Here is a 72,089-nt window from a genome sequence, read left to right as displayed (position 1 = left end):
AATAGACTGGTCATGTGACTGACAGCTGCCGGATTCCTATATGGTACATTTGTTGCTCTTGTAGTTTGTCTGCTTATTAATCAGATTTTTATTTTTGAAGGATACCAGACTTGTGTGTGTTTTAGGGCGAGTTTCGTGTGTCAAGTTGTGTGTGTTGAGTTGCGTGTGGCGACATGCATGTAGGGACTTTTGTGAGATGAGTTTTGTGTGGCGACATGCGTGTAGCAACTTTTTGTGTGTCGAGTTGCATGTGACAGGTTAGTGTAGCAAGTTGTGTGCAGCAAGTTTTGCGCATGGCGAGTTTTGCGCGTGGCGAGTTTTATGTGTGGTGCCTTTTGAGTATGTGCAAGTTTTGTGTGAGGCAACTTTTGCATGTGTTGCAACTTTTGTGCATGTGGCAATTTTTCTGCGTGTGGCAATTTTTCTGCGTGTGCAAGTTTTGCGTGTGGCGAGTTTTGCACGTGTGGCGAGTTTTGCATGTGGAGAGTTTTGCGCGTGGCGAGTTTTGAGCGGCGACTTTTGTGTTTCTACTTTTATGTGGCGAGGTTGGTGTATGTGTGGTGAAATGTGCACTGAGGGTGGTATATGTGTTCGAGCACGTGGTAGTGTGTGGCGCATTTTGTGTGTGTGTTCATATCCCCGTGGTGGTGTGATTATCCCATGTTGGGGCCCCACCTTAGCAACTGTACAGTATATACTCTTTGGTGCCATCGCTGTCATTCTTTAAGTCCCCCTTGTTCACATCTGGCAGCTGTTAATTTGCCTCCAACACTTTTCCTTTCATTTTTTCCCCATTATGTAGATAGGGGCAAAATTGTTTGGTGACTTGGAAAGCGCGGGGTTAAAATTTCACCTCACAATATAGCTTTGACGCTGTCAGGGTCCAGACGTGTGACTGTGCAAAATTTTGTGCCTGTAGCTGCGACGCCTCCAACACTTTTCCTTTCACTTTTTCCCCATTATGTAGATAGGGGCAAAATTGTTTGGTGAATTGGAAAGCGCGGGGTTAAAATTTCACCTCACAACATAGCCTATGACGCTCTCGGGGTCCAGACGTGTGACTGTGCAAAATTTTGTGGCTGTAGCTGCTACGGTTCAGATGCCAATCCCGGACATACATACATACATACATACATACACACACACACACATTCAGCTTTATATATTAGACTAGCTGTACTACCCGGCTTCGCCCGGGTTAATGACTGCTGTTAGCAAAATAGAATGTGTTAACAAAAATTTATTCTGCACACAAAAACCACAAAACAAATAGATAGAAATGTAATTATTAAAAGGCAAAAACTAAGCAAATAGAAGCATTTCACAACATATATTAGCTTTGTTATACTGAGAATGTCTTTGTTGCCTATATTAACCAATCAGAGCTCAGGTTAATTAACTGTAGCAAAATAGAAGCTGAGCTGTGATTGGTTGCTATTGGCAGCCTGATAAATCCCCAGCCAACAGGAAGCCCTCCCCCCTGGCAGTATATATTAGCTCACACATACACATAATAGACAGGTCATGTGACTGACAGCTGCCGTATTTCCTATATGGTACATTTGTTGCTCTTGTAGTTTGCTTATTAATCAGATTTTTATTTTTGAAGGACAATACCAGACTTGTGTGTGTTTTAGGGCGAGTTTTATGTGTCAAGTTGTGTGTGTTGAGTTGCGTGTGGCGACATGCATGTAGCGACTTTTGTGAGATGAGTTTTGTGTGGCGACATGCGTGTAGCAACATTTTGTGTGTTGAGTTGCATGTGACAGGTTAGTGTAGCAAGTTGTGTGCAGCAAGATTTGTGCATGGCGAGTTTTGCGCGTGGCGAGTTTTATGTGTGGTGCATTTTGAGTATGTGCAAGTTTTGTGTGAGGCAACTTTTGCATGTGGTGCAACTTTTGTACATGTGGCAATTTTTCTGTGTGTGCAAGTTTTGCATGAGGTGAGTTTTCCATGAGGTGAGTTTTGCACGTGTGGCGAGTTTTGCGTGAGCCTAGTTTTGCATATGGCGAGTTTTGCATGTAGCGAGTTTTGAGTGGTGACTTTTGTGTTTCGACTTTTATGTGGCGAGGTTGGTGTGTGTGTGTGGTGAAATGTGTGCTGAGGGTGGTATATGTGTTCAAGCACGTGGTAGTGTGTGGCGCATTTTGTGTTTGTGTTCATATCCCCGTGTGTGGTGAGTATCCCATGTCGGGGCCCCACCTTAGCAACTGTACGGTATATACTCTTTGTCGCCATCGCTCTCATTCTTTAAGTCCTCATTGTTCACATCTGGCAGCTGTCAATTTTCCTCCAACACTTTTCCCTTCACTTTTTCCCCATTATGTAGATAGGAGCAAAATTGTTTGGTGAATTGGAACGCGCGGGGTTAAAATTTCACCTCACAACATAGCCTATGACGCTCTCGGGGTCCAGACGTGTGACTGTGCAAAATTTTGTGGCTGTAGCTGCGACGGTACAGATGCCAATCCCGGACATACACACATACATACATACACACATTCAGCTTTATATATTAGATATACCTGTATGTAATCTCCTGTATATAGTATATACCTGTGTGTCATCTCACCTATATATAGTATATATCTGTGTGTCATCTCCTGTATATAGTATATACCTGTATGTCATCTCCTCCTATACATAGCATATACCTGTGTCATCTCCTCCTGTATATACTATATACCTGTAGGTAATCTGCTCCTGTATATAGTATATACCTGTGTGTCATCTCCTCCTGTATATAGTATATACCTGTATGTCATCTCCTCCTGTATGTAGTATGTACCTGTATGTCATCTCCTCCTCTATATAGTATATACCTGTGTGTCATCTCTCCTGTATATAGTATATATCTGTGTGTCATCTCCTCCTGTATATAGTATATACCTGTGTGTCATCTCCCCTGTAAATAGTATATACCTGTGTGTCATCTCCTGTATATAGTATATAGCTGTATGCCATCTCCTCCTGTATTAGCCCTCGTTCACACGTTATTTGGTCAGTATTTTTACCTCAGTATTTGTAAGCTAAAATGGCAGCCTGATAAATCCCCAGCCAACAGTAAGCCCACCCCCTGGCAGTATATATTAGCTCACACATACACATAATAGACTGGTCATGTGACTGACAGCTGCCGGATTCCTATATGGTACATTTGTTGCTCTTGTAGTTTGTCTGCTTATTAATCAGATTTTTATTTTTGAAGGATACCAGACTTGTGTGTGTTTTAGGGCGAGTTTCGTGTGTCAAGTTGTGTGTGTTGAGTTGCGTGTGGCGACATGCATGTAGGGACTTTTGTGAGATGAGTTTTGTGTGGCGACATGCGTGTAGCAACTTTTTGTGTGTCGAGTTGCATGTGACAGGTTAGTGTAGCAAGTTGTGTGCAGCAAGTTTTGCGCATGGCGAGTTTTGCGCGTGGCGAGTTTTATGTGTGGTGCCTTTTGAGTATGTGCAAGTTTTGTGTGAGGCAACTTTTGCATGTGTTGCAACTTTTGTGCATGTGGCAATTTTTCTGCGTGTGGCAATTTTTCTGCGTGTGCAAGTTTTGCGTGTGGCGAGTTTTGCACGTGTGGCGAGTTTTGCATGTGGAGAGTTTTGCGCGTGGCGAGTTTTGAGCGGCGACTTTTGTGTTTCTACTTTTATGTGGCGAGGTTGGTGTATGTGTGGTGAAATGTGCACTGAGGGTGGTATATGTGTTCGAGCACGTGGTAGTGTGTGGCGCATTTTGTGTGTGTGTTCATATCCCCGTGGTGGTGTGATTATCCCATGTTGGGGCCCCACCTTAGCAACTGTACAGTATATACTCTTTGGTGCCATCGCTGTCATTCTTTAAGTCCCCCTTGTTCACATCTGGCAGCTGTTAATTTGCCTCCAACACTTTTCCTTTCATTTTTTCCCCATTATGTAGATAGGGGCAAAATTGTTTGGTGACTTGGAAAGCGCGGGGTTAAAATTTCACCTCACAATATAGCTTTGACGCTCTCAGGGTCCAGACGTGTGACTGTGCAAAATTTTGTGCCTGTAGCTGCGACGCCTCCAACACTTTTCCTTTCACTTTTTCCCCATTATGTAGATAGGGGCAAAATTGTTTGGTGAATTGGAAAGCGCGGGGTTAAAATTTCACCTCACAACATAGCCTATGACGCTCTCGGGGTCCAGACGTGTGACTGTGCAAAATTTTGTGGCTGTAGCTGCTACGGTTCAGATGCCAATCCCGGACATACATACATACATACATACATACACACACACACACATTCAGCTTTATATATTAGACTAGCTGTACTACCCGGCTTCGCCCGGGTTAATGACTGCTGTTAGCAAAATAGAATGTGTTAACAAAAATTTATTCTGCACACAAAAACCACAAAACAAATAGATAGAAATGTAATTATTAAAAGGCAAAAACTAAGCAAATAGAAGCATTTCACAACATATATTAGCTTTGTTATACTGAGAATGTCTTTGTTGCCTATATTAACCAATCAGAGCTCAGGTTAATTAACTGTAGCAAAATAGAAGCTGAGCTGTGATTGGTTGCTATTGGCAGCCTGATAAATCCCCAGCCAACAGGAAGCCCTCCCCCCTGGCAGTATATATTAGCTCACACATACACATAATAGACAGGTCATGTGACTGACAGCTGCCGTATTTCCTATATGGTACATTTGTTGCTCTTGTAGTTTGCTTATTAATCAGATTTTTATTTTTGAAGGACAATACCAGACTTGTGTGTGTTTTAGGGCGAGTTTTATGTGTCAAGTTGTGTGTGTTGAGTTGCGTGTGGCGACATGCATGTAGCGACTTTTGTGAGATGAGTTTTGTGTGGCGACATGCGTGTAGCAACATTTTGTGTGTTGAGTTGCATGTGACAGGTTAGTGTAGCAAGTTGTGTGCAGCAAGATTTGTGCATGGCGAGTTTTGCGCGTGGCGAGTTTTATGTGTGGTGCATTTTGAGTATGTGCAAGTTTTGTGTGAGGCAACTTTTGCATGTGGTGCAACTTTTGTACATGTGGCAATTTTTCTGTGTGTGCAAGTTTTGCATGAGGTGAGTTTTCCATGAGGTGAGTTTTGCACGTGTGGCGAGTTTTGCGTGAGCCTAGTTTTGCATATGGCGAGTTTTGCATGTAGCGAGTTTTGAGTGGTGACTTTTGTGTTTCGACTTTTATGTGGCGAGGTTGGTGTGTGTGTGTGGTGAAATGTGTGCTGAGGGTGGTATATGTGTTCAAGCACGTGGTAGTGTGTGGCGCATTTTGTGTTTGTGTTCATATCCCCGTGTGTGGTGAGTATCCCATGTCGGGGCCCCACCTTAGCAACTGTACGGTATATACTCTTTGTCGCCATCGCTCTCATTCTTTAAGTCCTCATTGTTCACATCTGGCAGCTGTCAATTTTCCTCCAACACTTTTCCCTTCACTTTTTCCCCATTATGTAGATAGGAGCAAAATTGTTTGGTGAATTGGAACACGCGGGGTTAAAATTTCACCTCACAACATAGCCTATGACGCTCTCGGGGTCCAGACGTGTGACTGTGCAAAATTTTGTGGCTGTAGCTGCGACGGTACAGATGCCAATCCCGGACATACACACATACATACATACACACATTCAGCTTTATATATTAGATATACCTGTATGTAATCTCCTGTATATAGTATATACCTGTGTGTCATCTCACCTATATATAGTATATATCTGTGTGTCATCTCCTGTATATAGTATATACCTGTATGTCATCTCCTCCTATACATAGCATATACCTGTGTCATCTCCTCCTGTATATACTATATACCTGTAGGTAATCTGCTCCTGTATATAGTATATACCTGTGTGTCATCTCCTCCTGTATATAGTATATACCTGTATGTCATCTCCTCCTGTATGTAGTATGTACCTGTATGTCATCTCCTCCTCTATATAGTATATACCTGTGTGTCATCTCTCCTGTATATAGTATATATCTGTGTGTCATCTCCTCCTGTATATAGTACTAGCTGTACTACCCGGCTTCGCCCGGGTTAATGACTGCTGTTAGCAAAATAGAATGTGTTAACAAAAATTTATTCTGCACACAAAAACCACAAAACAAATAGATAGAAATGTAATTATTAAAAGGCAAAAACTAAGCAAATAGAAGCATTTCACAACATATATTAGCTTTGTTATACTGAGAATGTCTTTGTTGCCTATATTAACCAATCAGAGCTCAGGTTAATTAACTGTAGCAAAATAGAAGCTGAGCTGTGATTGGTTGCTATTGGCAGCCTGATAAATCCCCAGCCAACAGGAAGCCCTCCCCCCTGGCAGTATATATTAGCTCACACATACACATAATAGACAGGTCATGTGACTGACAGCTGCCGTATTTCCTATATGGTACATTTGTTGCTCTTGTAGTTTGCTTATTAATCAGATTTTTATTTTTGAAGGACAATACCAGACTTGTGTGTGTTTTAGGGCGAGTTTTATGTGTCAAGTTGTGTGTGTTGAGTTGCGTGTGGCGACATGCATGTAGCGACTTTTGTGAGATGAGTTTTGTGTGGCGACATGCGTGTAGCAACATTTTGTGTGTTGAGTTGCATGTGACAGGTTAGTGTAGCAAGTTGTGTGCAGCAAGATTTGTGCATGGCGAGTTTTGCGCGTGGCGAGTTTTATGTGTGGTGCATTTTGAGTATGTGCAAGTTTTGTGTGAGGCAACTTTTGCATGTGGTGCAACTTTTGTACATGTGGCAATTTTTCTGTGTGTGCAAGTTTTGCATGAGGTGAGTTTTCCATGAGGTGAGTTTTGCACGTGTGGCGAGTTTTGCGTGAGCCTAGTTTTGCATATGGCGAGTTTTGCATGTAGCGAGTTTTGAGTGGTGACTTTTGTGTTTCAACTTTTATGTGGCGAGGTTGGTGTGTGTGTGTGGTGAAATGTGTGCTGAGGGTGGTATATGTGTTCAAGCACGTGGTAGTGTGTGGCGCATTTTGTGTTTGTGTTCATATCCCCGTGTGTGGTGAGTATCCCATGTCGGGGCCCCACCTTAGCAACTGTACGGTATATACTCTTTGTCGCCATCGCTCTCATTCTTTAAGTCCTCATTGTTCACATCTGGCAGCTGTCAATTTTCCTCCAACACTTTTCCCTTCACTTTTTCCCCATTATGTAGATAGGAGCAAAATTGTTTGGTGAATTGGAACGCGCGGGGTTAAAATTTCACCTCACAACATAGCCTATGACGCTCTCGGGGTCCAGACGTGTGACTGTGCAAAATTTTGTGGCTGTAGCTGCGACGGTACAGATGCCAATCCCGGACATACACACATACATACATACACACATTCAGCTTTATATATTAGATATACCTGTATGTAATCTCCTGTATATAGTATATACCTGTGTGTCATCTCACCTATATATAGTATATATCTGTGTGTCATCTCCTGTATATAGTATATACCTGTATGTCATCTCCTCCTATACATAGCATATACCTGTGTCATCTCCTCCTGTATATACTATATACCTGTAGGTAATCTGCTCCTGTATATAGTATATACCTGTGTGTCATCTCCTCCTGTATATAGTATATACCTGTATGTCATCTCCTCCTGTATGTAGTATGTACCTGTATGTCATCTCCTCCTCTATATAGTATATACCTGTGTGTCATCTCTCCTGTATATAGTATATATCTGTGTGTCATCTCCTCCTGTATATAGTATATACCTGTGTGTCATCTCCCCTGTAAATAGTATATACCTGTGTGTCATCTCCTGTATATAGTATATAGCTGTATGCCATCTCCTCCTGTATTAGCCCTCGTTCACACGTTATTTGGTCAGTATTTTTACCTCAGTATTTGTAAGCTAAAATGGCAGCCTGATAAATCCCCAGCCAACAGTAAGCCCACCCCCTGGCAGTATATATTAGCTCACACATACACATAATAGACTGGTCATGTGACTGACAGCTGCCGGATTCCTATATGGTACATTTGTTGCTCTTGTAGTTTGTCTGCTTATTAATCAGATTTTTATTTTTGAAGGATACCAGACTTGTGTGTGTTTTAGGGCGAGTTTCGTGTGTCAAGTTGTGTGTGTTGAGTTGCGTGTGGCGACATGCATGTAGGGACTTTTGTGAGATGAGTTTTGTGTGGCGACATGCGTGTAGCAACTTTTTGTGTGTCGAGTTGCATGTGACAGGTTAGTGTAGCAAGTTGTGTGCAGCAAGTTTTGCGCATGGCGAGTTTTGCGCGTGGCGAGTTTTATGTGTGGTGCCTTTTGAGTATGTGCAAGTTTTGTGTGAGGCAACTTTTGCATGTGTTGCAACTTTTGTGCATGTGGCAATTTTTCTGCGTGTGGCAATTTTTCTGCGTGTGCAAGTTTTGCGTGTGGCGAGTTTTGCACGTGTGGCGAGTTTTGCATGTGGAGAGTTTTGCGCGTGGCGAGTTTTGAGCGGCGACTTTTGTGTTTCTACTTTTATGTGGCGAGGTTGGTGTATGTGTGGTGAAATGTGCACTGAGGGTGGTATATGTGTTCGAGCACGTGGTAGTGTGTGGCGCATTTTGTGTGTGTGTTCATATCCCCGTGGTGGTGTGATTATCCCATGTTGGGGCCCCACCTTAGCAACTGTACAGTATATACTCTTTGGTGCCATCGCTGTCATTCTTTAAGTCCCCCTTGTTCACATCTGGCAGCTGTTAATTTGCCTCCAACACTTTTCCTTTCATTTTTTCCCCATTATGTAGATAGGGGCAAAATTGTTTGGTGACTTGGAAAGCGCGGGGTTAAAATTTCACCTCACAATATAGCTTTGACGCTCTCAGGGTCCAGACGTGTGACTGTGCAAAATTTTGTGCCTGTAGCTGCGACGCCTCCAACACTTTTCCTTTCACTTTTTCCCCATTATGTAGATAGGGGCAAAATTGTTTGGTGAATTGGAAAGCGCGGGGTTAAAATTTCACCTCACAACATAGCCTATGACGCTCTCGGGGTCCAGACGTGTGACTGTGCAAAATTTTGTGGCTGTAGCTGCTACGGTTCAGATGCCAATCCCGGACATACATACATACATACATACATACACACACACACACATTCAGCTTTATATATTAGATATACCTGTGTGTCATCTCCCCTGTAAATAGTATATACCTGTGTGTCATCTCCTGTATATAGTATATAGCTGTATGCCATCTCCTCCTGTATTAGCCCTCGTTCACACGTTATTTGGTCAGTATTTTTACCTCAGTATTTGTAAGCTAAAATGGCAGCCTGATAAATCCCCAGCCAACAGTAAGCCCACCCCCTGGCAGTATATATTAGCTCAGACATACACATAATAGACTGGTCATGTGACTGACAGCTGCCGGATTCCTATATGGTACATTTGTTGCTCTTGTAGTTTGTCTGCTTATTAATCAGATTTTTATTTTTGAAGGATACCAGACTTGTGTGTGTTTTAGGGCGAGTTTCGTGTGTCAAGTTGTGTGTGTTGAGTTGCGTGTGGCGACATGCATGTAGGGACTTTTGTGAGATGAGTTTTGTGTGGCGACATGCGTGTAGCAACTTTTTGTGTGTCGAGTTGCATGTGACAGGTTAGTGTAGCAAGTTGTGTGCAGCAAGTTTTGCGCATGGCGAGTTTTGCGCGTGGCGAGTTTTATGTGTGGTGCCTTTTGAGTATGTGCAAGTTTTGTGTGAGGCAACTTTTGCATGTGTTGCAACTTTTGTGCATGTGGCAATTTTTCTGCGTGTGGCAATTTTTCTGCGTGTGCAAGTTTTGCGTGTGGCGAGTTTTGCACGTGTGGCGAGTTTTGCATGTGGAGAGTTTTGCGCGTGGCGAGTTTTGAGCGGCGACTTTTGTGTTTCTACTTTTATGTGGCGAGGTTGGTGTATGTGTGGTGAAATGTGCACTGAGGGTGGTATATGTGTTCGAGCACGTGGTAGTGTGTGGCGCATTTTGTGTGTGTGTTCATATCCCCGTGGTGGTGTGATTATCCCATGTTGGGGCCCCACCTTAGCAACTGTACAGTATATACTCTTTGGTGCCATCGCTGTCATTCTTTAAGTCCCCCTTGTTCACATCTGGCAGCTGTTAATTTGCCTCCAACACTTTTCCTTTCATTTTTTCCCCATTATGTAGATAGGGGCAAAATTGTTTGGTGACTTGGAAAGCGCGGGGTTAAAATTTCACCTCACAATATAGCTTTGACGCTCTCAGGGTCCAGACGTGTGACTGTGCAAAATTTTGTGCCTGTAGCTGCGACGCCTCCAACACTTTTCCTTTCACTTTTTCCCCATTATGTAGATAGGGGCAAAATTGTTTGGTGAATTGGAAAGCGCGGGGTTAAAATTTCACCTCACAACATAGCCTATGACGCTCTCGGGGTCCAGACGTGTGACTGTGCAAAATTTTGTGGCTGTAGCTGCTACGGTTCAGATGCCAATCCCGGACATACATACATATATACATACATACACACACACACACATTCAGCTTTATATATTAGATTATAACACTTGCACTTATGTCACTTTTTGCACTATATTTGCAGTTAGTGCTCATTCTTAAGTATATGCACGTTTCCATTCTTGCGGTGAACGCTTTCTTTTTGCCTCCTTGGCTGCTATTACCTCATATCTGGTGTGCGCATGCGTCGCTCCTGCAGCGCTGGGTCATTGTGTGGGCGGTATTCGGCGTGCTGCACAGGGGCGCCGTCTCCATGACGGCGCTCGGTGTTTGCGTTCCACATCCGATCACGTGATGGCCCTTCTTGGTGTCTGTGGAGGCGGCGCATGCGCCGTTAGTACCGGATGTGATGCAAGTGATTGCGGATTATGCACCCTCCTTACGGTGTTTTTACTAATTAGATTTTCACCCTGATTGATTGGTCAGTGCTGATTTAAATAGCTGGAACCCCCTCCCCAATGCACGCCTCCTGAAGAAGTCTCGACGAAACGTGCGTTGGGGCGGCAGGCACCAGCTGGCCACTTACACCCAGGTTCTCTTTGTAAGTATATCATGCCTGTACTCATTTATGCATTCTAGTTTCATGGTCTTTTCTGACCTCATATGCACTGTGCACTTTACCTGCCTTCATGGGGTTTAGTGAAGTGTTAATTTCTTAGCAGTTGCACAGACCTTTGGTCTAGCCTGCTCATATGCACTTCACAGGGCATTGATTTGATACTCACATGTATGGTATTTTCCATTTTCCTGGTGTGTTGGGCTTGCTGTGTCCCACCTATTGGCTTCCTGTGGTTCTCTTTTAATTATTTTTGTCATTGTTTGTTTTAATATTTCTAATAAAATCAATTTGGATTATACTCTTCTGTGGTTCTTTAGACCGATGTGGTGGTGTTATATATACTAGTTGGAGTTCTATGTCCTATTATACATGTCCTGGACATTTATATAGTGTGTAACTTACATTGAATCAACTAAAAGGTTAACTCCTAGACAGGTCAGATGGTCCTTGTGTTCCTCTAAGTTTAATTTTTCAATTACTGTATTTTTTTGGTTTATAAGATGCCCTTTTTTCCTCCAAAATTTTGGAGGAATGTGGGAGGTGCATCTTATAGTCTGGATGTACCTTATGTGGCTGTGGTTGGGGTGCGGGAGCGGCAGCGGAGCAAGTCACAGAAGGCAGGAGTCTGCGCTGCAGCTAACACGTATGCCACTGATAAAAAAAATTAATATTCACTGCTTACCAAGCCCACAATCTCTCCTACCTTTCTGCCGTGGAGAGGTGGGTGGGACTATGATCGTGCAGAGCAGTGAAATCTTCTTTAATAGCAGGTACACTGTTAGTCGCAGCCGCCAGCTTCCTGCAGTGGCTTGACGATCAAGTGTGCCCGCTGTTAAAGAGCATGAATCAAGCCCAGGGGTCAGTAATAGAGAAGCGTCTATAAGAATAGAATAAATGTAATAGAGTGCAGGGTTGCGTATGTCACCACGGAACAGACAGACCAACTGTTGAAGGGGGTTTATTAACAGGGGTAAAATTCTCCTCGCAGGGAGTAAACGGGGTTAATAGTCAAGTAAAACAGTAAACAGTTAAGCGGAATCAAAGGGTTAACGAGTGTTCTTGTAACTTATCAGCCCAGGGAGGTCCTGACTGGAGGGTCCTTTTCCCAATGTGGATACAGTCACCAGCAGGGCTTGGGATCCTGAAGTCTCTTCTGTGTCTCCTGGAAGGTCCGGGGTTAAGTCTCTCTGCAATCTGTTCTTCGCAAAGTGAAAGTGAAACCAGGAAATAGCACAGTCTCATCGCTTCTGCAAGAGCCTCTATGCACCAGGCTGACAGTCTCCCTGTATTAACGCTGTCACACACACTCTGGGTAGTTACTTATCACACTCAGGGATTCTTTGCTTGTCACTGCGGTCACCAGGGATTCTTTGCTTGTCACTGCGGTCACCAGGGCTGCACAGTCACTGTCTCTGATTCTGGAGGCTTCCAAATCTACACCCTCACATCCAGCCGTCACTCTGGTGGGTATCTCAGCCTCAGTGCCCTCACGGGGAGCACTCTGTCATGGGGAGCGCGGCGCTGCAGCCTGCTTTCTCTCTGGCACGCTGTCCCCTCTCTGGCGCGCTCTCTCTCCCGCCCTTTTCTGACCACTCCCCTCTCTTTTCCCAGCAGTCAACCTGTCCCCTCTGTCCAGGGCAGAAAGTCTTCCCCCCAACAACCCAGCTGTCTGGCTAAGTGGTTCCAGGCAAGGAGCAGGGAAAGCAACCTCCTTACATTCCCCCTCTCTTAAAGCTCGCCATTCCACGGGCGAGGACTCTTCGTGCTTCTCTTTGTTCTTCGGAGGGGAGTCAGATACCTGCGATTCTCGCATCTCCTTCTGCCTTTCTTCTTGTAGATACTCCAAGACTAAATGGTTTAGGAGCTGCTCATCAGTCATGTTGAGATATGCTTTCTCTGCGTCATCAACAACTGCTGTCTTCTTCTTTTTCTTCTTCTTCTTCTTAGCTTTGCCGCTAGCAGATGTCTGCGTAGATGATTCATCCTCCTCCTTGTCGTTATCGGAAACTTTAGGGACTTCTTTTTCAGGCTCCTCAGTTTGGGGGCTTAGTACACGCAATTCTTCTTCATAGCTCCCCCTCTCTTTGACAGGAGCATTCTTGTCAAACCTTGAGTCAGATGAATTAAGACCATGCAGGCCGGACTCTTTGTCATCTGCGCCGGGCTCTGCGGGCATCACTTCCCAGGTATTCTCAGCCACACGCCCTGTCTCACACAGCTGCTCCATTTCCCTTGTCCGATCAGGAACTGGTGAGCTGACAGCCAGCACATTCTTCACCTCAGGGGACGACATCAGTGGTTCCTCCTCCTCATCGGCTCGGACATTGAAAACGAGTGTCGCAGGAACACTTGGTACTTTCTCTCCTTCTTCAGGAACTCGTGCTGGACAGGGTAGTAAAGCACTTTGGTGGTCTTCTCGAGAGAACGTCACTTTCTTCCTGCCGGTCTGAGTCTCACCAGAGATGCTTGACACCTTCTCCACCTCTCCTTGGCGTCCGACATTGTGGTACTGTCTTGTCCTAGGTGGAACTCTTCTCTTCCTGCCATACCATTCCCTCCAGGGGCGACATTCCCTCCAGTTAGCAGGACCCTCAGAGGGGTGAGCGGATCTCTGCCACCGCTCTTCTCGGGTAGGGCAATTTCTGGACATGTGTCCCACCTTTCTGCACGTCCAGCACTCACGTCTGCGTCTGTCTGGAGGGCGCTTCAGTTTGGATCGTCGACCTCGGCAGGGGACATCTCTCATCTGCGGTTGCTCTTCATCCCAGGATACGGAGTTACACTCTGGGGCCGCCACCGAAGCCTTCTTTATGTGGCGCACCTCTCCTATATCTCTTTCTGGCGGCTTCCGCACGTTACCTCGGGATATGCCGCTGGTCCCCAAAACAGCAGTAAGGGCTTTCCCCAGACTCTCAATCTCCTCCCGGATTCTTCTTATCTTCAGCTGGGAATCCCGGGTCCACATTGCCTCCTCTTCATTTTGACTGGATGCTCCGCAGTTGTAGCATCTAGGCAGTCTTCTTCGCCGAACGGCACTAGTCTCACTTTGGAGGGCGGTTTCTGCAGCAGGGATCTTCTTATATTCAGCCACCTCCTCACGGACTCGCTTAAGCTCCTTCTTCAAGTCTTCTACCCATTGAGGGGCTGTTACCTCCCTGCTCCATACCTTTCCCACTGGCACTACCACCCCTTGCTCTTGCTCGCGTGTGCGTGCCTCACTCCCGACCTCAGAGAAAGTCATATCTAGCTTTACACGCATGCGCTCTCGCAGGGCCTGTTTCATCAATACATCTCGCAAGCCTGTCACCAGTTGGTCTCGCAGTACAACGTCAATTGACCCCACACCTATGCCGTCCTTCTGTATAATGGCAGTATGAAGCTCCTGCAGTGCGTTCATATATTGCGTCACGGTCTCCCCTTCTCTTTGTACCCGGTGGAACAGTCGCATGCGCAGCTCCCCTACGTCAGTGGGGTCCCCATGCGTCTCCTCAAGTATACGTAATACTTTGTCCAGGGTATCTCTCGCCTGGGGGGGTCTTAGCATAACAGAGTCCCGTGCATCCCCCTCTAGGGCCATCACAGCTATTTCCGCCTGCAGTGCCGGTGTCATAGGATGTATCCGCATCATCCCTCGGATGCGCTCCGTCCAACCCCACAACATGACATTACTCCCTGAAGATTTTGGTAGGTTAGCTAACATGGCTCCCAGGGAGATGCTAGACCTGGGGCCTCCCTCAACTGCTTGGTCTGCCCCTTCCGTGCTACCGTGTGACATCCTGCCGACTACGCCAAGTGTAATAGAGTGCAGGGTTGCGTATGTCACCACGGAACAGACAGACCAACTGTTGAAGGGGGTTTATTAACAGGGGTAAAATTCTCCTCGCAGGGAGTAAACGGGGTTAATAGTCAAGTAAAACAGTAAACAGTTAAGCGGAATCAAAGGGTTAACGAGTGTTCTTGTAACTTATCAGCCCAGGGAGGTCCTGACTGGAGGGTCCTTTTCCCAATGTGGATACAGTCACCAGCAGGGCTTGGGATCCTGAAGTCTCTTCTGTGTCTCCTGGAAGGTCCGGGGTTAAGTCTCTCTGCAATCTGTTCTTCGCAAAGTGAAAGTGAAACCAGGAAATAGCACAGTCTCGTCGCTTCTGCAAGAGCCTCTATGCACCAGGCTGACAGTCTCCCTGTATTAACGCTGTCACACACACTCTGGGTAGTTACTTATCACACTCAGGGATTCTTTGCTTGTCACTGCGGTCACCAGGGATTCTTTGCTTGTCACTGCGGTCACCAGGGCTGCACAGTCACTGTCTCTGATTCTGGAGGCTTCCAAATCTACACCCTCACATCCAGCCGTCACTCTGGTGGGTATCTCAGCCTCAGTGCCCTCACGGGGAGCACTCTGTCATGGGGAGCGCGGCGCTGCAGCCTGCTTTCTCTCTGGCACACTGTCCCCTCTCTGGCGCGCTCTCTCTCCCGCCCTTTTCTGACCACTCCCCTCTCTTTTCCCAGCAGTCAACCTGTCCCCTCTGTCCAGGGCAGAAAGTCTTCCCCCCAACAACCCAGCTGTCTGGCTAAGTGGTTCCAGGCAAGGAGCAGGGAAAGCAACCTCCTTACATAAAGACAGAATAAAGTCCTTTTCATTGAAAGACATAGAATCATTTATTTTAAATCCCTCTTTTTTCCATTTATTATTGTAAAATAAAAAATAATAAACCACCATATTCCTCACCTGTCCGACAACAATTCATTTGTCCCACAAAGAATTCCTTTGCTATATCCGGATGGTTTGTTGAGCGGTAATATGATGCGACCACTCAGCAAGTCAGCTGGAACACACTGAGACAGGAGCATGAGAACGCTGCTGCAGTGTGTAGCGCTGACATGAGAAATTTCTGAGGGCTGATATTTTTAGTCTGGGAGGGGGCCAATATCCATGGCCCCTTCCTAGCTTATTAATATCAGCCTACAACTGTCTGCCTAGCCTTTGCTGGTTATTAATTATAGGGGGGACCCCCATGTTATTTTTTTGGGGGTTCTCCATTTTAATAACCAGTAAAGGCTAAGTGGACAGCTGGGAGCTGATATTAATAGCCTGGGAAGCTCCATATTTATTACCCCTTTCCTAGGCTCTAAACATCAGCCCCCAACTGTCGGCTTTCCGTCAGCTGGTTATTAAAAATATGGGGGACCACACGCAATTTATTTTTATATATCTCTTCTATTTTATTCTAAGAGTTCGGGTTGTGATCTTACTGTAATCAGCTGATGAAATGTTGGGTTTCCTATGAGATGGGTATGCAAAAATCGCATGGTCCGTGTGCTGTGCAATTTATTTCTCACACCATTGACATGCATTGGCGAGTCTCGTCCAATATAAGCGGCCACTCGCAGCATGCTGCAATTTTTTTCTTAGTCCAATCTGAGCTGAGAAAAAAATCACACATGAGCACTGAATCATTGAATAACATTAGTTAGAGTCTAAACTGATTTTTTTAATGGATTGAACTCATCCGTTTTTATCGCAGATAAGCATGAGCCCTAATAACTTGTGTACCCATATCGTCGGCTTGTCAATTGTTGATAGAATGTAAAGCACGGTAGGGTGGTGGACAGAAATGAGGGAGAATATTTTTGGTTGTGCAGCACTGTGGAAAGCGTTGTGGGTGAAAGTGATAAGGTCAAATTGTATTTCAATTCACGTCTTTGAAGCGTCTCCTGTTGAAATCCAGTTTAGAGCTTTTGCGCAGGAACAGAACAGAAACTACAAGTTTTTAAGGAGTTTTGAGTTTTTGATGAAGTTTTGGAGAATTTCTCCTCCAGAATGCCTCATTGTGAACATACCCTTTTATTTGCTCCATGAAACACAAAACTCCTTCAAAGACTTCCAAAAGAAAGAGAGTTTTCTGAAGCAGATTCCACAAGAAAAATTGTCATATTTCATTTTCTAAAAACAATTCTCATTTTGCACATGCCCTTAGCCATCAGGGTTTTGTCAGCATATAGTGACAGTAGTTAGCTAGTTAGCTGTTAGTGGTCATAACCATAGATACCTAAGCTACTGATGGGGTAAGTGAATCTCTAAATATTCATTACTTGCAAACATCAATTCCAAAATGTGGTGACAAGTCCCCTTAAAGATCTGAATTACAGAATGAATCCTATTCATGGCAATGCATATGCAGGAATAGGTATTTCTAGGGTGAAGGTGAGGGTTTTAGGGTCACGGTGACCTGCAAGTGCTGAGATTACAATGTAAAGATGAAGCAGTCAAAGGACACTCTGCCCTGTCAACAACATAGAAATCATCTAGATATATAGAGAGTGTGTAGGAATGTGCTCTGTATAGCATCTGTATCCCATTCACTCAGTGACAGGATCTGATATGATCAAACTAGACTGAAACATACATAGAACCTCAACCGAGCTTATATCACTAATCCTAATACTTTATTATCTAATGCTCATTCCTTAGATGCAGAGATGAATCTGCATGTTATGTGCATTGGACAGTATATCGTAATGCTAATTAAAGTAGATTTCATATATATACAGCATATATATATATATATATATATATATATATATATATATATATATATACTGCTCAAAAAAATAAAGGGAACACTTAAACAACACAATGTAACTCCAAGTCAGTCACACTTCTGTGCAATCAACCTGTCCAGTTATGAAGCAACACTGATTGTGAATCAATTTCTCCTGCTGTTGAGCAAATGGAACAGGCAACAGTTAGGCTAAGGCTAACAGTTAGTTAAGTTTTTTTCGCATTTTTTCGCTATAAAAACGTGATAAAAACGCGAAAAAAACGCTAACATATGCCTCCCATTATTTTCAGTGTATTCCGCATTTTTTGTGCAAATGTAGCCTTTTTTTCCGCGAAAAAATCGCATCGCGGAAAAAAAAGCAACATGTTCATTAAAATGCGGAATTGCAGGGGATTCCGCACACCTAGGAGTGCATTGATCTGCTTACTTCCCACACGGGGCTGTGCAGACCTTGCGGGAAGTAAGCAGATCATGTGCGGTTGGTACCCAGGGTGGAGGAGAGGAGACTCTCCTCCACGGACTGGGCACCATATAATTGGTCCAAAAAAAAGAATTAAAATAAAAAATAGTCCTATACTCACTTTCGATGTCTTCCCGCCTCTCCGCTGCATGCTGCAGCTTCGGTTCCTGTAGCTGGTGTGCGGTGAAGGACCTGTGATGACGTCACGGTCTTGTGATTGGTCGAGACCGGTCATGTGACCGCTCACGTGACCGCGACGTCATGGAAGGTCCTGAACCACACCGGCATCTATAGGAACGGACGCCCGCAGGTGAGTATAACCATTTTTTTAATTTTTTTTAATTATTTTTAAACATTCTATCTTTTACTATAGATGCTGCATAGGCAGCATCTATAGTAAAAAGATGGTCACACTTGTCAAACGCTATGTTTGACAAGTGTGACCAACCTGTCAGTCAGTTTTCCAAGCGATGCTACAGATCGCTTGGAAAACTTTAGCATTCTGCAAGCTAATTACACTTGCAGAATGCTAAAAAAACGCGAAAAGAATGGAAAAAAAACGCAAAAAAAAAATGCGTATTTCTTGCAGAAAATTTCCGGTTTTCTTCAGGAAATTTCTGCAAGAAATCCGGACGTGTGCACATACCCTTAGAAATGATAGGCAATTAGTAAGACAGCCCCTATAAAGGAGTGGTTCTGCAGGGGGTGACCACAGACATTTTCTCTGTTCCCATCCTTTTTGGCTGTTGTTTTGGTCACTTTTGCATTTTGACATTGCTCTTAGCCCTTGAGGTACAGTAGCATGAGGCAGTGTCTACATCCCACAGAAGTTGCACAGGTAGTGCAGCTCATCCAGGATTGCACATCAATGCGAGCTGTGGCATGAAGGGTAGCTGTGTCTGTCAGCACAGTGTCCAGAGCATGGAGCAGATACCAGGACACAGGCCAGTACACCAGGAGACATGGAGGGGGCTGTAGGAGGGCAACAACCCAGCACCAGGACTGCTATCTCCTCCTTTGTGCAAGGAGGAACAGGAGGAGCAGTGCTAGAGTCCTGCAATATGACCTCCAGCAGGCTTCTAACATCCATGTGTCTGCTCAAACTGTCAGAAATAAACTCCATGAGGGTGGTATGATGGCACGACGTCCACCTTTAGGTGTTATGCTTACAGCCCAACACCATGCATGGCGATTGGCATTTGCCAGAGAACAACAAGACTGGCAGAGTTGATATTGGCGCCCTGTGCTCTTCACAGATGAGAACAGGTTCACAATGAGCACATGTGACAGATATGACAGAGTCTGGAGACGACATAGAGAACGTTCTGCTGCGTGCAACATCCTCCAGCATGATCGGTTTGGCAGTGGGTCAGTGATGGTGTGGGGATTCATTTTTTTAGAGGGCTGCACAGCCCTCCATGTGCTAGCCAGAGGTACCCTGACTGCAATTAGGTACCAGGATGAGATCTTCAGACCCACTGTGAGACCATATGCAAGTGGACTGGGCCCCAGGTTCCTTCTGATGCATGACAATGCTAGGCCGCATTGATGCTGTCTTGAGGCATTTCCACTGAAGTTGGATCAGCCTGTAATTTGATTTTCCACTTTGATTTTGAGTATCATTCCAAATCCAGACCTCAATGGGATATTAATTTTGATTTGCATTGATCATTTTTATATTTTATTGTTCTCAACGCATTCCACTATGTAATGAATAAAGACTTGCAACTGGAATATTTCATTCATTGATATAGAGGATGTGGTATTTTAGTGTTCCCTTTATTTTTTTGAGCAGTGTACATATATATATTTATGTGCTTCAACCCTTTAATTACCAGACAATTGCCCATTTAGGTTTTTCCTTTCCATCTTCCAAGAACTTTTTTAAATTTTAATTGTCAAAACCACATTAGGGCTTGTTTAAACATACAAGGCAATGGAAAAGAGGGCAAAACTGCAAAGTGCAGTAAAATGTCCAAAAACGGGCAATTCTGCCATTCTTTGTTGGGATTTGTTTTTACTGCGTTCATTGTAAGTTAAAGATGACCTGACAATATGATTCTACAGGTCAGTACAATTATGGCGATAACAAATTTAGACATAGAACATATTTACGGACATTCCATACAAAGCATGCTTTTTTTAATATTTTATTTTTAATGGAAGAAGGGGATGATTTGATTATTTTTTATTTTTCTTCATTTTATTAATATTTATGAAAAAAAATCTTTACCACTTGGACGTGAACCTGTGATCGTCTGATCACTTTGTTCTATATACTGCAATACAATTATATTGCAGTTTATGGAGAAAATCAAGGTCAAAGGCTAGGGTCACACAACCGTATTTTCTCTCATCTGAGAAAATTGGGTCAATTATGCTAATCACACTCAGAGTTTGATCAGAGTGTGATCATATTGTCATCCGATTTTCTTAGGTGGCATTAGGCCTTGATGGCCTGTCTTTAGGATACGTCACCAATGTCTGATCGGTGTGGGTGCCACACTCAGCAGCACTGCCGATCAGCTGTTCCCGTTGTCGATGGTGGCCAGAACTGCTCCGTTATGGAGTTGCACAGCTCTATCAACTGTATATCCACCACCTATTCAAATCAATATGAGGCAGACGTGAAGTACCCAGCTGTGGCCCCTAAAGCGTTGATGAAGATTTGCTATGCAGCTCTATAACTGAGCACTTCCGACCCCCGCAGAGACATTGATGACCAACTCTAAGGATAGACCATCAATGATAAAGTCCCCGACAACACCTTTAGCTCTGTTCTTGCCCATCTGACTTGATTGACATCCCTAAGGACAGGAAAGATTATTAGCTTGGTGTAAACGTCTCATATACTGTGTTCTACTGTCAGCGCCTATACATTTACTATACATAGATCATTAGATGGCCGACATTAGTCTAATGTGTTTGGCCACCATAAGTAGATTTGGCTGTTCTGCATCACAATAAAATGTATGATCCAACAGTTTATAACCAGGGTCATCCTGCAACTATTGGACAAACGATAAGCAAATTTACAAATTATGAATGTTTACTTTAGTTTTATTGTTCTACCAAATAAATCATTAATCCTTACGTCAAAGAGGAGTGAAGCATTAACTGTACTGTTTTCTTTCTGAGGCTTGTGTGCATGGAATGTGCAGAGGAGTAGATCTAGTATTTGATCACTGACCTTTATGCGAAAATCCATTTTTTCATTTCTTTCAGATAAATAGAATGGACTTACAAGAGTTATTGTTTAAAGAATTTTTTTAATAAAATGCTCAGACTAGTTAAAAAAAATTAAGCTATACTCCCTGATCTCTCGCCGATTCTCTTCTGCCAGTGATTATTTGCAGCGGTCACATGACTTTGTGACAGGACATTGGGGACCAGGTAGCCTTGGAAAGAAATTTATGGAGAATCAATGAGATGAGTATGAGTTTATTCAGTTAGAAATTGATGGTGATTCTGAATCAATGAGTTTATTCCGTTTGATGGAGAATCCATGAGTTTATTCCGTTTTGAACCAATCTGAGCATCTTGTTAAAAAAAAATGTATGCCCTAGCAATCTGTATTTCATTAGCATTGCATACATATTACAGATCCACAATACTTAGGAGCGGTTTTTTCAAAAGCAACAGGAAACATATGGCGTATCTGCCTCTTAGTTTTGAGATTCCAAAGCCAACCCCCTGCATGCAGTGCTACCGTGATTCCCTGAAAGTAAGACCTGTCCCAAAAATAAGCTCCAGCATGATTTTACAGGATATTTGGAGGATGCTTAAAAATAAGCCCTACTCCAAAAATAAGCCCTAGTTACAGTCAGGACCAGCATTAGGGGGAAGCAGACTGGGCAAATGCCCAGGGCCACCACTTTCATAGGGGCCCCCAGAGTTTCTATTCTGAGGTGAAGACTGCTTAAGGACCTTTGACAACATCATGGTCCCTGAAAGTAAGACCTGTCCCAAAAATAAGCTCCAGCATGATTTTACAGGATATTTGGAGGATGCTTAAAAATAAGCCCTACTCCAAAAATAAGCCCTAGTTACAGTCAGGACCGGCATTAGGGGGAAGCAGACTGGGCAAATGCCCAGGGCCACCACTTTCATAGGGGCCCCCAGAGTTTCTATTCTGAGGTGAAGACTGCTTAAGGACCTTTGACAACATCATGGTCCCTGAAAGTAAGACCTGTCCCAAAAATAAGCTCCAGCATGATTTTACAGGATATTTGGAGGATGCTTAAAAATAAGCCCTACTCCAAAGATAAGCCCTAGTTACAGTCAGGACCGGCGTTAAAGGGAAGCAGACTGGGCAAATGCCCAGGGCCACCACTTCCATAGGGGCCCCCAGAGTTTCCATTCTGAGGTGAAGACTGCTTAAGGACCATTGGTGACATCATGTGACCATAATTTCATCAAAGGTCCTTTAACTGCAGGAGTCTAGATGAATTACGCTTGTTTTTTTACCATATTATTACACCTATAAACCGCACCTAAATTAACGACACCCGACGCACGTTTCGCTCAGGAAAGCTTCGTTCAGGGGTCAAAGGACGAAGCTTTCCTGAGCGAAACGTGCGTCGGGTGTCGTGGGTCCCTGGCTGGTGGTCTATACTGGGTAAATATGTTCCCTTTACTTGCTTTTTTCTAATGTTGTTATTATATCCTCTGATGCTTCGGCTTACAATGATTCTGAACCCTTAAAAACGTTACCATTTTGATACTTATATTTATTCCTAGCTGGTACTTTGCACTTTATCTTTATATAAACTATTATTTTATCATATATATGCACTGGCTTTGGGTTCATTATCATTGACGGCTGTGGTATCAGGTGTATTATTAATGTTTTATATATAAGTCCTTTGAATATGTGATTACTTTGCTGTCATTATGATGATGCTGATATTGTGAAGGTTACTCCATATTGACTGTTACCACTTTTTCCAGCCATACCTTGTGGTTTTCTGTATTTTTTGGTTCCCCTTGGTTATATATGGTATTTACTTGATTGATTTCATTGGTGTTATAATAAAATTTATATATTTTATTACTTTTTTCGCTTAGTGCTTTTTCTTTGGTGTATTTGTTTTTTACCATACATTCAGTGTGTGTATATACATGTAGTATGTGTGTATGTATGTGCAGTGTGTGTCTATGTGTACAGTATGTGGAGTGTGTGTATACACACGTGTGTGTGTGTATTTACATGTGTAAGTGCAAAGTGTGATGATTATATTTGAACAAATGTTGATTTTTTTTGTTCAAGAATAAATGTGGATTGTTGTTCATGGAAAAAAATAAGACATCCCCTGAAAATAGGCCCCAACCCATCTTTCAAAGCAAAAATATAAGACACCATCTTATTTTCAGGGAAAAATTGTACTTGTCCCCTACTAAAGACAGACCCCACAACATACTGTATATCCGTATACCATGGCACAATCACTTTCCAAATGATACGTTTATTTCATGCTCAAAATGCAGCGGTAAGCCTGTGCAAGAAAAGGGCCAATGTTTTGTCACATGACCTTGTTCACTTCCAAAGTGAACAACAGATGTGAATGCACTGCTGGGACTCACCACAGCAGACCTGATTGTCCATGGGTGTTAGTAATATGGTATGGCAGATATGGCAAAGCATTGTGTCTTTAGTTATCAAATGAATAAATTATAAACTTCAAGGGCTACTACCAAGATATCAAGTTATCCTTTATCTATGGGAAAAGATGATAGCTGGGGGCCTGACCACTGGGACCCTACTCAATCCCAAGAAAAGAGTTTTGGTTTATCCCATCTATGGAACAATAGAAAGCTAATACATATGTAAGGGTCTCATGGGACAATGTGTTATGTTACGACCCCTGACACTAGTGAAAATTAGTCCTCTGGATGTGTGTGGTGTTAATTGTTGTAAATGTTTCCCACTGAGGCTGCATACTCTCAGATGACACAGAAACCTTAGATGTAACCTGTAGACAGGGAAGAAGACAGTTCACATTGCAAAAATAGCCTGAACTTTACTGGTGAAACATATACAGAAAGTAACAGCTACAAAGCTTGGTTTTAGCATTTTAGGCCGGGGTCACACTTGCGAGTTCAATGCGAGAAACTCGCACGAGTCTCTTGCATCAATATCCGGCACTGCCGCCGGCACTCAGGACCGGAGCGTGCGGCTGCATGTATTTCTACGCTGCCTAACGCTCCGTTCCAGAGTGTCGGCAGCAGTGCTGGGACTTGATGAAAGAGACTTGTGCAAGTTTCTCGCATTGAACTCGCAAGTGTGACCCCAGCCTTACAAACAGACACAAGAACAATGGTCACTTGTGGCGGCACAGCATAAGTGACTTGAATACTCCATTTAAACTAACTATCCTTCAGTGACCCAAGCGATCTTCGTACGATACCTCTGCCCCGGCCAGGCAAGCCATGTTTTTCTTCACTAAAACTCCAAGGTCCGACATACACATTGCCTCTTAGGTCCCACTTCAGCTGTGCTGTCTCAGGGTTCCAACAAACCCGCAGCTACCCCTTCTTCAGCTCCTGGCCATACCCACTGCAGCTAAGTTCTCCTTCCTTGTCTGTTTGACTTTCCTTTCCAGAATTCAGGGTGTTCTGACCATATTAAGATCCAGACTGCCACCTTATCCAGTACAGTTACGTGGCTTGCTATTTCATAAAATCTCTTTCTTGTACACACCCAGAAATGTGGCCTAGTGTATCACACTCCCTGTGACCGTCTTACCTCCTATAACTTTACTACTAACTGCTGATTCCTCTAAGCAGGAAGTAGCTTTCTTCTTACTCCCCAAAACTCCTCCTATCTGCCAGGCTAGCCAACTGAAACTCTTCTGTGCCCTGCATCTCCACTGTTATGTTCAGTTTCCCAACACTTATAAGTGCATTAATCACACGCTAAGAAATTACATCAAAGAGGATCACATGGAAAATACAGCAATAAAACACTTATAAGGGCTTGAGGAGGGTGTTTTTCTCTTTCCGCACTCTTACACATCAATTTCCAGCTGTTCTGAAGACAATGAAATAAGTGGTGCTCCACTTGCTCTATTATTGCTCCATTCAGATGGGTCTGCAGATCATTTTTGGGATTTGTGGGAGTCCTAGAATAAATTATTCTAAGGGATATCTGGTTCTTAAAAATTAATGGCCTATCAATATTACAGCGGTGGGGGGCCAATTCCTTACTTTTAGTATCTGATGTGCTTGGTATGACATCTAAGAGCATGCAGAGTTTCGGAGGTCCACTAGTCTTTGTGAACTCTCCAGAAGAGATGATGATGATGTGTCAATTAGTGATGAGCGAATATACTCGTTACTCGAGGTTTCTCGAGCATGCTCGGGGGGCCTCCGAGTATTTTTTAGTGCTCGGAGATTTAGTTTTCCTTCCCGCAGCTGAATGATTTACATCTGTTAGCCAGCATAAGTACATGTGGGGATACCCTGGCAACCAGGCAACCCCCACATGTACTTATGCTGGCTAGTAGCTGTAAATCATTCAGCTGCGGCGATGAAAACTAAATCTCCGAGCAGTAACAAATACTCGGAGGACACCCGAGCACAAATATAATATTGCTAAAAGCTGATAGTGGTATTATACAGATTTGCATTGCAAATATTTGACCGAAATAGAAATAAATTAAGACAAGACGTTGAAAACACTATAAATCTTTAATTTAAATATATTCCTTTAAAAATATAATATTATGTGAATAAAATAATAAAATGAACCTTATAAAAACTTTCACTCCAAAAACACATTAGTCATTTTAATTCAGTTAGAAACCTGGGCACATGTCTAATGACCGGCATATTATAGTTTATCTAACATTCCTGCTTAACCATTTACTATAGTGGGGCTACTATTATGAGTGTTTAGAGGTGGAAGAAGAACATGGTTAAAAACAGAAAGTGCCATAAGGACTATAGGCATGCCACTATCCAAATGCAAGAGAGGGACATTGACTTATGGGCAGCGGAGTAGTAAACTCATAAAATAGAAACAACAGTAGGAACATATAGATGGTACAGTGCATATACAATTATACAGGATGGCCCAAAATATAGGCAACAAGAATGGAAGGTGTTTTGAGCAATTACAAGATTAAAGAGTGGTAAACAAATAATAAACTATGTAATATAATGCAAATATACTTCTTTTGTTGCGTGTCAGTGTGTGTTAACCCTTATAATCTCTTCTTTGATTCAACTGTATAGCTACTTTTGGGCTGTATAACACCCAGTGATATGAGACTTTTGTCCATCTGCAGTGGGTGACTATTGTGAAGCTGCTAGTCCCTGCACATCTTTGAAGGCCTGTTTTGGCATGCTGAGACTTGTCATTTCACCACAGGTGGAAAGATGCACGTTGCAGACCCCTTGTCTATAGTACACTGTCCGCTTATGCATATTCTGTATTTAATCCATGCTCTAAGAATGAATGGTAGAATTGTACCTTAGCATAATAATAATATTTAGCATTAAGCACATTAATCAATATGGTACGCTTAAATCTTATTGATCATTTAAACCTATAAAAATGGCAATCACAAACAAAATGAACTATAGTATTAGTTACGTTATTAATTAAAAATACATGTTAAAGGGGAGTGTACATGATTATTGTTCAAAAACTCATATATCAAGGGCAACACTGGTGATAAATATCCTGGAGATATTAATATGGTTTAAAGATTCCTCAATGGCACATAAATGATTTAAATAAAGTATAGCTGAATACGTGCAAATTATGAAAAATAATATCATCCACAAGTAAACATACATAGAACCATTATAGATGCTAAGTGCTTACATTTATAGAGCCTCATGTCAAAGATGCAAGGACTACAAGGATATGTATGTCAGGACAGTAGTCTACCAGGGTGGACGGTCAATGTTTATAATATGCTGCACTGCGGGAATAAAATTCTCTTGATATACTGTAGTGGAGTTAAAGGCTTTTATTGTCACAACGCGTTTCAACATTCTTATAGGTGTTGAAATGCATTGTAACAATTAAAGCCTTCAATTCCACAATGTCACGATAATTTTATTCCAGCAGCACAGGCAGGCTACTAAAAATGGCAACCGTTCAACCTGGTCAATATCTCCTGGCAGATTATTTCCCCCAGTCATGGGGCAGCAGCAGCTGGTATTCTTTACTCGTTCAGTTAATGCGCGTCAAACATCGACACCAGGTGACCACCATCAATTGTTTCGGTGTCAATCCTCCTTTTGGGTTTTACCCCATGTTTTGGTGCTGTATTTCCTCTACAGCTTCATTTTCTACAACAATATCTAAGTAAGAAATCATTACACATGGATCATGTTTGACATCAAACCAGGCACACAAGACTCACAGGCAAGGTAGATAAAGTGTATAATATTTACCTGAGTTACATTGGAATCATACTCCCCAAGTATGCAACCAATGTGTGTTTCGCCATCGCTTCCTCATAGGATAAATCTGTTTGTTTTGCCCTTTGAGGAACCAACGGCGAAACGCACCTTAAGCTAATTTCTGGGGGAGCATAATTCACATGCAACCGTGCCTGCCTTAGTGTATTTAGCTATACTTTATGAACAATAATTATGCATACTCTTCCTTTTGATTTGTTAACATGAGAATTCTCTGTATTCTTAATTGCTTTTATGCATGTAAATAATAATAATAATAATAATAATAATACAATAAAGATTGATTATTCGTATTACGTTTTACTTTTAGTCATTTTTATTGGTTTATACATTCAGTTTTTTCTGACGTTAACAGTACATAGCTTGTAACAGGTACAATAGGCCATTTTTTGTAGGTAATTATTTTCTTCTTGATTATTGTACAGGGTGGGTCATTTATATGGACACACCTGGGTGGGCCATTTATAAAGCTGGATCCAATTTGTCCAACTACAAAATGGCCACCATGGTCACCACCCATCTTGAGAAGTTTTCCCCCTCCCATATACTAATGTGCCACAAACAGGAAGTTGATATCACCAGCCATTCCCATTTTATATGTATCCATATACATGGCCCACCCTGTACATCCTACTGCTGTCAAGGATTGGACCTACATTCTTAGCTATAACAATGGTGTCTAGTTTTTCGTACCTTTGCTGCTTATCAGTTAAACCCTCAGTAACCACAATGGCGGGTCATGTGCGGTATCTGAAAAGTAATGCTGGGTTGACTGCAACTCATGTTTATGAATAAAAAAAGCTGAATTACTGATGATAAGTCGGTAATGTAAATGTGATGCAGAATGTATGGTAATGCAGATGGTAAATGGAATTAATGATATGTAGTTTTACTAGCAGGGTTCTGTGATTTTACACATGTTCCTCACAACAATGAGACCCTCTATTTGCTTTGTTTCCAGTATAGCAGAATTCCCACTCTTTTGGTTCTGGGTTTGATCCTCTCAATTATTTAGATTTCATTTCAATGACCAACAAAAGATGACTAGAGCTCAGCTCTGCCTAAGGAGAAAGGCCACATTAAAATTCACCACACGTAGCACATCTCCACCACATATAAAACAGACATATGAGAATGAGGACAGAACAGTCAGAAATAACGTGCCGACATAACACAACATTCAGATGGGAGCAGCTTCTACACATTAATATCGTCATTATCACTCTGTACAACACACGAAAATCTAAGTGCAAATAGTGATCCTTCACACACAGGGCTCCCGGTATCTGGGTCCGAGAGTTCTTCCTTTTGAGAACAGTCTTAGTTTGCTTCAGTCTATTATTGCAGAAGAATTGGGTTTGGATGTTTTTTTTTTCTTCCAGACTCTTTGCAAGTACCACAAAACACAGATTCCGACAGCCCAAGCTTATCATGGAGTCATCTGAACGTCTCTCAGATGGCATGTGCTACCACAAGTGCCATTCAATGCCCACAGAAACGTACAAGCTGTGTCCCACAGCAGCACATGGAAATAGTCATCAAATCCAATATGTGTGAAGTCATACTTTGCTTCTCAAAGCCTCTACCAAACTGTATGATCCTTGTACCTTTGCCTTCTTGAGATGATAAATGATGGATCCAATAACCCCGACTGACACAAAAGCCACAGAGCCAAAAATAATTGTGGACGTGGGGTTGAATCTTGGGTCCTGTTGTCGTTCTGTTAGACAAAGAAAGGGGGGATGGTTAAAAGAGTGAACGGGCAGCAGGATGGGAGCGACTGATCCCATTGATAGGACATAACAGATGCTGCTTCTATAGACAGAGTGGGGGGTCAGGCTCAGCAGTAATGTATATTAATGGGAATATGAGCAGGTGCCCATGCACAAAGCCAAAATAGACATTGACCTTAACTCTCTGTCAGTAGCATGCATGTCGAATATCATACATATAGCAAAAAGACTAAAACATAAATCTACTTGTTAAATAGCAGGGACAGTTCCTTGTTATATGTGATGCTAATATACTGTACTTTACGGGAATCAAAGTCTGAACTGATAATTTACAACTTGCAAAATCACCAGTGTAGCACAAGTTCATTCCATTTCTTCTCTGTTAAATCTCATACAATCTTTAACATAAGCATCCACCATTGATCGTCAACGTGATCAAGCTCAGTACCATCTGCGAATTCTGTGAGAGGCACAAGTTTTACCAAATCTACTCCCCTCCACGGAAAAGCACCGAATGAACAACAACATCATGTTAAACCCTAGAGCTCTTCAATGTAGTGGTATTTGGCGATATATGAAAAGGGAAAAGAATTGAAAAAGTGATATCACTAGTGTTGACTTTCAATGATAGGATTTTGACCAATGTACCAATTTCCAGGAATATCAAGACATCTGCAACAACTCTGGGCCACAATAGTATCTATGCTCAATGGATATGCCAAAATTAATTATGGAACATTGTTCATTACAACACTATTTTACTAAATGATTCCTAGGGGTATGTGCCCACGATCTGGAGTTGCTGTGGGTTGGACGCTGCGTATTTATGCAGCCTGAAACCCGCAGCGACCAGATGTTACAGCATAGTGGATGAGATTTCAAAAAATCCCATGTTACTATGCGTCCGACACATGTGGATTATCAGCGGAGACTGACATGCAGCCTGTCTTTCCAGACTGCAGCATGTCAATTTCTCTTGCGGAGACTAGCATGAATTTCCCCAATAGAATGTATTGGTATAATCCGCATGGTTCAGTGATTACATGCAGACTAATCTCCATGTGCACAAATTTCCGGAACCATTTTCACCATTCTCTTTATTGCCCATTCCATTTAGACTGTTACGTGGTGAATACGTCACAAAGAGTTCACAAATGCAAACTGGGTTAATAGAAGCGCTGCAATACTGACTTTTCAGTAACTGTAATAAGTATTAGCTCAGCAGCTGTGTGCCTGAATATGTCAGTAATATGCAAATGTACTCAATGCTTCTGTACTTTACACCAGGTGCACGTCTGATGTCAACCGAAAAGACGTTACATTTCTCGCTTTCAGTTCCTAGAGGGTAATATATGGTTTCCTGTGTGTGGGTTTTCATGGCTAGGTCTGCATTCACACAACCCTGTGACACATCCTAGAGCAGTCCAATACGTCCGCGTGAATTACATTGGTCAGTGTGTGGTCTGATTTTTACCTGGAGAGCACACGTCCGTGTAATAGTCTCGTCCCTTAAACTGAAACATTGTTAAAGGGAACCTTTCAGCAGGTTTTCCCCATGTATAGTAGGGCCAGCACCTTTAAGTCCTGTGTTACACCATGCTAGAATTCTGTATATATGCTGCCAATGTGCTCTGCATAACACAAAAGTAGCTTTTATTCTACTCACCTACGGGGCAGATGGGCGTCGCTGGTCTTGATACAGCACCTCCTCTCTTCTTGTGATCACCTTCCTCCTTCTTGCTTCATGTAGATGATGAGTCTTACGTCATCCACACAGTCTCCCCGCTATCGCACTCCTGCACAGGTATGCTTCTGTATTTCCTGCGCATGCGCTCTTTGGCCTTTCCCTGCGCATGCACATTACGGTGCTTTGCCCTGTCCTTGGCAGAGCAGAGAGAACTGCGCCTGCTCAGGAGAGCGATGGGGGAACACTGAGTGGATGAGGTAGGACATGTCATCTACACGAAGCTTGGAAAGAGGATGGCGATAGCAAGAAGGAGGCGATGGATCAAGACCAAAGATGCCCATCAGACGGGACAGCCTTGTAGGTGAGTATAATAAAAGCTATGTTTAGTAGTATGCTGAGCGGTTTGGAGACATATATGCAGCATTCTATAATTCTGTATATGAGGGTTACAGGTTCTGACCCTACTTTATATGGGAAAATCCTAGGGACAGGTTTTTAAGGTTTAATGGATAAAAAAGTTTAGAAAGTCTACCTGCTTCATTGAGTCAAAAAAGCAGAACAAACTAGAAAGCACCAAGAATGACACCTGAGAAAAAAATCATTCCATTTCTCTTGGATGGTAACCATTATATAGATGTGTAAAAGTGGCCTTACCCAAATGAACATTAAAAAGAAAAGTCAGTCTACCCAAATTCTCTGACGGAAGCTTACAGATAACCTACTATAAATGCTGCTCACCTGCCACAACGATATTGATGACCTCTGTTTCATTTCCAGCACTATTAAAGATTTTGAGGGTGTATGTTCCGGTGTCATTGCGGGTGACATTGTGCAGTGTAAAGGTGCCATTTTGGGTCTGTAGCACTGTGTTATTCTGGTCACACACTTTCTGAAGAATGATGGTTGGAGATGGGATGCTGTGGGTCTCACAAGTGATAGTGACTGTATCACCTTCTATGATGTTCTGTGATGGAGTCACAACCACTGTGGTGTTTCGTGGTGGAACTGGAAGAAAATGTATGAGGTTATTAGTATGGAAGATGGTATAAATCAGATATCTTGTCTGCCTTATGAAATTACAACTAGGTTCTGTATAGAATACATTGTTGTGCTCCATATTGAAAATCTGTTAATGACTGATAATTTGTATACTCACTTTGTACAGTCAGTGTGTTCAGAGCTACTTCCAGTCCCAGCACGTTGGTAGACTCACAGATGTATGTTCCTGCATTCTCGATTTCTGCATGACTTATATTGTAAAATCCATCACTTGATTCCAGGCTAAGTAATTCATCTTCTGTTCTCATTTTCAGGACAAGTTTAGGGTCTGGAGAGCCTTCTGAAGAACACCAAATCTGTACTATGTCACCCTCTCTCACGACTTCCGATGGAGATATGGTAATATAGGTGTTTTGGGGTGGAACTGTGAAAGAAACATACAAACTTAGCTTTGCAGGATCAAACAGACATATATTATAAGGCACCTGGACCTCAATACTGTATCTGTAATAGGGCACCCACCTGCCCTGCATTATCTACATGATGGACCTCCTGATAAAAGACAGAAGGTCCTTTAAAGCCCCTAGTGCAGCTATCATCTCTGCACTCCTTGTAGATACATCTCTGATATGATGCAGAAGTAGAAACTTTCTAAAATACGTTAAAGTTTTTTTTTCTTCAAAAAGACAAGTTATCCCTAATCGATAGAATAGGGGACAACCTTCTGCTCACTATGGGTCCAACTGCTGGGGCACCCAGCAATCCTGAGATCAGGACTTGGGAACTCTGGGAGCAGAGCCTTGCAGTCTTATGTTGAATGCACATGGTCAACCTCTGCTCCATTCATTGTCTATGTGGCTGCCAGAGAAAGCTGTATTCCCATTAGCAATGATTGGAGCGGAGGTGAAGAATGTCCACTTTTTTTCCTTCCTGATGGGGCTGCAGAGCCTTGTTTTTGGGTGCCAGAGCCCCCATCTCAAGTTCATTGGAGGCCAAGTGATCAACAAGCTACCCCCCTATCCAATGTATAGAGGATAGCTTGAATTTTGGGGAATAACCATTTAAGCATATACAGCATCTAACATTTACTCTGGGTATCTAATATATAATTGCCTAGAATACTACTTCCTGCAATTTGTGCCAACTTCCGTGGCTTTATCCGGAGCTAATGTCCGGAGATAATGTCCGGAGCTAATGTCCGGAGCTAATGTCCGGAGCTAATGTCCGGAGATAAGTGACGTCACCAGTGTCCTACACCCAGGCAGAGCACAGGGGCCCCAGGCAGCATATGGGGCCCCAGGCAGAGCACAGTGGCCCCAGGCAGAGCACAGGGGCCCCAGGCAGCATATGGGGCCCCAGGCAGAGCACAGTGGTCCCAGGCAGAGCACAGGGGCCCCAGGCAGCCTATGGGGCCCCAGGCAGAGCACAGTGGCCCCAGGCAGAGCACAGGGGCCCCAGGCAGCATATGGGGCCCCAGGCAGAGCACAGGGGCCCCAGGCAGCATATGGGGCCCCAGGCAGAGCACAGTGGCCCCAGGCAGAGCACAGGGGCCCCAGGCAGAACATGGGGCCCCAGGCAGAGCACAGGGGCCCCAGGCAGAGCACAGGGGCCCCAGGCAGCATATGGGGCCCCAAGCAGAGCACAGGGGCCCCAGGCAGAGCACAGGGGCCCCAGGCAGCATATGGGGCCCCAGGCAGAGCACAGGGGCCCCAGGCAGCATATGGGGCCCCAGGCAGAGCACAGTGGCCCCAGGCAAAGCACAGAGGCCCCAGGCAGAACATGGGGCCCCAGGCAGAGCACAGGGGCCCCAGGCAGAGCACAGGGGCCCCAGGCAGCATATGGGGCCCCGGCAGAGCACAGGGGCCCCAGGCAGCATATGGGGCCCCAGGCAGAGCACAGTGGCCCCAGGCAGCATATGGGGCCCCAGGCAGAGCACAGTGGCCCCAGGCAGAGCACAGTGGCTCCAGGCAGCATATGGGGCCCCAGGCAGAGCACAGTGGTCCCAGGCAGAGCACAGGGGCCCCAGGCAGCTTATGGGGCCCCAGGCAGAGCACAGTGGCCCCAGGAAGAACATGGGGCCCCAGGCAGAGCACAGTGGCCCCAGGCAGAGCACAGGGGCCCCAGGCAGAACATGGGGCCCCAGGCAGAGCACAGGGGCCCCAGGCAGCATATGGGGCCCCAGGCAGAGCACAGGGGCCCCAGGCACTATATGGGGCCCCAGGCAGAGCACAGTGGCCCCAGGCAGAGCACAGGGGCCCCAGGCAGCATATGGGGCCCCAGGCAGAGCACAGTGGTCCCAGGCAGAGCACAGGGGCCCCAGGCAGCCTATGGGGCCCCAGGCAGAGCACAGTGGCCCCAGGCAGAACATGGGGCCCCAGGCAGCATATGGGGCCCCAGGCAGAGCACAGTGGTCCCAGGTAGAGCACAGGGGCCCCAGGCAGCCTATGGGGCCCCAGGCAGAGCCCAGGGGCCCCAGGCAGCATATGGGGCCCCAGGCAGAGCACAGGGGCCCCAGGCAGCATATGGGGCCCCAGGCAGAGCACAGTGGCCCCAGGCAGAGCACAGGGGCCCCAGGCAGCATATGGGGCCCCAGGCAGAGCACAGTGGTCCCAGGCAGAGCACAGGGGCCCCAGGCAGCCTATGGGGCCCCAGGCAGAGCACAGTGGCCCCAGGCAGAGCACAGGGGCCCCAGGCAGCATATGGGGCCCCAGGCAGAGCACAGGGGCCCCAGGCAGCATATGGGGCCCCAGGCAGAGCACAGTGGCCCCAGGCAGAGCACAGGGGCCCCAGGCAGAACATGGGGCCCCAGGCAGAGCACAGGGGCCCCAGGCAGAGCACAGGGGCCCCAGGCAGCATATGGGGCCCCAAGCAGAGCACAGGGGCCCCAGGCAGAACACAGGGGCCCCAGGCAGCATATGGGGCCCCAGGCAGAGCACAGGGGCCCCAGGCAGCATATGGGGCCCCAGGCAGAGCACAGTGGCCCCAGGCAAAGCACAGAGGCCCCAGGCAGAACATGGGGCCCCAGGCAGAGCACAGGGGCCCCAGGCAGAGCACAGGGGCCCCAGGCAGCATATGGGGCCCCGGCAGAGCACAGGGGCCCCAGGCAGCATATGGGGCCCCAGGCAGAGCACAGTGGCCCCAGGCAGCATATGGGGCCCCAGGTAGAGCACAGTGGCCCCAGGCAGAGCACAGGGGCCCCAGGCAGCATATGGGGCCCCAGGCAGAGCACAGTGGTCCCAGGCAGAGCACAGGGGCCCCAGGCAGCTTATGGGGCCCCAGGCAGAGCACAGTGGCCCCAGGCAGAACATGGGGCCCCAGGCAGAGCACAGTGGCCCCAGGCAGAGCACAGGGGCCCCAGGCAGAACATGGGGCCCCAGGCAGAGCACAGGGGCCCCAGGCAGCATATGGGGCCCCAGGCAGAGCACAGGGGCCCCAGGCACTATATGGGGCCCCAGGCAGAGCACAGTGGCCCCAGGCAGAGCACAGGGGCCCCAGGCAGCATATGGGGCCCCAGGCAGAGCACAGTGGTCCCAGGCAGAGCACAGGGGCCCCAGGCAGCCTATGGGGCCCCAGGCAGAGCACAGTGGCCCCAGGCAGAACATGGGGCCCCAGGCAGCATATGGGGCCCCAGGCAGAGCACAGTGGTCCCAGGTAGAGCACAGGGGCCCCAGGCAGCCTATGGGGCCCCAGGCAGAGCCCAGGGGCCCCAGGCAGCATATGGGGCCCCAGGCAGAGCACAGGGGCCCCAGGCAGCATATGGGGCCCCAGGCAGAGCACAGTGGCCCCAGGCAGAGCACAGGGGCCCCAGGCAGAACATGGGGCCCAGGCAGAGCACAGGGGCCCCAGGCAGAGCACAGGGGCCCCAGGCAGCATATGGGGCCCCAGGCAGAGCACAGGGGCCCCAGGCAGCATATGGGGCCCCAGGCAGAGCACAGCGATATTTTGGACCACTGTGCGGTGTTTCAGACCCCCTGTGTGATGTCTGGGGCCCTGTTCTAAAGTATATTAAAGATTAAAGTAACGTATATTAAAGTATATTATAGATCAAATTTGACACGTTTATGAGCACCATTGAGTGATATACTCAAGAATGACATAATTTTTCAACAATTTATGGTTTCAAACTGTAAACACTCAGAGTTTTTTTTACTTCAACCAGAAAACCTTAACGGTTCATAAAAAACTTGACTGTTCAGGATATGATAAAAGTCATAGTATTCTGAATCTTTAACTTATAAAGATACCTTTACATGGGGTGATTATTGGTTCCAGAGAGGCTTTCGGCCGATAATCGTACACATGGCTGGTGACAGGACAATACAATATAAACGTTCAAAGGTAAACACTGATAACATTAAAATCTAATATATAATTGCCTAGAATATTACTTCCGGCAATTTGTGCCAACTTCCGTGGCTTTGTCCAGAGATAATGTCCGGAGATAAGTGACGTCACCAGCGTCCTACACCCGCTCAGGGTGGACAAAGATATATGCCTTCGTGGTGCGCGGCACTTTTCTGATTGGTTGCCGCCTGCCGCGAGCGACCAATCAGAAATGTGCCGTACTGTCAAGAATTGTCAAGAGCTGGTGAGTGCAGCCATTTTTTGTTCTTTCTTACTATTATTTATTAATTGTATTATTCTTACATTTGAATAAATAAAGTATATATGGATTCTAGACTCCCGATTCTTTAGAATCGGGCTGCCATCTAGTAGTATTATAAACAGGTCTCACCTTGTACATTAAGCACGGCCTCTACAATCTCACTCCCAACCACGTTGGTGGATTCACAGATATATAGTCCTATGTGTCTCTCTTCAGCACTTGAAATGATGTATTCTCCATCTTCAGCCACCAGATCAACCACATCATGTTCCATCTTCATCTTCAGGGCCAATCTAGGAGCGGGAGATGCCTCGGAAGTGCATCTTATATGTACGTTATCTCCTTTGCTTACTACAGAGGATGGAGTTATAGAGATTTGCGTATTCTGGGGGGCAGCTGTTGGGTAGAATAAGAAATGTAATGGAGAATAGAAAAGAATAATTTGACAATATTGGACTAAAATTTGGGTGGTAGCTTGATTTAAATAAATTAAATAAATACATTTAAATCATTACATTCAGATATTTTAGTTTTATTGTCTTGATTTTGCCATGTTAAAAGGGTTGTCCAGCCTCAGGTTGCAAGTCTTCAGTCACTCTATGGTACTGCAGACTTGTGAATCCTCACATTGCGTGCACTACACACTGTGAGGATTCTCTGGTGCCGCTGCTGGGAGCAAGTATTTCATTTGCATACTTCCGGCCACATTCGGACTAGACATGTCCAGTCTCTCTCAATACACTTGCATTGAGAGCGGCCGTGCACATCTAATCAGCAAGTGACTGCATGTATGCAACTTTAATACTAGCGGTCACGCATCTGCCGCTCCCAGCGCCGGCATCAGAGAATCCTCACAGTGTGTAGTGCGCGCAATGTGAGGATTCACAAGTCTGCAGTCACATGGAGTGACTGCAGACTTGTAGTCTAAGCCTGGAATTCTACTTTACGTTAGTATCTAGTCATGTTGAATTCTTGTGTCACAGATTTCATATAATCATGAGGCTGGGCTTCCATGCTGCAGTAGGATGTGGAGGTCAATATCTACATCATTTTGAAGGTTGCTACATGTGTGCATTATTTTGACTTCATGGGGCTGAAGCATCATGATTATTTTCTTTAATGGCGACTATTTTACAGCTCTGATTTCAGTGTAAAAAACACAGGCAGACAAGTCGCATGGTGCTTATGAGTTGCATTGAAGTCTATAGCAAATGAATAGTGTGTGACGTGCAACTAATGACATAAAATCGAACACATTTGGAAACATATACCACACTGTTGCAATCGCAGGTCACAACGTGACACTAAACAAAATAATTACATCCAATGTTACAATGTGTTGCTGCGATTTCAGTAGAAAGCTTTCATACATGGGTCTCACCTTGTACAGTCAGCGTGGCCTCTGCAGTTTCCTCTCCAATGATATTTGATGCCTCACAGAGGTAGGTCCCTGCGTGCTCTCCTGCAGCGTGTGGTATCCTGTACAGCCCATGCTCCGATGCCAGCTCCGTTGTGCCCAGCTCTGTTTTCATCTTCAGCACCAATTGAGGGGCAGGGGAAGCTTCAGATAAGCACCGGATATGTACACCGTCGCCATTTCTCACCGTATGTGATGGCGTGATAGTTAGAAATGTATTTTTGGGGGGAACTGTCAAAATAGAAATAGAATGTCAAAGCTAAACTAAAGATGTTAATGTTAATGAATTTGCTGTGACGTGAACAGATGGGTTGGACCTGTCACTTACCATAGATATGTAATTACCTGCTCTTTTGAATCTGGATTTTCGTTTTTCTTTCTTGTTCCTGTGACTCTCCGTTCCTGAAATATGCCCTCCTCTTCCTTCTATGTAAATGTAGTCTTGTTAGCCAAGCTGATGTGGTCCTCAACTCTTCTGGGTATCTTCTTGAGGATCTCGCCTCCTTGACTAACAAGACCAAATCTACATACTAGGAAGAGAGACTACACCAGATTCAGATGAATGGTGGCAATTAGACCAGGTAATGACAATGTTATGGCAAGTGACAGGTCTTTTTTAACAATAGGGATGCAGACGTTCTAATAGCACACAAGACCTGACCTACCACCCCGTTCTCCAGATGAGACAAGACATGTGTGATCTTTAGGCCACGTTCACATGTTCAGTATTTGGTCAGTATTTGACCTCAGTATTTGTAAGCCAAAACCAGGAGTGGGTGATAAATACAGAAGTGGTGACGTGTTTCTATTATACTTTTCCACTCCTGATTTTGGCTTAGAAATACTAATGTAAAATACTGGCCAAATACTCAATGTGTGAACATGGCCTTAAGATACTCTGCCACAGATATTGTATTGGGGATTAAATGCTTCAAATCCCACCTCTGTGTTTCCATTATGTTGCCTGAGATTGCTGCCATAGAAGCTTATATTTCATCAGCACGTATGTAGCCATCCAGAAGTTATGGCCGCATTCTGCAATAACTAATCATGGATGCCACCAGTTGATGTTGACCACTCACCTCGCACATTAACTTCCAACTTGTGTTTCTCACTTCCTAGTCTGTTAGTCGCCTGGCACTGGTAAATCCCACTGGTCACTTTTGGTAAAGCAATCACTGAGTCTTCAGAAAGGAGAACACTCTCCCCAGTTGGTAAAAGTTTCGAGATGGAGATATTTGGCGTAGGGACTCCTTGAGAAATACAAGTCAGGACTACCATATCTCCTTCGTTCACATCAATGGGTGAAGATGAAAGAATTGTTTCCCTGGGTGGATCTTAAAAAAATAAATAAATTGCTTCACGTTAGAAAAGTTTTCAGAAAATTTTTTTAGAGTGTGCAAATAAATAAACACATAAATAATTGTATATTGCGAAGTAGACGCTTACATTCCACGGTGAGGGATTCTGAAGTCTCGCTCACACCATACTGATTCTCAGCTGTGCATTTGTAGACAGCGGCGTCTATTGGATCGGCTTCATCTATCACGACTTTCCCTGCCGAGTCTAAGAAAAACATTTCTCCGTCTTCCGAGATCTTCCACAATGTTACATTTGCGTCGCTGCTTGCAATGCATTCAATCGTAACCGCTTCTCCTGCTGTAACTGTTGTTGTAGGCTTCAATGACAGCATGGGATTTTCTGGCGGACCTGAAAAGACCAAGACAATTTACTGCATGCAGTTTTTTTTTTACTTCTTATGTCCTAGTACAGATAATTTTAATGTCTTATTCTTGCCTGATAAAATCTGTTTACATATCTATAAAAGAAACCAAAAATCTGACTCTTATAAAGAGCTGAATGCTGGCACAGGATGCAAAGATAACAAATGAAAATGATCTTAAACAAGTATTAGAAGATACTGATCGACAATAACTCGGCTACAGATACTTATAAGGAACCACTAAATGGAGATAAGAGGTAAAATTACAGCTTTTATTGGCACAATATTTGAAGTAGTGAGAAGTAGTGACAAGTAGGTCCTTGCTACCTACTTGTTTCCATCCAGCCCTTCCTTCATTGAAATCAGAGGGTGAAGAAAGATGGAAACAGGTAGGTAAGAAGGTGCACAGAATGGCTCGGCTGTGACAAGAGTGTACTGAGTAGTGGTGCTTGGTTAGGACAGTCATTTCATGATAACAGGCTTCCTTTATGGTAGCTGCTACCTGATTCTTGCTGCCCAAACTGCAGACAGCAGGAATAAGAGCCTGGCCAGTTGATAACAACCAAGTATCTTTACTTTCCAGATCTGAGGACCATAGCCGGAGATGAGACTAGCTCAGTGCCACACCTTGCCGGCTCTTCCCAGCGCCACTTTAGGTGATTGACAGGTGTTTCCCTATGTACACAGAAAGGAGAGAGCTGTCAATCACCGGCAGCAGAGCTGGGCACTACCCCTGTTTGCTTGGGTCTTTAAAAAATATTTTCTCTGAAATGCAAAGTGTTTTAGAGGACAGCCTTAGGTTCATGCTGCCCGCAGCTTGGGCTGCATCAATCACCTGACAGGTGAAGGAATATCTTACCTCGCACAATGATCTCCAGCTGGGAGGATGTTTTCCCAACGCTGTTTTGGGCGTAGCAGATGTATACCCCACTATTTTCAGGTTCTGTATTTGAAAGTATTAACCACCCCTGTTCATCTGCTGACATTTCATACTCCACATCCCCTACTCGCTTCACCCATTGGATAACGTGGGATTCACTGTCAGATGAACATAAGAGATGTATTTCCTCACCAGCTTTTACAGTTGTGGACGGTCGGACAGTGATTTGGGGTTTTATAGGAGGATCTGAAAATAGAAGAAAAGTCATCGTCAGCCCCTTAAGTAATAAAATCATCAGTTCAGGCAATGGTGGTAGCATTAGGTTTACGAGGAGAAAAAAAATGGCAAGTTTCCATTACTCACACATTAGATTGAGCGTCTGGGCTGTGTGCCTCTGTATAGGCTCAGCATCAGAATCGGGAAACTCCAGTCTGGCCGAACATAGGATCGTAGACGTGTCCATCTCCTCTGCCAGGAGGACATCATGGGTCAGGGTGATGTTCTCAATCTCATTTGTGTTCTCTTCAGGCTCATACGCAGCCAAAGGAATATCATCCATCAGGATTTCAGCTGTCAGCCATTCTGCAGGATAGACGCTGGGGAAGACGCAGGTGATACGTGATGGCTGCCCAACCACAAGAGAGGAGACATGTAGAACGGGATCACTGGGGAACGCTGCAAGATAAAATCACTTTACTAATCTTATCACGGACAGTAGACCTAAAAGTGCAGCTTCGCAGTGACCTATTCACAGCATAAAATAAAAATAAAGACATGCAATTACCTCCCGGACCAGAGCTGCTCCTCTGATCCTCCTGCTGCATCTCCTACCGGCTACGTGACATAACAATGTCATGTGACCACTGCAGACAATCAGTGGTTGACGGTTGCCTTCATATTCAATCACAGCAGTTTTCTGGTCCAGGAGGTAAGTATACGGTTCTTTAACTTTGTGCTACAGAGTGGAACTATTAAGATGTTCTCCAATTAATAACCCCTTTAAAATGCAATATTCTGCTAATCTCTAGCTGCCACTCGCAGGAGCGTAGGAGCAACATAGTAGTTTTCCATATCAAAGGTAATATCGTAGAATTATAGAATGTTAGACTTGGAAGGGACCTCCAGACCTCCAGGGTCATCGTGTCCAACCCCCTGCTCAGTGCAGGACTCACTAAACCATCCTATGGCAGTGCGACACATAGTCACCAAGTACTTCCCTATACCCATTCCACTGTCACACTGTCTATGGAAACTGTATAGCTAAATTGTATCTTCATTTTGCTTTTGTCTGTACATAGAGAATCAAATTTAGTGGGTCAACTACTGCTCATTATGAGGGTAAGTGACTTTGTCCTGCACAGGGACCCACCGGTGGTTTGACCTGCTCTCCCATGGGCCGGTCCGAAACTGCATGCCATATTAGGGTATGTGCACACGCTGCGGATTTTGCTGCAGAACCGCAGCGTTTCCGCAGCTGCGGGTCCGCAGCGGTTTCCCATGAGTTTACAGTACAATGTAAACCTATGGGAAGCGAAATCCGCAGTGCACATGCTGCGGAAAAAAACGTGCGGAAACGCAGCGGTTTATATTCCGCAGCATGTCACTTCTTTGTGCTGATTCCGCTGTGGGTTTACACCTGATCACATAGAAATCTGCAGGTGAAAACCCGCAGAGGAAACCGCAATGGAAACCGCGATAAATCCGCAGTAAAAACCGCAGCAGTTTTGCACTACGGATTTATCAAAACCGCGCGGAAAATTCCCCAATGGAATCCGCAGCGTGTGCACATGGCCTAACAGTCTTACAGATTTTACTAGAAGCATGTATTATATCTAGGAGATTACATAGATGAAACACACTGAGCCACGTAGACCACAGTATTGGGTTTTGGACCACCACACCAGTTTGTGTTTAAAGTAAAAAAGGAAATTTGTTTTATACTACGGTAGATGTGGCATTATGAGGTGACTGTTAGTGAAGTCATTCATCAGGGGAAGTTTCACAATGAGCAGGTTGTAATATCGCCGCCCTGTGTCGTTACTGGCGCTTTATTTGAAATATATTAGTTACAGCTGCAATAAAGCCGACAACGTGGGGATGAGCCCTGATCATTAGTCTGCTTCGGAACTGTAATAAACGGTTTTGTTCGGACCTTATTTGTCTTTGTTCTCGCAGCACTGCGCCTCCCTATTGTTCTCCTCCATAAACCCAACAGCAGTATGCACAGCGCCATGCCTTCATACAGCGCTCTGTACCGGCTCCCATATGTCTTACAATGTAACATCTTGATCATGTAAACGGGTGATCATATCAGGCACTTACAGTAGACCGTGATAGTGAAGCTCTTCTCTGCCGGTGCGTTGTCACATGACACAGTACACCGGTATGTGCCATCCGTCTCAGCTCGGACCTCCATGGTTAGGGTTGACTTTTGGTCCACGGTAACTACATTACCACCCAAATAATTATCCGTGACTGGAGACCATGTGAAGCCAGGCTCCTTATTGCTACATTTGGATGCTAAACAAGTAATATGAAGTTCTTCCCCAATTGCAGCCTTGATTGGAGTTTTCGGTGATAAAAGAGTGATATCCAAGGCAGAAGCTGAGGAAAGGACAACAATAAGCCACAAGCCGAAACCTCCATTCACTGTATCACATAATATAGAAAGAACAGATGACAGATACTGATGATAGATAGATAGATAATAGATAGATAGATAGATAGATAGATAGATAGATAGATAGATAGATAGATAGATAATAGATAGATAGAGACAAAAAATGGGAAGCAGCACGCCAAAGATTACATAAAGAGTAAGGTGGACTTTATTGGGTCCACATGGCGTGGCCATGTGGACCCAATAAAGTCCACCTTACTCTTTATGTAATCTTTGGAGTGCTGCTTCCCATTTTATTGTCTCTAAGTCTTTAGCAAGTATACAGATTGTTTGCCGTGAGGCCGATGCACCCGCCTAAGTGTGCTGTTCCATTTTTTTTTCAAAATACATAGATGGATATGAAATAGATAATAGATAGATAGAGATAGATAGATAGATAGATAGATGATAGATATTAGATAGATAATAGATAGATAGATAATAGATAGATAATAGATAGATGATAGATAGATAATAGATAGATGATAGATAATAGATAGATAGGTGATAGATAGATAGATAATAGATGATAGATAGATAATAGATAGATAATAGATAGATGATAGATAATAGATGATAGATAATAGATAGATAGGTGATAGATAATAGATAGATAGATAGATACTGTAGATAAATATGAGATAGATAGATAATAGATGATAGAACTAAGTAGAACCAATCTTACTGTGCATAAAGATGATTTGATAGCAGAGCATCAGTGATGTGAAGGTGACAGGTCTGATCTTGGCCATGTCGGCGGTTCGCTTGTTTGTGATGTTTCAGAAGAAAAGTAGGATTCTATAAAAGCTCTTAATGCTCTTGAATATCTAGTATAGGTAAATCCAGTAGGGGTGTCGGTGAATTCCAGGTTTTCGGCAGCTAATGACTTCCAATGCTGCTATACTTCTCATACACAGGCTCTTGTGTTCTGCGCTCTCTTTGTGCCAGCCTTGTAGGAGCTCTGTAATAGACATCCCTGACAACCTTTTATAAGGTGATGGGAGGAGGGGGATTCCTAGTGGGGAAACCACGAGCCTGAATTTGAAACCTTATTAAAAATAAAAAGAGAGTCAAATCATTGCCCCCTAGTGGAATATAAAACTATTGCAGCGTTCAATGCTTAGTATGACCTCCTCTGGACGGTTATGGAAATTCCTGACTTTAGTCATTGTTATTCTCAGCCATCATAATGTTTCAATAATAAAAAGGGGGCATTGAAAATTCAAACTATACTAATAGGATAAGGCTAACATGACAGTAAATTATCCCTACATTCAATATTTCAGGAAATTCTGAGATATTTGACAAAAGCTCTTTGTGAAGCATACTTTCTTTTTAAATTTTATTTATTTTTTTTTACAATGGGAGCAACACATGGGCAATATAATTGGTAGGACTTTTCAAGTTTTCACTACAAATGTATTGCCCTAATATGGTGTAAACCTAGCTGTATCTGTATTTCAGCTAATGACCACCATGATGCCGGGTCACCAGTTGTCCTTCCTTGGTTTCTTAGATATTACCTCTGCATACTGGAACCTGCCAAAGATGCTCTGCGCCATTTATGTTGCCGTAACGTGGTGCAGGGCAGTAGCCATGGGCGAGGTACTCGTCTTCCACACCCAGGCACACTACAAGAAAATGGGGTTCCCTGCTGGGTGCATGGACTATGTCTACAGGGGGCACTACGCCTTTGCAGGCCGCAAGGTGCCGGTGACTTCGGCTGGCCAGGACCAGGTCTTATAAAGTTCAGTGAAGGAGACCACCACTTAAAAAGGAACTGTCTTTTACTGAACAATAACTTGACAGGAATTATATAAAACAGACAGCGGGTGTATAACTTCATGATAGTGGTAATATTGCTTCAATATGACGTTATTTGTGAAGAAAAAATCGGAAAGTGGTGAAAATTTTGCAATTTTCAAACTTTTAATTTGTATACCCTTAAATCAGAAAGTTATGTTACACAAAATAGGTAATAAATAACATTTCCCACATGTCTACTTTACATCAGCACAATTTTTGAAACATATTTTTTTGTTTCTCCTGAGTATGCCGAAACCCCATATGTGGGGAAAAATGACTTTTTGGGCAGATGGCAGGGATCGGAATACTTAATAATTAATTTTTGAATACTAAATGTTCTGGAATAATTAGGGGATGCCATGTCACATGTTTGGAGACCCACCGATGTTTCTAAACAGTGAAAACCACCCCACAAGTAACACCAATTTGGAAACTAGACCACTCAGGGAACTTATGTAGATGTGTGGTGAACACCTTGAACCCCCAGGTGCTTCTCAGAAGTTTATAACATTGAGCCATGAAAATAACAAAATCACATATTGTAGGACAACAGTTATGAACTATATAAGTGGCATATGCTTCTGTTATAGGTTATCTTGGGGACCCTGAGGTCTAAAGAAGCAGAGACTTTTTACAAAACCACAGCCAGAAACAATCTACAGGATAGCTGCCAGATCATGGCTCCATCACGAGGGACAGAGATTTGACATTCTACACCATGCCAGCTTAGGGAATCACTGCCCTGGCTAAACGAATACAGATCTGCTTCATTGACCATCACTGAACCCATGGATACATTTGGGGAAGCCAGGAAACCTGGCTCCATGGAGAGTCCCTGCAGTCACCTGGCCTTGTACCTCAGGGACTGTCAGCTTCCTAAGCTTGTTGTTAGGCTACGTTCACATTTGCGGTCCTCGCCGCAGCGTCGGGCGCCGCAGCGGCGCCGCATGCGTCATGCGCCCCTATATTTAACATGGGGGCGCATGGACATGCGGCGCACTTGCGTTTTGCGCCGCATGCGTCGCTGCGGCGCCCGCGTCGGTGCGCAGAGGACGCAGCAAGTTGCATTTTTGCTGCGTCCAAATTCAATGAAAAAAACGACGCATGCGGCGCAAAACGCAGCGTTGTGCATGCGTTTTGCTGCGTTTTTATTTGCGTTGTGCGTTGCGGCGCCGACGCTGCGGCGCACAACGCAAATGTGAACGTAGCCTTACCTCCTCTCTGTGCATGCCACAGGTGGGATAGTCGGCCCTGGAAGTAGCAGCTACTTTAGTCTCATTGTGGTTCAATAAAGTATTGCCTCACTGTTTTACCCTTACCCTGTGTCGTCTGAGTATTATGCCCATGGTACAAGGCGAGCGGAAGTTCAGCAGGATGAGCCCTGGTCCATGCAGTTTCAGCTAGAGAACTAGAGCACCCGCTAACCCCCCCATGTCTCCAAATTTTGGTGGCAGCAGTGGGATATTACTCAACCCAGGGGGAGCTGCATTAGACTGATTTTTTTTAGACATCATAGAAGGGCTCCACAACCAGGGAGGCATACAGACAGACCTAGCAAACCATAGGTGAGGCTTACATGGCACTTATTGGATGCCATTATGTCAAACCCTACCAGCTCTGCCTTGGGAAGAAGACCAGAGTGGATGTATAACCGCAACAATAAACAGCAACTACTGGAGCTGTGCCAGCTTCAAAAGATTGAATACCAGGCCACCAACACTTGAGCGTATTTAATCCAGGAACTGGAGCGCCCCCTAAGTAGGGCAATGGGGTACTCGGTGCCGGGTCCTGCGGTTTGGTGGATGTCACGGTGGCTGACCCGGTCCGTGGCCCTCAGGGGTGTCCAGTAAAAGAGTTTATATATGGGCAAGGTGCAATGAAGAACGAGGAGACAGGTTTGCAGTCTTTTACCTTGTTTACTGAAGACATCAGATGGTATCCTCAGCCCGGAGCGCCAGATGACAGGGCAGGCAGAGTCCGGTCGGTCTGAAGGCAATTCCAGAGTCCCCTTATCTAGGTGGAAATCAGTAGCCTTCCTCTAGTGCCTGTGTGTTGTAGTACCTCCCTGCTGAGCACCACGGGATAGTCCTCACAACTTTCGTAGATGATTCTGATGTTATCTCTCTCTCTGTCCCCCAGATGATATGGATAGGACAACCCGAATGACGGGGTAGGCCTGGAGCTTATTTGTAGGGACCCTAGAGACGCCCCTCTCCCACAATTTGCCTCCGAGTCTTCTTAGGTATTAAGGTCGGGCAGCCAACTTGGAATTAACTGCCCTGCCGGTCTCTGGAGCAAGGCTTAGAGACAGTTGCTCCCTCGGTGTTCCCAGCTACCGGCTTCTGCGCCTCAGAAAGGAGCAGCTTGTTCCTGGCTGATCTCCCTGTGATATTCCTCTCATGTGCTCTGCTTTCCTGCACACTCTCTGCAGAATGTTCACCTGTTTGTGTCTTTTTCCAGGAGTTGCAGCACTTCAGGCCAGCAGAGCTCCACTCCTTCTGTCTTCCTGACAGGAACTGAACTCCTTGTCCTCCAAATCAGGATGTAAATAGGGGAGTTCACCCTAAACAGGCTTAGAGCTCCCCCTTCTGGTCTGGAGTGTGAACATGTTGCATGTGTGTAATACCTGAATGTGGTTGTCTTTCATTGCCTTCAGACATGACATCACTTCTCCCCTGAAAGGATAATGACATCACTGCGACGACCAGGACACTAGGGCGCCGCAGAACCACAGGGTACAGAAGACACCATGTGTAGATGCATTGAATATGAGTCGGTTCTCGTCAATTATGTGAGCAGTTTATTCGCAAATAAAACATGGAATATGTTCTGACGAAACTGAAGGATACAAAGTTTTGTTCTCATGAAGGAGAGACCTCTTACATTTGTGTCTGTGCATAAAGACATGCTGATGGACTGTCAACAATGAATGGAGAAGGATGATTGAAATCCTATCACGTTTGGCTAATTAAAGGGAACCTGTCACCCCCAAAATCGAAGATGAGCTAAGCCCACCGGCATCAGGGACTTATCTACAGCATTCTGTAATGCTGAAGATAAGCCCCCGATGTATCCTGAAAGATGAGAAAAAGAGGTTAGATTATACTCACCCAGGGGCGGTCCCGCTGTGGTCCGGTCCGATGGGCGTCTCGGTCCGGTCCGGTCCGGGCAAAGTACTGCAGTGAGCAGACGCCGGGCCTTTCTGACCTTTCCCAGCGCCTGCGTACTGCAGTACTTTGCTCTGCCCTCAACAGGGGAGACAAAGTACGCCTGCGTCGGAGCCGCAGCATGAAGACAAGAAGAGGACGTCATCGTAAGAAGATGGGAGGCCCCGGACCGGACCGCGACGCTCATCGGACCGGACCGCAGCGGGATTGCCCCTGGGTGAGTATAATCTAACCTCTTTTTCTAATCTTTCAGGATACATCGGGGGCTTATCTACAGCATTCCAGAATGCTGTAGATAAGCCCCTGATGCCGGTGGTCTTAGCTCATCTTCGATTTTGGGGGTGACAGATTCCTTTTAAGAGAAGGAAGCAATGTGATGACACAGTATTTAATCTTAATTATCCAGACGTCTGTTTTCAGTAAGCCAGGAGGCATAGAATGTTATCTGTATGTCGACTTTTGAATTTATGTGTTTGTTCTTTGGTTGGTCAAGAAAGCAAAATGTTGTTCTTATAAGCCTGTAATATTGACTTTTAAGTTGACGTAACATATTGGGTTGTTATCCTGGATGATCAAGACGCAGGGTAATTGAACAATAAATGTTTGTTAATAATAATAATAATAATAATTTTTATTTATATAGCGCCAACATATTCCGCAGCGCTTTACAACTTATAGAGGGGACTTGTACAGACAATAGACATTACAGCATAACAGAAATCACAGTTCAAAATAGATACCAGGGGGAATGAGGGCCCTGCTCGCAAGCTTACAAACTATGAGGAAAAGGGGAGACACGAGAGGTGGATGGTAACAATTGCTTTAGTTATTGGGACCAGCCATAGTGTAAGGATCGGGTGTTCATGTAAAGCTGCATGAACCAGTTAACAGCCTAAGTATGTAGCAGTACAGACACAGAGGGCTATTAACTGTATAAAGTGTATGAGAACATGATGCAAGGAACCTGATTATGTGTTTGTTTGTTTGTTTGTTTTTTTGTTGTTTTTTTTTCTATTTTTAATAGGCCACACAGGGATAGTTAGGTTAATGCGTTGAGGCGGTAGGCCAGTCTGAACAAATGCGTTTTTAGGGCACGCTTAAAACTGTGGGGATTGGGGATTAATCGTATTAACCTAGGTAGTGCATTCCAAAGAATCGGCGCAGCACGTGTAAAGTCTTGGAGACGGGAATGGGAGGTTCTGATTATTGAGGATGCTAACCTGAGGTCATTAGCGGAGCGGAGGGCACGGGTAGGGTGGTAGACTGAGACCAGAGAGGAGATGTAGGGTGGTGCTGAGCCATGGAGTGCTTTGTGGATGAGGGTAGTAGTTTTGTACTGGATTCTGGAGTGGATGGGTAGCCAGTGTAATGACTGGCACAAGGTAGAGGCATCGGTGTAACGGTTGGTGAGGAATATGATCCTGGCAGGATTGATAGGTTGATTACACATTGTCAAGGCCAGCTAGTTTGTTGACCTGCAAAACAGAGAAGGACAAACTATGCAAATTGATTCAATATTCAAACAATGCAAGTTAATTTCATCACAACTTCCTCTTGACCTCTGGATGATGGCTTGAAAGACAACCGTTGTGAACTATATAAGTGGGATCTGCCTCTATAACAGGTTATCGAAGAGACCCAGAGATCACAGCCAGGAACACTCTAAAGGATAGCTGTCAGATCATGGCTCCATCACTACGGACACAGATTTGACTTTCTACAGGATGCCAGCCTTGGGGAAAGCCAGGTTTGGGACCCACCGGTCACCCGGCTCCATGAAGATGTTCGGAGAAGCCAGGTTGTAACCCTCGGGTCACCTGGCCCCGTACCTCTATGGACTGTCAGCTTCCTAAGCTTGTAGTTACCTCCTCTCTGTGCATGCCACAGGTGGGGTTAGTTGGCCCTGGAAGTCCCAGCTCCTTTAATCTTAATTTTGGCGAGTCAGCATGCGTTCAGTGGGATGAGCCCTGGTCCATGCAGTTTTGGCTAGTGGAGTACAGCACCTACTGACCCCTGTGTCTCCACAGCTTGCATAATGGAAAACAGACTGAAAATAATACTAAGCTATCTTCATACATTTTTACTTTCTAAAAGATTACATAACTTTTAGATAAAAGCATTCCTGTACAAAATGCAAGAGAGAACATGATGTACATAATACACAATACATTAAAGTGGCACTCTATAATTTTGTTGCACATAAAATCTTAATTTACCAGTAAAAGATTAACTGTACCATTAGTTTTGTCTTAGCTTAGTTGCATTCAAACATTTGAAGAGAATCTGTCACCAAGGTTTAATACCTCATATGAGAGCAGCATAATGTAGGAAACGAGAACCTGATTCCAGCGATGTATCACTTAGTTTACCGGGTGCAGCAGTTGTGACAGAGTTTTTAGATGTTGCATGTACCAGAGCTGAGAAAGCTGACCCTGTCCACACCATGGCTTTCGGTGAGCATTGTATATTGGCAGTGAGTTTTTTAACAGTAGAGGGGTCATGGTCAGACCACAGCTCACGTGCGTAGTTCAGGCAGTGATAATCTTCTGGTGATAAAACCTTCATTGTATGGAAACAACAGCACACAGTCTAATAAGTTACAGATCTCTGAAATCTGTGTTTCAGCCACTAGCTCATGATGTTTTCAGTTTTTATAGCAAAAACCCTTTCTTTGTGGGTACCTTAGTCATGTGATCCAAGTCTGACTACCAGTGCAGTATATGCTCATTCCTTGCAGACAGGAAGAAAGGTCATGTGAACTACAGATATGATTAAACCTTAACTCAAAAGCTCTCAAACACCTCCCTTTCCCATCAAACCGTCTTGTTCCTATGTTTATCATCTTATACAGCTTAAAATATTATTTTTGTTTTATAAAAGGGAACAAAAATCCAATAACCCATAAAATTATTAGCTATGGTCCTGTACTTTTTTTTTCTGGGATATATATAGAATCTATAGTGTATTCTGTGAGACACACCTTCAGTCTGTGTGTTTTTGTCTCCTCCTTGTCAGAGGTGACAGTGATAAACTCATCACAAGCAGGAAACAGGGGAAACAAGATGAATATGCATTACATATTATTCATTGAGACTCTGCATATGTTACTGCTGCTTTGCAAAGGATACACTGAGACTCTGCACCAAGTACTGCTGCATTAGCTAAAATAATAAGGTCAATCTGCAGGTTAATAGCGTCATCAGACCTGACAGGTTCCTTTTATGTCCCTTGCTTCTGTATATTCTATGTAGAATAAGGTACCACAACTACAGAGTCTGCTAAATCTTTCTGAAGGTCTTTTGCAGTCAAGCGGGGGTTCTGATTTGCCTCTCCAGCAATCCTACAAGCAGCTCTCATTGAAATTTTGCTTGGTCTTTCGGACCTTATCTTGACCTGTTCCTGTTAACTGGCAATTCTTAATTACATTTTGAGCTGAATTTTTGGCACAAGGTTAGAAGAGACTGTGTTTTTATAAAGCTGGTAAATTTGCATCACCTGTAGTGTTGAGCATTCCGATACCGCAAGTATCGGGTATCGGCCGATATTTGCGGAATCGGAATTCCGATACCGAGATCCGATACTTTTGTGATATCAGGAATCGGTATCGGGATCGATATTAATGTGTAAAATAAAGAATAAAAATAAAAAATATTGATATACTCACCTCTCCGACGCAGCCTGGACCTTACCGATGTAACCGGCAGCTTCCGTTCCTAAGAATGAGCGCTTGAAAGACCTTAGATGACGTCGCGGCTTGTGATTGGTCGCATATTCTATATATATATTCTGTTGTTTAAGTGTTCCCTTTATCTTTTTGAGCAGTGTATATACCATATACTATATATATATATACATATATATATATATATACATATATATATATATATATATATATATATATGGAGCGCCCCCTACCACAGGGCCACCGAGTCCTAAGTACCGGGTCTCCCTTCCTGCTCTGTCGATGTCACGGTGGCTAGACCCCGGCCTGTGACCCTGTTAAGGGGGATCCAATAAAGGAATAACAGTTCGATGTGTGGGTGGTAGTGATGATGTGGTGCAGTGCCGGTCACGGTAATTAACGAGGACACCAGGTTGCAGTCTCTTTACCTCTTTACTGAAGGCTCAGGATCCTCAGTCTGGAATACGGTTAACCGGGCGGTGAGAGTCCGGCTGGTCCGATGGCACCTCCAGAGCTCCCTTTGCAGGTGGAAATCTGTGCCTACCTTCTAGCGCTTGTGTGTTGCGGTCCTCCCCTGCGGTGCTTACGGGATAGTCCCCACAACTGTTGTGTCTGTTTCTGAAGTTCCCTCACAACTCAATCAAGATGTTCTGCTTCGTCCCCCAGATTATATGGCTAGGACGCACCCGTATGACGGGTAGGCTCGGAGTTCTTCCGGGACCCTAGAGTCGCCCCTCTCCAAATGTTGCCCCCTATGTCTTCTTAGGTGATTTGGGTGAGACAGCCCGCCTATAACTGACTGTCCTGCCGTAGGTTTGAAGTTAGGCCTGGAGCTCTATACTTCCTCGGCGTTTCCGGCCACCGGCTGCGCGCCTCAGTAGGATGTTGCCTCGACTTACAGCACGACTCCTACTGGTGTTTCTCCTTGTTGCGTTGATCTCGTTTCTCACCCTCCTCAATACACCTCGCTTCTTATCCTTTCTCCGGGCACCGCCGCAAGGAAGTGCAGGCGCGGTCCCTTTACGTTCTCTCTAGTTCGCTAGGTCTCTGCCAGGATCCCACTCCTGACAAGGACCCCCCTGAGTCTCTCCCCGCAACACCCTCTGCCACAGGATGTTGCCTGTTCGATTCCCAGTCAGCTTCTCTCTAACTTCCTATCTAACCCCCAGTTTTACCAGACTGTGAGGAGTGGCCTAATACATAGCGCCCTTAGCTCCCCCTGGAGGCCAGACTGTGAAGTGCATTGGTGTCTGTGATACCTGGTCAGGTGAACTCCTTCAGTGCCATCAGACGTACCATCACTCCCCTTAGTGGCGGAGCATCAGTACTGCAACGACCAGGACTCTGGGGCGCTGCACTCCCCCCTGGTTAAATCCAGTACTCCTGGACTGGGAAGAAACAACAATACATGTCAGCAAAAAGACCTACAATTTTTGAAATGCAATAAACAAGTAAACTTTTAACAGAGCTTCCCTTTATGGGAGGTGAGGACACTTGAACGTTGCAAACATGGTTAAATGCTTTTAAATAACGTACTATAACTAACTTCTCTTACCCAACCGGGTATCCTACTAAGTGCAATTTCCGAACAATAATTTAACATTGCCTTTAAGGACGTACACACGAAATCCACTAAAGACCTTCTTATAAAACATTATAAGGCTAATCATACTTTCTTCACTTTCCATCTTTACTTCTGCAGGACCGCCTGTCTATCTGCCCCAGGCCTACTGCCTCTCATTCTGTTGCAGGACCGCCCCTTTCCGCCCGGGCCTACTGCCTTTCTGCTGCTATACACAGTATAGAACGTATTATCCATCTCTCAGTTCAAGATCACTGAGCCATCTCTGTATGGCTCCTAGGAGGACTCACCGATTAACCCAGTACGGGTCCACTTCCTGTCCTCATTCTCTGACACATCATTAAACATTTCTTATTATCAACTGTCTAACTACACATAACTTTACATGTAAGCATTATCACTATTTCTCTTAAGGCATCATTATACTTTAAGTGCTATGGGTGAACGTTCCCTTTAAGAGGGGACCAAGTCTCTATGAGGTAGTGCAACTTTCTCAACCTGCAAGTCCGTGTGCAGCAAGGACTCCGGTACTGCTTCCAGGAACAGTTTCTTCGCAAAGAGTCCTTTCTTTTGTAAAACCAGTAGAGGGCACCTTTAAGAAGGTTCAAACTATTTACAGTGAGTTTGTAATCATGCAGTGTTCATGATCCAGCAGTTCTTTTCAACAATGATGAACGAGAAACAAAACCAAAAAGGCAAAAATAGGGATCCCGGGTAAACAAAGGGATCCCTTTAAGAGTTAACCCTAGTCAGGTTTAAAGCAGCAAAAAGCAGGGAAACAAACAGTTAACTATTTACATATCCATGGCATCGAGGTTTACTCTCGCTCTGGCGGCCGTAGCTCCGCATAGACCTCGCTCGGCAAGGTGATCGGCGAGATCGGGGCCTTTAAGAAGTGCTCCATACCCGTGGCCCGATCCCAGGGTGTAAAGCGCCGGAGTCTATAGGTCCCAGGGAGAGGGGGTGCCGCGACGGGGCCTATCAGCAGGTCCTCTGCTGGCGGGGCAGGGTCGTTCTTCATACCTGCTTCAGATGCGGTCCCTCCGGTGCCGGTCTGCTCTGCCTCCGCTGGGGTCTGGAACGCTGGTTGCGGGGCCTTGTGCTGCGACGTTGTCATCTCTGTTCGCAGCATCTCGCTTTCCGGCAGGGCCTGGCTTTCTGGCTTTGGAGCGCTGTAACTTCCTTCTTGCTCCGGACCAGATGAGGCTGCCAACAGACGTCTGGCGAGGCTCCCGATGATGGTCTTCCACCCAGCCTCAGTGCTCAGCTGCGTCTGCAGGAGTTGGTGGATCAGCTCGTCCGCTCCGGTCTGCAGGAGGTCAGCGTCAACTGTGGAGGTCTGGCTGCGGTGCCTCTCCGGGTAGCTGGGGGAGTTCTCGGCTCTGACCCCACGCTCCGGCTCAGGGCGGCTGGCCATGGCGTCCTCCATGTCACTGACTTCTTCTTCCTGGTCCTTTTCCCGCTCTCTCCTCCGTGGGCGGTTTCGTTTTTTTTGTCTCTGCCCACCATTGAGGATCAGGAGGCGGATCTCGGCTGCTGACGGACACGTCCTCAAGGGGCCGAAATATTTAGACGGGGCGGCCATTGTCTTTCGCGCTCTTCAGCTTGTTCACGCCCACTTCCACGCCCTTCTTCTTCTCCAGCGCTCTCCTTAGCACTGTAATGGTGGCGGTTTTGGCGGGAACTTTTGGCGGCAAGTGGCAATCCACAGTCTTTGCAATAAGTCACAGTCCAAGCACAATAAATCACAGTTCCAAGGCACACATGACCTGATTCTTCAGGCTTAAGTAGATCCTGTTCGTGACACCAGGTTGGAGCGCCCCCTACCACAGGGCCACCGAGTCCTAAGTACCGGGTCTCCCTTCCTGTTCTGTCGATGTCACGGTGGCTAGACCCCGGCCTGTGACCCTGTTAAGGGGGATCCAATAAAGGAATAACAGTTCGATGTGTGGGTGGTAGTGATAATGTGGTGCAGTGCCTGTCACGGTAATTAACGAGGACACCATGTTGCAGTCTCTTTACCTCTTTACTGAAGGCTCAGGATCCTCAGTCTGGAATACGGTTAACCGGGCGGTGAGAGTCCGGCTGGTCCGATGGCACCTCCAGAGCTCCCTTTGCAGGTGGAAATCTGTGCCTACCTTCTAGCGCTTGTGTGTTGCGGTCCTCCCCTGCGGTGCTTACGGGATAGTCCCCACAACTGTTGTGTCTGTTTCTGAAGTTCCCTCACAACTCAATCAAGATGTTCTGCTTCGTCCCCCAGATTATATGGCTAGGACGCACCCGTATGACGGGTAGGCTCGGAGTTCTTCCGGGACCCTAGAGTCGCCCCTCTCCAAATGTTGCCCACTATGTCTTCTTAGGTGATTTGGGTGAGACAGCCCGCCTATAACTGACTGTCCTGCCGTAGGTTTGAAGTTAGGCCTGGAGCTCTATACTTCCTCGGCGTTTCCGGCCACCGGCTGCGCGCCTCAGTAGGATGTTGCCTCGACTTACAGCACGACTCCTACTGGTGTTTCTCCTTGTTGCGTTGATCTCGTTTCTCACCCTCCTCAATACACCTCGCTTCTTATCCTTTCTCCGGGCACCGCCGCAAGGAAGTGCAGGCGCGGTCCCTTTACATTCTCTCTAGTTCGCTAGGTCTCTGCCAGGATCCCACTCCTGACAAGGACCCCCCTGAGTCTCTCCCCGCAACACCCTCTGCCACAGGATGTTGCCTGTTCGATTCCCAGTCAGCTTCTCTCTAACTTACTATCTAACCCCCAGTTTTACCAGACTGTGAGGAGTGGCCTAATACATAGCGCCCTTAGCTCCCCCTGGAGGCCAGACTGTGAAGTGCATTGGTGTCTGTGATACCTGGTCAGGTGAACTCCTTCAGTGCCATCAGACGTACCATCACTCCCCTTAGTGGCGGAGCATCAGTACTGCAACGACCAGGACTCTGGGGCGCTGCATATATATACATAATCTATTACTATTATTTATTTATATAGCACCATTAATTCCATGGTGCTGTACATGAGAAGGGGTTACATCAAAATACAAATATTACTTTCAGTAAACAAACTAACAATGACAGACTGATACAGAGGGGAGAGGACCCTGCCCTTGCGGGCTTACATTCTACAGGATTATGGGGAAGGAGACAGTAGGTCGGGGGTTGCAGTAGCTCCGATGGTGTTAAGGTTGCCGTGTGATCATTACAGGTTGTAAGCTTCTCTGAAGATATGGGTTTTCAGGTTCCGTTTGAAGGATCCAAATGTGGTGAATAACCGGATGTGTTGGGGCACAGAATTCCAGAGGATGTGAGATATTCGGAAGAAGTCTTGGAGGCGATTGGGTGAGGAGCAAATAAGTGTGGAGGAGAGGATGAATTTTTGGGAGGACCGGAGATTACGTGAGGGAACATATTGAGAGATTAGTACGTAAATATACGGAGGACAAAGGTTATGGATGGCTTTGTAGGTCAGTGTTAATAGTTTAAACTGGATACGCTGGGAAATTGGGAGCCAGTGAAGGGATTTGCAAAGAGGGGAAGCAGGAGTGTTTCGAGAAGAGAGATTAATTAGTCGGGCAGCAGAGTTAAGGACGGACTGGAGGGGTGCGAGAGTGTTAGAGGGTAGGCCACAAAAGAGGATGTTGCAGTAGTCGAGGCGAGAGATGATTAGGGCATGCACAAGCATTTTGGTAGAGTGAGGGTTGAGGAAAGGACGTATTCTGGAAATACTTTTGAGCTGGAGGCGACAGGAGGTGGCGAGAGCTTGGATGTGTGGTTTAAAGTACAGGGCAGAGTCCAGGGTTACTCCGAGGCAGCGGATTACCTGGACGGGGGAAAGTGTGAATTAATTTATTGTGATAGATAGATCAAGGAGGGAAGATGTGTGAGATGGAGCAAAGATAATTAGTTCGGTTTTGTCCACATATAGTTTGAGGAAGCGAGAGGAGAAGAAGGAGGAGATGGCTGATAGACACTCTGGGATTCTGGACAGCAGAGAGGTGACATCTGGGCCAGAGAGGTAGATCTGAGTGTCATCGGCATATAGATGGTACTGGAAGCCATAGGACTTTATGAGTTGTCCCAGGCCAAGGGTATAGATTGAGAAGAGAAGAGGTCCTAGGACAGAGCCTTCAGGGACACCAACAGAGAGGGGACCAGAAGAAGAGGTAGTATGGGAGTAGGAAATGCTAAATGTGTGGTTGGTAAGGTATGAGGAAATCCAGGATAGGGCGAGGTCTTTGACACCAAACGAAGAGAGGATCTGTAGTAGGAGGCAGTGGTCAACTGTGTTGAAGGCAGAGGACAGGTCTAGAAGGAGTAGTGTAGAGAATTGTCTGTTAGCTTTGGCTGTAAGTAAGTAGTTTGGTCAGGGCAGTCTCAGTGGAATGGTTGGGACGGAAGCCAGATTGTAGGTTGTCGAAGAGAGAGTTAGATGCAAGGTGAGAGGAAAGTTCAGCTTGGACATGCTGCTCAAGTAGTTTGGAAGCAAATGGGAGCAAAGATATGGGGCACTAGCTGGACATAGCGCTCGGGTCAAGGGAAGGCTTTTTGAGGATAGGTGTGATTGTGGCATGTTTGAAAGCAGAGGGGAAGGTACCAGAAGTTAGTGATAGATTGAAGAGATGGGTTAGGGATGGGATTAGTGTAGTGGTGAGGTTGGGGAGGAGGTGGGATGGGATGGGGTCAAGTGCACAAGTGGTGAGGTGTGATTTGGAGAGAAGATGAGCAAGCTGTCCTTCAGTGATTTTGGGGAGGGAAGTTATGGGGTTAGGGCATTGGTCAGGTATACAAAGGGGTTGTGGTGGTCGGACAAAAAAGACTTGCTTTGTTTGGTCTATCTTATTTTTGAAGTGTGTGGCAAAGTCCTCAGCAGAGACTAAGGAAGTCGGAGGGGGCAGTGGAGGGTGGAGAAGGGAGTTAAAGGTGTTGAAAAACTGTTTGGGGTTGTGGGATAAAGAAGATAGGAGGGATGTGAAATAAGCCTGTTTAGCAGAGTTGAGAGTTGATTTGAATGCGAGTGTTGCTTGTTTATATGTGCCTAAAATGAAAAGGAAATTTGTCATTTTTAACTGTAGCTCTTTTAGAAATAATTTAACCTTCAACTTGCTTAAACAGGTGGTTTGCACTTTAAAGACCAGGACAATTTTTAGAATTCTGACCACTGTCAATTTCTGAGGTAATAACTCTGGAACGCTTCAACGGATCCCAATGATTCTGAGTTTCTTTTTTTGTGCCATATTATACATCATGATAGTGAAAAACTGTCTTTGCTATAACTTGCATTTATTTGTGAAAAAAAATGAGATTTAGGGAAAATTTTGAATATTTTTCAATTTTCAAAATTTGAATTCTCATGCCCTTTAATCAGAGCGTTATGTCACACAAAATAGTAAATAAATAACATTTCCCACATGTCTACTTTACATTAGCACAATATTTGAACAAAAATATTTTTTGTTAGGAAGTTCGATGTGAATACTTTTCTGCCCAATGATGACAGAAGTATTCTAGGAGTGATACCTTATCGTTGTTAGGAAGTTATAAGGGTTAAAAGTTGACCAGCGATTTCTAATTTTTCCAACAAAATTTACAAAACCATTTTTTAGTGATCATCTCAAATTTGAAGTGTCTTTGAGGGATCTACAGTGAACAAAATAATTATTTGATCCCTTGCTTATTTTGTAAGTTTGCCCACTGACAAAGACATTAACAGTCTATAATTTTAAGGGTAGGTTAATTTTGACATTGAGAAATAGAATATCAAAAATAAAATCCAGAAAATCACATTGTATAAATTATATACATTTATTTGCATTTTGCAGTGAGAAATAAGCATTTGATCCCTTGCTGATTTTGTAAGTTTACCCACTGACAAAGACATGAACTCACCTTTCTCACTGCAAAATGCAAATAAATTTATATAATTTATACAATGTGATTTTCTGGATTTTATTTTTGATATTCTATCTCTGAATGTTAAAAGTAACCTACCCTTAAAACTATAGACTGTTAATGTCTTTGTCAGTAGACAAACTTACAAAATCAGCAAGGGATCAAATAATTATTTCCTTCACAGTATATGATAGAAAATACCAAAAAGTGACACCATTCTAAAAACTGCACCCCTCAATTACATAATCGTGACGGGGTTGGAAGTGTCTGCTGATGTTCCCTCCGCTATCATCATTGTTCTCGCTAACAGCCGGAACCCACCTCCAGCCGTCAGCGCGAGCAATGATGATGGAGGAGGGAGCGTTAGACGCTTCCACCCCCATCATTCTTCCCCGGCGTCTAACGGGCGGAGGGTGCCTAGTGCGGGCGCTGATACCAGCCTCCGGCTCACAGGCCCATAGCAGTGGTGTAGCCTGCAGCCATTGGTGATATGCCACTGTCCACCAGCTACCAGCTTATTAATGTGCCCTACTACTACTACTTTCACGGAGATCTCCAGGTCTGACTAATACTAAAAACGTGTTTAAAAGTCTGTTGCTGTAGGTGCCCCAACTTGCCTACTGAGAGGAGCTACTGCAGAATCTTACTACCTTTCTCTTAAGTCTGTTCTTCTTTGCACACACACCCCAAAACGGCTCCAATGCTGAGAGTAGTCTTTCTTTTCCTCCAACTAACCTCTAACTCCTTAAAGGGATCATGTCACTTGTTTTTGTCTCCAGAGGAGTTAAGTAAGTTAAGTAGTGAATGAGAGTTACTTCCTGGTTATTTTTAAAGGGAACATGTAGCCAGTTTTTGAGCCTATGACGAAATGGCACCACTTTTGACTGCTCGTGTGCTGCATCCCATAAACGTGTCTATGAGCTTCATCCTCCTCCTGTATACACCAAAAAATACCATTTGATATGCTCCTGCGCTATATGTAAATAAGGGTGGTCCGGCTCGATGGGCGTCCTCGTTGCAGCATCTGTCCTTCCTCTAGCATTCTCCTGTTTTGATTGATGTGGACCCATCACCCACGAGGCAAACTGAAATATCATGCCTGCGCAGTAGCCTCACAGGACCGCGCAGGCACATTCTACTTTGCCCTACTGTGAGCAGAGCATAAAACTGCACTGCGCAAGCACATAGTGATGTCATCAGCATCATTCATATCAATCAAAGTTGGCGCTTGCGCATTACTATTTTACGGTCTGCACACAGTAGGGCAGGGCAGAGTGTGTTTGTACGGTCCTGTGAGGCTACTGCGCAGGTGCAATATCTCGGTTCGCAATGTGGATGAAACATCCCCATCAATCAAAGCAAGAGGACCTGATTAGGAGCAGAGAGGAGTGACAGACGTCGCAGCGAGGATGCCCATCAGACCGAAGCACCCTAATTTCCATACAGGGCGGGAGCTTATCAAATGGTATTGTTTGAGTTATACAGGGGGAGTTGAGAGCTGAAAGACACATTTGTGGGATGCAGCACAGGAGCAGATAAACGTGGTGCCATTTGTTCATAGGCTTAAAAACTGTTGACAAGTTCACTTTAAAAACAACAAGGAACTTACTCTCATTCCCTACTTAAACTCTCCCCAAGCCCTGCACTGGCTCTATAGTTAACCCTGTCTCTCCCTGTAAGGCCGGGGTCACACTTGCGAGAAACTCGCGCGAGTCTCTCGCCTCAATACCCGGCACTGCCACCAGCACTCGGGATGGGAGTGTTCAGCTGCATAGAAGTACATGCAGCCACCCGCTCCGGTCCCGAGTGCCGGCGGCAGTGCCGGGTATTGAGGCGAGAGACTCGCACGAGCTTCTCGCATTGCACTAGCAAGTGTGACCCCGGCCTAAGAGGAAAACTGCAGCCTTTAATGAGATAAAACATATAAAACAACAAATCACATAAAATACACACAGCAGGCTCCCCAGGGACTCCTCCTTTGTCTGATCCTTTTAGTTAAAATTACTTTATGCCTCTCACCTTGTTCTTCTCTCTTTTCATCTCCAGGGACCACTGCTTGCCATGTTGCTGCAGCCACCACACTGTCTCACTTCCTTCTTACAGCCCTTATTTATAATCTAGTTGTTTTTACAGAAACACTCATGTTACAAATATAAATTAGTGGATCAATTTTCGGATTTCTTACCTTCCGGCGTCCCATTTGGTTTGTCATGGTACACATATGATATCTTTCCAGTCCTGGCTAATCAAAAGCCGAGCCGGGGACACCTGAAGACAACAGATTTGTGAGCCTCCCGTCTAGTCACCAGGTACCACTGGACGCTGGGCTGGAATACCTCGAATCGATTCACTGATCTCTACTACTCTACAACTCGCTGTTATCTGCTGCCTATCGTCCTGCACCTTCCCCTTTAATGGTACAAACATCTCTACTACTCGCTGTTATCTGCTGCCTATCGTCCTGCACCTTCCCCTTTAATGGTACAAACATCTCTACTACTCCCTGTTATCTGCTGCCTATCGTCCTGCACCTTCCCCTTTAATGGTACAAACATCTCTACTACTCGCTGTTATCTGCTGCCTATCGTCCTGCACCTTCCCCTTTAATGGTACAAATGTAGCGCCCCCACTGTCGCAGGGCCGAGGGGTACCCGGTACCGGGCCTCTAAGTCTCTGTTCTGGGGTTGTCACGGTGGCTAGACCCGGTCCGTGACCCTGCTGAGGGGCGTACAATAAAGGTGGAGGGAATGGTGATGATGTTGTGGTGGTGCGGTGCCGGTCGCAGTAAATAACGAGGACACCAGGTTGCAGTCTCTTTACCTCTTTACTGAAGGTCTCAGGATCCTCAATCCGGAATACGGTTAACCGGGCTGCGCAAGTCCGGCCGGTCCAATGGCACCTCCAGAGTTCCCTTTGCAGGTGGAAATCTGTGCCTACCTTCTAGCGCTTGTGTGTTGTGGTCCTCCCCTGCTGTGCTTACGGGATAGTCCCCACAACTGTTGTGTCCGTTTCTGAAGTTCCCTCACAACTCGATGATGATGTTCTGCTTCGTCCCCCAGATGATATGGCTAGGACGCACCCGTATGACGGGTAGGCTCGGAGTTCTTCCGGGACCCTAGCGTCGCCCCTCTCCTATTGTTGCCCCCTATGTCTTCGTAGGTGATTTGTGTGAGACAGCCCGCCTATAGCTGACTGTCCTGCCGTAGGTTTGAAGTATTGCTTGGAGCCTAGTACTTCCTCGGCGTTCCGGCCACCGGCTACGCGCCTCAGTAGGATGTTGCCTCGTCTTACAGCACGACTCCTACTGGTATTTCTCCTTGTTGCGTTGACCTCGTTTCTCACTCAGCACAATGAACCTCGCTTCTTGTCCTTTCTTGGGGTACCGCCGCTATCTCGTGCAGGCGCGGTCCCGTAACGTTCTCTCTGTTCGCTAGGCCTCTGTCAGGATCCCACCCCTGACAGGGACCCCCCTGAGTCTCTCCCCGCAACACCCTCTGCCACAGGGTGTTGCCTGTTCGATTCCCAGTCAGCTTCTGTCTAACTTTCTGCCTAACCCCCAGTTTTACCAGATTGTGAGGAGTGGCCTAATACATAGAACCCTTAGCTCCCCCTGGAGGCCAGACTGTGAAGTGTATTGGTGACTGTGATACCTGGTCAGAAGAACTCCTTCAGTGCCATCAGATGTACCATAGCCCCCCTTAGCGGCAGAGCATCAGTACTGCAACGACCAGGACTCTGGGGCGCTGCACTCCCCCCCGGTTAAATCCAGTACTCCTGGACTGGGAAGAAAACAACAATACATGTCAGCAAAAAGACATACAATTTTGAAATGCAATAACAATAAGCAAGTTTGAACAGGGCTTCCCTTTATGGGAGGTGAGGACACTTGAACGTTACAAACCTGGTTAAATACTTTAAATAACATACTATAAATAACTTTTCTTACCCAACCGGGTATTCTACTTAGTGCAATTTCTGAACAATAATTTAACATTGCCTTTAAGGATGTACACGCTGAATCCACTAAAGACCCTCTTATAAAACATTATAAGGCTAATCAACTTTTTCTTCATTTTCCCTTTTTACATCTGCAGGACCGCCTGTCTACTTGCCCAGGCCTACCGCCTCTCGTTCTATTACAGGAGCGCCCCTTTCAGCCCGGGCCTACTGCCTTTCTACTACTATACACAGTATAGAACTTATCTTCCATCTCTCAATTCAAGATCACCGAGCCATCTCTGTATGGCTCCTAGGAGGACTCACCGATTAACCCCGTATGGGTTCACTTCCTGTCCTCATTCTCTGACACATCATTAAACATTTCTTACAATTAACTAGCTCACTACATATAACCTTTTTATACGTAAGCATTATTAATACTCTCTTTTAAAGCATCATCATTCTTTAAGTGCTATCGATGAACGTTCCCTTTAAGAAAGAACCAAGTCTCTATGAGGTAGTGCAACTTCTCAAGCTGCAAGTCCGTACGCAGCAAGGACTCCGGTACTGCTTCCAGGAACAGTTTCTTCGCAAAGAGTCCTTTCTTTTATAAAACCAGTAGAGGGCACCTTTAAGAAGGTGCAAACTATTTACAAGGAGTTTGTAATCATGCAGTGTTCATGATCCAGCAGTTCTTTCGACAATGATAAAACAGAGAACAAAAACAAAAAGCAAAAGAAGGGATCCCGGGTAAACAAAGGGATCCCTTTAAGAGTTAACCCTAATCGGGTCATAGCAAGAGGACAAACAGTTAACTATTTACATGTTCAGAAGATTAGAACATTTACTTGAACCACTCAGGAGGCAGCACCGGCGGAGGCAACCCCACTGGATATTGCCCGCCGCCTGGTACTGCGTAAGGGGGAGTGTTATCCCATCTGGGTGTCTGCGTACCCACTGTCTTCAGTCCTGGGGCAGCAGAGGCACCAACTACCTGAGGAGGCGCCTCCTTGGCCACAACGGTGGTTGAGGTGACGATGCTGCAGGTCGTGGTTTTGATAATGGTGCACGTTGGAGTGGCCACGGTGGTCTTGGTGATGATTGCGGGCTGACCACAAGGGGGCACCTTCGCTACGGGGAACAGCTTCACCGGCACCTTAGTCGGGGGTGTCACGGGGTTTCGCTTCTTATGAACATTCAGGGCGAACCACCCCTTCTCCCCAAAGTGCCGGGTGTAAGCGACGTCGTCCCCCGGGTAGAGATCCCGGTCTGGATGGCCTTCCCTGAGATGAGACTCCACATCCCTCCGGTTGACAAAAACTTCGGCGTACAGGCCTGGCTCTTTTATAAAGCCCCAGCCTCCGCGGAGCTTGAAGGCGACGACGGTGCCCTGCCTGCGCGGGGCCTGGTGAGCGGTGGGGTCCTTGCGGGCCCGATCCTTGACCGTCAAGTCCCTTTGGTGGTAGGCCTCTAGCCCGGCCTGGTACACCTTTTCCTTCTCCTCCCACTGCTGTTCCAGCTGGGCCTGGTATTCCTCCCAGCTCAGGGACTGCACCATCTCCCCTTCCTGTGTCTTCACCCCGGGGAATCCCATAAGGTCGGGCCCTGGGTTCACCCAGCGGCACACTGTACGCTCCGCATGGACCTCACTCAGCGGGGTAGTTGGTGGAATCGGGGCTTTCAAAACATGTTCCATACCCGTTGTCTCCTCCCACAGTAACAAGCGCTGGAGTCTATGGGTCCCAGGGAGAGGGGGTGCCGCGACGGGGCCTATCAACTGACCCTCAGCCAGCGGGACAGGGTCAGTGGACTCACCAGTCGGTGCGTGCCCCTCCTCCTCGGTCGGCTCCGCTGGCGGTATGGTCAGTGGGAGCATCGGCTGGGGTTCCGGCAGCAACGCAAGGTCCGACGTTAGAAGGTCCTCCGCTGGCGCCTCTGTCCGCAGCTGGAGGAGTTGTTCGATCAGGCCCTCCATCTCCATTTGCAGGAGGCCGGCCCCTATCGCGGAGAGCTGGCTGCTGGGCTCATCCGGGTGGCTTGGGGAGCCTTCGGCCTCAACCCCGCATTCCTGGTCTGAGCGACTCGTCATGGCGTCCTCCGCATGGGTCGCTTCCTGGTCCTTTTCCCGCTCTCTCCTTCGTGGGCGGTTTCGTTTTCTCTGTCTCCGCCCACCATTGAGAATCAGGAGGCGGATCTCGGCTGCTGACGGACACGTCCTCACGGTGCAGAAATATTTAGACTGGGCGGCCATTGTCTTTCGCGCTCTTCAGCTGGTCCACGCCTACTCCATGCCCCTCTTCTTCTCCTGCGCTCTCCTCAGCGCTGTAATGGCGGTGGTTTTTGGCGGCAAGTGGCACTGCACAGTCTTTGCACCAAGTCACAGTCCAAGTACAATAAAGCACAGTTCCAAGGCACACATGACCTGATTCTTCAGGCTTAAGTAGATCCTGCTCGTGACGCCAAGTTGTAGCGCCCCCACTGTCGCAGGGCCGAGGGGTACCCGGTACCGGGCCTCTATGTCTCTGTTCTGGGGTTGTCACGGTGGCTAGACCCGGTCCATGACCCTGCTGAGGGGCGTACAATAAAGGTGGAGGGAATGGTGATGATGTTGTGGTGGTGCGGTGCAGGTCGCAGTAAATAACGAGGACACCAGGTTGCAGTCTCTTTACCTCTTTACTGAAGGTCTCAGGATCCTCAATCCGGAATACGGTTAACCGGGCTGCGCAAGTCCGGCCGGTCCGATGGCACCTCCAGAGTTCCCTTTGCAGGTGGAAATCTGTGCCTACCTTCTAGCGCTTGTGTGTTGTGGTCCTCCCCTGCTGTGCTTACGGGATAGTCCCCACAACTGTTGTGTCTGTTTCTGAAGTTCCCTCACAACTCGATGATGATGTTCTGCTTCGTCCCCCAGATGATATGGCTAGGACGCACCCGTATGAAGGGTAGGCTCGGAGTTCTTCTGGGACCCTAGCGTTGCCCCTCTCCTAATGTTGCCCCCTATGTCTTCGTAGGTGATTTGTGTGAGACAGCCCGCCTATAGCTGACTGTCCTGCCGTAGGTTTGAAGTATTGCTTGGAGCCTAGTACTTCCTCGGCGTTCCGGCCACCGGCTACGCGCCTCAGTAGGATGTTGCCTCGTCTTACAGCACGACTCCTACTGGTATTTCTCCTTGTTGCGTTGATCTCGTTTCTCACTCAGCACAATGAACCTCGCTTCTTGTCCTTTCTTGGGGTACCGCCGCTATCTCGTGCAGGCGATGTCCCGTAACGTTCTCTCTGTTCGCTAGGCCTCTGTCAGGATCCCACCCCTGACAGGGACCCCCCTGAGTCTCTCCCCGCAACACCCTCTGCCACAGGGTGTTGCCTGTTCGATTCCCAGTCAGCTTCTGTCTAACTTTCTGCCTAACCCCCAGTTTTACCAGATTGTGAGGAGTGGCCTAATACATAGAACCCTTAGCTCCCCCTGGAGGCCAGACTGTGAAGTGTATTGGTGACTGTGATACCTGGTCAGAAGAACTCCTTCAGTGCCATCAGACTTACCATAGCCCCCCCTTAGCGGCGGAGCATCAGTACTGCAACGACCAGGACTCTGGGGCGCTGCACAAACATCTCTACTACTCGCTGTTATCTGCTGCCTATCATCCTGCACCTTCCCTTTAATGTGCCTGTTGAATGTTTGTTAAATTCATTTGTTGCACTGTATTACTTACTGCTGTCCATCCATTCCATGCTGGGGTCACAGGAGATATTAACTTGTGCAAGGTGTTAGGGTACCGTCTCACAGTGGCACTTTTGTCGCTACAACGGTACGTTCCATGACGTTCCAGCGATATCCATACGATATCGCTGTGTCTGACACGCAGCAGCGATCAGGAACCCTGCTGAGAATCGTACGTCGTAGCAGATCGTTTGGAACTTTATTTCATCGCTGGATCTCCCGCTGTCATCGCTGGATCGGTGTGTGTGACACCGATCCAGCGATGCGTTCGCTTGTAACCAGGGTAAACATCGGGTTACTAAGCGCAGGGCCGCGCTTAGTAACCCGATGTTTACCCTGGTTACCATCGTAAATGTAAAAAAAAACAAAACGTACATACTCACATTCCGGTGTCCGTCAGGTCCCTAGCCGTCTGCTTCCCGCACTGACTGACTGCCGGCCGGAAAGTAAAAGCAGAGCACAGCAGTGACGTCACCGCTGTGCTCTGCTTTCACTTTACGGCCGGCACTCAGTCAGTGCGGGAAGCGGACGGCGAGGGACCTGACGGACACCGGAATGTGAGTATGTACGGTTTGGTTTTTTTTACATTTACGATGGTAACCAGGGTAAACATCGGGTTACTAAGCACGGCCCTGAGCTTAGTAACCCGATGTTTACCCTGGTTACCCGGGGACTTCGGCATCGTTGGTCGCTGGAGAGCTGTCTGTGTGACAGCTCCCCAGCGACCACACAACGACTTACCAACGATCACGGCCAGGTCGTATCGCTGGTCGTGATCATTGGTAAATCGTTTTGTGTAACGGTACCCTTAGACCATATGTTTGTGGCCAGGCTCAGTGCCTTTGATCATGTTACCTCCCCTGGGGTGTTGGCCAATTGCTAATTTATCCCAAATAAGGACCCACAATCCCTCTCACCTGATCCTTTAGTCAGTCCTATAAATTTAGTAGCATCTTAAGGGGGACACGCGTGTGGGGTCAGGCACGCGCATCCCTGCAGCAAAGCATACAGACGCCGCAGTTATTTCAACGGCAGTTAGTCACGGCAGGAGTCAGGACCCCACTCTATGTCGCTGTCTCTTTTGGGTATGTCTTCTGAGTAAGCACTTAGTACTTGGACCTAGCTCTTCTATTAACCCTTCTTACTCCATCATGTTTACATGTGCCCTTACAGTGTTAGCTCCACTAATCCTCTCTCTCCTTTGCTATCACAAACCCCAGCACTCTCTAACCTAGTAATCATCTCCCCTTCCCTCTTACCTCCCCACCTGTCCTCCTCTGCTGACCTGCTCCTCAACCTCAAATCTGTCCTAAGAACACATAAAACAAGTCGGCCACTCTCTTTCTCCCACCTGCTCTCTCTCTCTCTGCTTCTCCCCACTGCTGGAGACATACCTCCCATCCCTGGACCCCTACATCTCATACCTCCCATTACCACTCCCTCCTATCGCTCCCTATCCAACATGAACTACCGCAATCTTTCCAACATAAAACCCGTGCCCCTGACGCCCACCCCCCTGCTCCCTCTCTCTGGAGCACTCTGGAATGCCCGCTCAATCTGCAATAAGCTTCATGTGATTCACGACCTTTTTCTCTCCCGCAATCTTGCCTTCCTTGGCCTCACTGAAACATGGCTAACACCCTCTGACACCACCTCCCCTGCTGCACTGTGTTACGGAGGCCTCCACTTCACCCACACCCCTCGACCCGGCAACAAACATGGTGGAGGAGTGGGTCTTCTCCTTTCTTCAAACTGCACCTTTAACCCAATCCCGCCTCTTCCCTCCCTTATTCTCCCCTCTTTTGAAGTCCATTCTGTCCGCATCTACTCTCCCTCCAACCTCCAAGTGGCCATCATATACCGACCTCCGGGCCCTGCCACTGCCTTTATTGACCAATTCTCCACCTGGCTTCTACACTTTCTCTCTGCTGACATTCCCACCATCATCATGGGTGACTTCAACATCCCCATTGATACCCTTCAGTCAACAGCCTCCAAACTTCTGTCCCTTACCTCATCCTTTGGACTTACTCAACGGTCCTCCGCAGCCACCCACAAGGACGGGCATACACTAGACCTGGTATTCACCCGTCTCTGCTCTCTATCTAACTTCACCACCTCCCCTCTCCCTCTATCCGACCACCATCTGCTCACCTTCTCATCCCTGTCCTCCTCACCGGTCATCTATGTCCAGCAACATGCACACCCACGCAGAAACCTTGCACACCTAGACACCCACACACTCTCTGACTCCATCCTACCACTGGCATCCATATCCTCACTCCACGACACAGACACTGCCACTGCTTTCTACAATGCCACTCTCGCATCAGCTATTGACACGGTTGCCCCTCTCGTCCATGGCAGAGTGCGACGTATCAATAGACAACCTTGGCACAACAACACCACTAAAAAGCTCCGGCAAGTGTCCAGGGTTGCGGAGCGGCGTTGGAAGAAAACACACTCGCAAGATGACTTCACTGTATTCAAACAAGCAACACTCGCTTTTAAATCTGCACTCACCTCTGCTAAACAGGCCTACTTCACAACCCTCATATCTTCCCTATCCTACAACCCCAAACAGTTATTCAAAACCTTTAACTCCCACCTCCGCCCCCCACTGCCCCCTCCAACCTCCCTCATCTCTGCTGAGGACTTTGCCACACACTTTCAAAATAAGATCGACCAGACAAGGCAAGTCTTTATTGTTCAACCACCACAACCCCTTTGTATACCAGACCAATGCCCAAACCCCATAACCTCCCTATCCAACATCACTGAAGGGGGGCTTAATTGTCTCCTCTCCAAATCGCACCTCACCACCTGTGCGCTCGACCCCATCCCATCCCACCTCCTCCCAACCTCACCACCACACTTATCCCATCCCTAACCCACCTCTTCAACCTATCACTAACTTCTGACACCTTCCCCTCTGCATTCAAACATGCCACAATCACGCCTATCCTTAAAAAGCCAACCCTCGATCCAACTGCTGTGTCCAGCTATCGCCCAATATCTCTGCTCCCATTCGCTTCCAAACTCCTGGAGCAGCACGTCCATGCTGACCTCTCCTCCCACTTCTCATCTAACTTGTTGTTCGACAATCTACAATCTGGTTTCCGCCCCCATCACTCAACTGAGACTGCCCTGACCAAAATCACTAATGACCTACTTACCACCAAAGCTACTGGACAATACTCTGTACTCCTCCTTCTAGACCTGGCCTCTGCTTTCGACACAGTTGACCACTGCCTCCTACTACAGATCCTCTCTTCCTTTGGCATCAAAGACCTCGCCCTATCCTGGATCGCCTCGTACCTTTCCAATCGCACATTCAGCGTCTCCCACTCCCACACTACCTCCTCATCCCACCCTCTCTCTGTTGGAGTCCCCCAAGGCTCTGTTCTAGGACCCCTACTCTTCTCAATCTATACACTTGGCTTGGGACAGCTCATAAAGTCCCATGGATTCCAGTACCACCTCTATGCTGATGACACTCAGATCTACCTCTCTGGCCCAGACGTCACCGCTCTGCTGTCCAGAATCCCAGAGTGCCTATCAGCCATATCCTCCTTCTTCTCCTCTCGCTTCCTCAAACTCAATGTGGACAAATCTGAACTCATCATCTTTCCTCCATCCCACAAATCTTCCTTACCTGACCTATCTATCGCAATCAATGACATCATGCTTTCCCCCGTACCCGAAGTCCGCTGCCTCGGAGTAACCTTCGACTCTGCCCTGTCCTTCAAACCGCACATCCAAGCTCTTTCCACCTCCTGTCGCCTCCAGCTCAAAAATATCTCCAGAATCCGTCCTTTCCTCAACCCTCAATCTACTAAAATGCTTGTGCATGCCCTCATCATCTCCCGCCTTGACTACAGCAACATCCTTTTCTGTGGCCTCCCTGCTAACACCCTTGCACCTCTCCAGTCCATCCTTAACTCTGCTGCCCGACTAATCCATCTCTCTCCTCGCTACTCCTCCGCTTCCCCCCTCTGCAAATCTCTTCACTGGCTCCCATTCCCTCAGCGTATCCAGTTCAAATTACTAATACTGACCTACAAAGCCATCCATAACCTGTCTCCTCCATATATCTCTGAAATAATCTCCCGATATCTTCCCTCACGTAATCTCCGGTCCTCCCAAGACCTCCTTCTCTCCTCCACACTTATTCGCTCCTCATCCAATCGCCTCCAAGACTTCTCCCGAATATCCCCCATCCTCTGGAACTCTCTGCCCCAACACGTCCGACTATCAACCACAGTCGGATCCTTCAGACGGAACCTGAAAACTCATCTCTTCAGGAAAGCCTACAGCCTGCACTGACACCGCTGCCGCCTCATCACTATCGAAGCTACCGCCTCACCAACACCGGAGCTCCTGCAACCCCCAACCTACTGTCTCCTTCCCCATAATCCTGTAGAATGTAAGCCCGCAAGGGCAGGGTCCTCGCCCCTCTGTATCAGTCCGTCATTGTTTGTTTACTGTAAGTGATATCTGTAACTTGTATGTAACCCCTTCTCATGTACAGCACCATGGAATCAATGGTGCTATATAAATAAATAATAATAATACTAATAATAATCTCTAGTGACACGTTACACAATTAAACCGCTCATTGTAGGTAAACGTATTGCTTTTTTATTCGGTAAGTGTAACCACATTCACAATTCCTGAGGGCTTTAAATTGATTTACTGTGTATACTGTCATATTTTTTTGTGCTGTGTCTCAGTCTCTGTTGTTTGTATTGTAGGATAATCTGCAATGAAACATTTCTTTTATTTATATTCAGATAATTATTAAGGCTATAATTGTGCAATGTTCCTTCCTAGAGACATTCTGAAAGGAAATTGTCTCATTATTGCTTTCCCCTATTTGTCTGTGAGAAGTGCCCCGTACAAACGCTACCGTTATTGTTCACAGAAAACATTAAGCTGCATAGAATGTAACTGTCTTGTTACCTCTTATTCAGAAGCATTTACACGACTTATAATTACTGAATATGAGCTCGTTTTTCAAAAGGCCAACAATGCATCTTACCATAATCCTTATCATAAAGATTAATTCTAAGAAAAAAGGAAAGTGTGGGAGAAGAGCAGAAACTAAAGGGCTGAGAAGTGAGCAGAATTCAAAGATT

General features: G+C 45.9%; 1 protein-coding gene across 2 annotated transcripts; it reads right to left on the bottom strand.

Moving 5' to 3' along the window:
• Positions 1-27,752: 27,752 nt before the first annotated feature.
• Positions 27,753-44,067, bottom strand: VCAM1 (vascular cell adhesion molecule 1). Of its 2 annotated transcripts, XM_077277955.1 has the most exons (11): positions 43,860-44,067; positions 42,838-43,119; positions 40,879-41,190; positions 40,495-40,761; positions 39,362-39,622; positions 38,995-39,249; positions 37,877-38,143; positions 36,625-36,891; positions 32,047-32,313; positions 31,629-31,895; positions 27,766-29,190 (listed from the first exon to the last, which is right to left on the bottom strand). In XM_077277955.1, the coding sequence occupies exons 1-11, from the start codon at positions 43,924-43,926 to the stop codon at positions 29,030-29,032; spliced, it is 2,673 nt and encodes an 890-aa protein (XP_077134070.1). In that variant the 5' UTR covers positions 43,927-44,067; the 3' UTR covers positions 27,766-29,029. The 2 variants fall into 2 exon arrangements, with proteins under 2 accessions (XP_077134071.1, XP_077134070.1); XM_077277956.1 differs by lacking the exon at positions 31,629-31,895 and having other exon boundaries at positions 27,753-29,190.
• Between the last annotated feature and the right edge of the window lie 28,022 nt (positions 44,068-72,089).

The sequence above is a fragment of the Ranitomeya variabilis genome, chromosome 8 (genome assembly GCF_051348905.1).
Source record: "Ranitomeya variabilis isolate aRanVar5 chromosome 8, aRanVar5.hap1, whole genome shotgun sequence".
Taxonomy (NCBI): domain Eukaryota; kingdom Metazoa; phylum Chordata; class Amphibia; order Anura; family Dendrobatidae; genus Ranitomeya; species Ranitomeya variabilis.
This window is presented reverse-complemented; position numbering and strand designations above follow the sequence as displayed.

Excerpts from the sequence above, each read along its gene's own strand:
- VCAM1 (XM_077277955.1), bottom strand. The coding sequence starts at position 43,926 with ATGGCCAAGATCAGACCTGTCACCTTCACATCACTGATGCTCTGCTAT. Across the intron at positions 41,191-42,837 it reads CTTCACTATCACGGTCTACT|CGTTCCCCAGTGATCCCGTT; the intron begins GTAAGTGCCTGA and ends TTTATCTTGCAG. Across the intron at positions 36,892-37,876 it reads GGCCACGCTGACTGTACAAG|CTGCCCCCCAGAATACGCAA; the intron begins GTGAGACCCATG and ends TCTACCCAACAG.